The sequence below is a fragment of the Panthera pardus genome, unplaced genomic scaffold (assembly GCF_024362965.1).
Source record: "Panthera pardus isolate Hobbes unplaced genomic scaffold, ASM2436296v1 HiC_scaffold_8, whole genome shotgun sequence".
NCBI lineage: Eukaryota > Metazoa > Chordata > Mammalia > Carnivora > Felidae > Panthera > Panthera pardus.
Genome location: NW_026527013.1, coordinates 152,368,050 through 152,440,138, shown reverse-complemented (window position 1 = coordinate 152,440,138; position 72,089 = coordinate 152,368,050). Strand labels below are relative to the sequence as shown.

At 38.2% G+C, this 72,089-nt stretch overlaps 2 protein-coding genes and 1 long non-coding RNA gene across 3 annotated transcripts; 2 read left to right on the top strand and 1 right to left on the bottom strand.

Annotated features, from left to right (window-relative positions):
• Positions 1 to 21,662: 21,662 nt before the first annotated feature.
• AKR1D1 (aldo-keto reductase family 1 member D1) lies at positions 21,663 to 63,730 on the bottom strand. The gene is made up of 9 exons (XM_019452884.2): positions 63,523 to 63,730; positions 52,509 to 52,676; positions 49,153 to 49,269; positions 43,425 to 43,502; positions 38,487 to 38,609; positions 33,915 to 34,024; positions 32,573 to 32,738; positions 23,848 to 23,930; positions 21,663 to 21,790 (listed from the first exon to the last, which is right to left on the bottom strand). Exons 1-9 carry the CDS (start codon positions 63,613 to 63,615, stop codon positions 21,748 to 21,750), a joined length of 981 nt encoding a protein of 326 aa, XP_019308429.1. The 5' UTR covers positions 63,616 to 63,730; the 3' UTR covers positions 21,663 to 21,747.
• LOC128775573 (probable protein BRICK1) lies at positions 61,215 to 61,837 on the top strand. The gene has a single exon (XM_053897528.1). The coding sequence runs from the start codon at positions 61,230 to 61,232 to the stop codon at positions 61,452 to 61,454; it is 225 nt and encodes a 74-aa protein (XP_053753503.1). The 5' UTR covers positions 61,215 to 61,229; the 3' UTR covers positions 61,455 to 61,837.
• LOC109269069 (uncharacterized) lies at positions 62,220 to 71,206 on the top strand. Its single transcript, XR_002080927.2, has 2 exons — positions 62,220 to 62,445; positions 71,040 to 71,206. It is a non-coding gene; the product is annotated as an uncharacterized LOC109269069 (long non-coding RNA).
• Positions 71,207 to 72,089: the final 883 nt, after the last annotated feature.

Genomic DNA, 72,089 nt, shown 5'->3' with positions numbered 1-72,089 from the left:
CTAAGACTTCCAGTACTGTGTTGGACAACCGTGGCCAGAGTGGACATCCCTGTCATGTTCCTCACCTTAGCGGGAAAGCTCTCAGTTTTTCCCCATTGAGGATGATGTTAGCTGTGGGTCTTTCATATATGGCCTTCGTGATGTTGAAGGATGTTCCTTCTATCCTACTTTCTTGAGGGCTTTAACAAGCATTCTGCAAATGCTTTGTCAAATGCTTTTCCTGCATTGATTCAGAGAATCATATGGTTCTTATCCTTTCTTTTATTAATGTTATGTATCATGTTGATTGATTTGTGAATATTGAACCAGCCCTACAGCCTAGGAATGAATCTCACTTGATCATGGTGAATAATTTTTTTAATATACTGTTGAATTTGATTTGCTAGTATCTTAATGAGAATTTTTGCATCAAAGTTAATCAGGGATATTGGCCTGTAATTCTCCTTTTTAGTGGGGTCTTTGTCTAGTTTGGGAATCAAGGTAATTCTGGCTTTATAGAATGAGTTTAGAAGTTTTCCTTCCATTTCTAGTTTTTGGAACAGTTTGAGGAGAATAGGTATTAACTCTTATTTAAATGTTTGGTAGTATTCCCCTGGGAAGCCATCTGGCCCAGGACTCTTTTTTTGTTGGGAGATTTTGATAACTTATTGAATTTATTTGCTGGCTATGGGCTTGTTCAAATTTTCTATTTCTTCCTGTTTCAGTTTTTGGTAGTGTGTGGGTTTCTAGGAATTTGTCCATTTCTTCCAGATCGCCCAGTTTATTGGCATATAATTTTTCATAATATTCTTATAATTGTTTGTATTTCTGTGGTGTTGGTTGTGATCTCTCCTCTTTCTTTTGTGATTTTATCTATTTGGGTCCTTTCTCTTTTTGATAAGTCTGGCTTGGGGTTTATCGATTTTGTTTGTTCTTTCAAAAAAACCAGCTTTTAGTTTCATTGATCTGTTCTACTGGTGTTTTTGTTTGTTTCTGTATCATTTATTTCTGCTCTAATCTTTATTATTTCACTTCTCCTGGCTTTAGGCTTTATTTACTGCTCCTTTTCTAGTTCCTTTAGTTGTAAGTTTAGGTTGTGTAGTTGGGACCTTTCTGGCTTCTTGAGATAGGCCTGAATTGCAATATACTTACCTCTCAAGACTGCCTTTGTAGCATCCCAGAGACTTTGGACTGTTGTGTTTTCATTTTCATTTGCTTCCATGTAGTTTTTTATTTCTACCTTAATTTCCTGGCTAACCCATTCATTCTTTAGTAGGATGTTCTTTAACCTCCATATATTCGAGGGTTTTCCAAATTTTTTCTTGTGACTGAATGCAAGTTTCATAGTGTTGTGATCTGAAAATATGCATGGTATGATCTCAATATTTTTGTACCTGTTGAGGGCTGATTTGTGACTCAGTATGTGATCTATTTTGGAGAATGTTCCATGTGCATTTGAGCAGAATGTGTATTGTACTGCTTTAGGGTGAAATGTTCTGAATATATCTATTAAGTCCATCTGGTCCAGTGTGTCATTCAAAGCCGTTGTTTCCTTGTTGATTTTCTGCTTAGATGATCTGTCCATTGCTACAAGTGAGGTATTAAAGTCTTTTATTATGTTATTATTATTAAAGAGTTTCTTTATGTTTGTGATTAGTTGGTTTATGTATTTGGGTGTCCCAAGTTGGAGGCATAAGTATTTATAATTATTAGATCTTGGTGGATAGACCCCTTAATTATGATATAATGTCCTTACTCATCTCTTGTTACAGTCTTTGTTTTAAAATCTAATTTGTCCGTTGAAAAAAAAAAAAATAAAATCTAATTTGTCTGATATAAAAATGACTACTCCAGCTTTCTTTTGACCTCCTTTGGCATGACAGATGGTTCTTCATACCCTCACTTTCAATCTGCAAGTGACTCTAGGTCTAAAATGAGTCTCTTAGAGGCAGCATATAGATGGATCTATTTTTTTTTTTAATCCATTCTGAAATCCAGTGTCTTTTGATTGGAGTACTTAGTCCATTTATATTCAAAGTGATTATTGAAAGATAAGAATTTAGAGCCATTGTGTTACCTGTAGATTTGGTGTTTCTGGTGATATTATCTGGTCCTTGGTAGTCTTTGTTGCTTTGGTCTTCTTCTTTTTTTTTTTTTCTTTCCCCTCCATTCAGAGTCCCCTTAAAATCTCTTGTAGAGATGGTTTAGTGGTCATGAACTCCTTTAGTTTTTGTTTGTCTGGAAAAGCCTTTATCTCTCCTTCTATTCTGAATGACAGCCTTGCTGGATAAAGGATTCTTGGCTGCATTTTTTTCCTATTCAACACTTTGAATATTTCCTGCCACCCCCTTCTGGCCTGCTAAGTTTCAGTGGACAGGTCAGGTACTAACCTTATGTGTCTACCCTTGTAGGTTATGGACCTTTTGTCCCTAGCTGCTTTCAGAATTCTCTCTTTATATTTTGCAAGTTACAGTATGACATATTGTGGTGTTGGCCTGTTTTTTGTTGATTTTTGAAGGGAGTTCTCTGTGCCTCTTGGACTTGTATGCCTTTTTCCTTCCCCAGATTAGGGAAATTCTTAGCTATAATTTGTTCAAATAACCCTTCTGCCCCTTTTCCAGCTCTTCTTCTAGGACTCCTATGATATGGATTATTTCGTTTTATGGACTCAGTCACTTCTCTAAGTTTCCCCTTATGATCTAGTAATTTCCTTTCCCTCTTTTTTTCTGCTTCATTATTTTCCATAATTTTACCTTCTATTTCACCTATTCTCTCCTCTGCTTCTTTCATCCTCATAGTCACTCTATCCGGTTTGTTTTGCATCTCAGCTATAGCATTTTAAAATTCATCCTGACTGGTTCTTAGGTCTTTGATCTTTGCAGCAAGGGTTTCTCTTGTGTTTTCTATGCTTTTTTCAAGCCCAGCTATTAGTCTTATGACTGTTATTCTAAATTTTTGTTCAGATATATTGCTTATATCTGTTTTGAGAAGGCCCTGCCTGTGATTTCTCCTTGACCTTTCTTTTGGGGAGAATTCCTTCATCTTGTCATTTTGGCTAAATTTATGTCTTTTGTGTGTTTTAAAAGCTTATTATGTTTCCTACACCTGAGACTACTGCTATATTAAAATGGGGTCATACATGGTCCAGTGTCTGGCACTTCAGGAAGTGTTTTTGGTGTATACTGTGTTCACTCTGCTGTTGCATTTTAGCTGCTCTTTCCCACTGGTCAGTTCTCTGCAGAGTTCCTCCCTGCTTGCAGTGATGGAGTGTTTGGACCTTTAACCAGATGTGCTTGGATTTGTTTGTTGAAGTAACCCTGGGGGAAAAAAGCGGGGGCAGGGGAGGAAACTGATCCCAAAAAAGGAAAAGGAAAGAGAACAAAACAACCAGAGAATAATATATGTATGTATATGTATATGTATACACACACACACACACACACACACACACACACACACACGCTCTGATTCCAAAGAAAAAGAAAAGAAGAAAAAGAAAAAAAAAAAAGAAGAAAAGAAAAAAGAATAAAAAATCCTGATAAAAAAAAAGAGAGAGAGAGAGAGTTTGAGAGAAAAGAAACAAAAGAGAACAAAAAAGAAACTATGAGTCTGATTCAAAAAGAAGAAAAGAGAGGGCACTAGGTGGCTGAGTTGGTTAAGCATCCAACTCTTGGTTTTGGCTCAGGTTATGATCTCACAATTTGTGAGTTCGAGCCCTGCACTGTCAGTGCACAGACTGCTTGGGATTTTCTCTCTCTGCCCTTCCCCTGCTTGTGCTCTATCTTTCTCAAAATAAATAAGCATTAAAAAAAAGAAAGAAAAAAGAAGAAGGAAGAAAAAGAGAAAAAAAAAACAGCTGTTTGTTGGTACATGGGGTTGCTGGCTGTGCTGATCCGGAAGAGAGGCCAGCTGCATTGGCTCAGAGTCAGTCCTGCCCCAGTAAATAAGCAGTTGTCTGGCACGGAGGGGCAGGGTTTGGTGTAAGAGGGTCTTGCCTCCACGGGGGGGCCACTGTGTTGTTCTCCGAAGTCCCACAGTGTTGGTGTTGGGGGGAAATGGCACCGCCCTAATCTCTTGTCCCCAGACAATGAATCTCAACCCCGTTGTTCAGGCAGCCCTTACAGAATAGTGAAGGCAGTCAGCTCACCTTGTGCCACAACTCTCCTGCATTTTTTCTTTGGTGTGCAGCTGGTACTCAAAGCCTAAACTCTTACAGGACTTGGCATGACATGGATCCACTCTTCTCCTCTGGAGTACAGCCTCTTCACCCTGCTGATGCAAGGCCTTTCATTGGCATTTGCAGAGTCTTTTATCCTTGGGGAGGCAATAAGCCCTCTTCCAAAAGTGTTCCAGGAAGGGGACTGTTTTCTCCCAGTGCACCCTGGAGATCTCTATACCATGCTATGCACTCCGTGGCCGGCTCCCTCCCTGACAGGAGCATGTGCCACAACTCTGCTCTGGAGAAGTCATCCATTTCCAAAACCTCCAGAGTTTGAGCTCCAAAAGATGCTGGCAAAAAAGAACTGGGACACTCAGTACTTCTCACACTGCAATCTGTGGTCCAGAGAGGTTTTTCTCTTGTGCTAACTCGATGCTGCACTTTCAAAACTCTCTCTCTTTCTCTCCCTTTTGTCCTCCCACAGAAAGGGTTCCCTCCCCTCCATAGCACCACATATTTTTCCCCTCTCTCAGTTTACTTCCACACACCTTGTACCTGCCAAGCTATCTCCCTCCAACCGTGGAAGTCCTTCTGCTACTTTGCAGATCAATTTCCTGCGTGTTCCAAGTAATCTGACATCAATACAGCCATGTTTGAGGGATAAGGAAAGCCCAGGGTCCCCCTACTTCTCCCCCATCTTAACTTCTCCCTTCTACAAAATTTTAATTATCACTAGCAGTGTATGAGGGTTCTAATTTCTCCACATCCTCATCAACCCTTGTTATTTTTGATCTTTTGGAGGATAGCCCTTTTAGTGGGTATAAAGGGATATGCCATGGTTTTGATTTGCATTTCCCTGATGACTATTGATGTAGAGAATCTTTTCATGAACTTACTGGCAATTTGTATATCTTTTTTGGAGAAATGTTTATTCAGATAATTTACCCATTACAAATTGGAATATTTGTCTTTTTTATTATTGAGCTGTGATAGTTCTTTCCATATTCTAAATATAAGCCCCTTATCAGATATGATTTGCAAAGTTTTCCTCCCATTCTGTGGGTTATCTTTTCACTTTCTTGATGGTGTCATTTGAAGCACAATAGTTTTTAATTCTGATGACGTCCAACTTATTGATCTTTTATTGCTTGTGCTTTAGGTTTCATATATAAAAAACCACTGCCTTTCCTCATGGGCTGTCCTGTGGATTTTGGACCTGTACAGCCAGTCCCCACAATCCAAGCCAACCTCTTAATACAAGGTAATGAAGATTTATGCCTGTGTTTTTTTACTATGTGTTTAATAGACTTTGCTCTTACATTTAGGTCTTTGATCCAATTTGAATTAATTTTTGTGGATGGTGTGAGGTAGGGGTCCAGATTCATTCTTCTGCATGTGAATATTCAATTGTCTTAGCACTGTATTGAAAACACATTTTCCAGCATTGAATTGTCTTGACATCTTGTAGAAAATCAATTGGCCATTGATATGTGGGTTTCTTTCTCAATTCCCAATTCTATCCCATTGATTTGCTTGCCTATCTTTATGCCAGTACTACACTCGTCTTGATTATTGTAGCTTTGCTGTAAGTTTTGAAATCAGGAATTATGAGCCCTCTAACTTTGTTCTTCTTTTCCAAGATTATTTTTGCTGTTCTTTGTCCTTTGCATTTCCATATGAATTTTAAAATCAGCTTGTTAATTTCAAAGAAACTACCATAAGATTTCTTAACGGATATTTACTGAGTCTCCATGCATTTGAACTTTCCTGAATCTGTTTAACACCTCTGGGAATGTATTTTGAGAGCAAAACATGAATAATATAGATAAACTGACAGTTTTTGCCTTACATGGCTCTGAAATGAACAAATTTCATTAACCACAGTTGAGCTAGCACCAGCACCCCTAACAACATGGCCCAAATTTCAGTTACCACAATATACTAACTGTGAATGGTTGCATAAAATACAAACTTCATTGCTAGTTCTTCAGCCCACAAAGAACTATATAGATAACAGATGAGCATCATAATCAGTAACTGATCATTATCAGTCAGTCAGTGATGGGTCATTGTGCGTGTGTTTTCCCATCACACACAGCCAGAAAAGCACGTCGTCGTATTGCCTCCTTGCTTCCCAGTGATAAACCCATGCAACATTTTACAAAATTGGAAAATTAAAATAGGGAGCTGGCCAACAAATATGAGTGTAGAAAATAAACAAACAACCAAGCAAAGAGTGATAACATGAAGTTTGAATCATACATAAATGGAGATATAGAAGAGATCACCGACCATGGGAATGTTGCCACCGTCACCATACGAGAGCTTCTAGACATTCAGCTGGAGGTTCTTAGTGAAGGCAAATTTATTGACATAAATCTGGAAAGTGGTTGTAAGGAAAAGGCTGAAGATATCCCAGAAGTGGCATTAGCAAATATATTCCCATTGAAGGAACTCTGAGAGATACCTCATGATGTTGAAACCACAAAGAATAGAATGTTGGGATCTGATACAAACTGGAAAAGGAATATGACAATTTTACAAAGTATAGAAAAGATGTTTGCTTTGTATAAGTTAGGTGTGAAAACTGTTGGTTAATAAGTTAGGTAAGACCTGTTCAAACTACCCTTGATAAGTTTTTCACAAAGAAATGAAACACTTTAATTCTAAAAGTTTCTAAAATCTTAAATTATAGTGTAGTAAGCAAATATTAGTTTTTTACCTTTCATTGTACATTTATAATCAAGAGTAAGATAATTTTCAGTGTCTTGACAAAAATTACAAACATCACGGTCAGTTGTAATTTTTTTGTTGGTTATTAGGATTGCTATGCAGTTTCAGCTTTCATGGTCTATTTTCTAAAGTTCCACATGCAAAGGGAGGATTGTTTATAATTGATATAATGTTGTTTACTGGTATGAATTTTTTATCTTACTGAAAATAATTTAAAATTACCATTGCTTTTCTACATTAAACCAACCTTCTCTTTTATGCCTGGCTGATAGAAGTTGCTTAATTTTACATATAGATAAATATTTTTTCCCCTGAATACCTTATATTATTATGTTTATATTTGTTTATATTTCCTTCTGGATACAACATTTACTTTATTGGTAAAATAAATGCTTTAAAATTTCCAGTTTTTAAACAATTTTGTGTGTTCTGCTCACTTGTATACAATTTAGAAATAGTTTGACTCTGAATTCTTTTTTTCTGCTCACTCTGAAAGAAAAGCAATTACCTATCACCTTCTGATAATTGAAAATTCAAGATATTCAAAGATTTAAAAATACTGTTATGTATAAAAAGATAATTTAGAATGATGTCTAGATATAAAGCAGTCAAAAATCAATGACTTTTCTTTATAATAATATCCTGGTTAGAAATGGAAATTAAGAAAAAATTTACAGTCGCAACACATCCATAAATTACTCAAGAATAAATTAAGCAAGAAAGGTGAGACACGTATCTGAGAAAAACTACACAGTTTCATGAAGGACAAAAAACAAGAGGTGATCACAGAGATATACCATGTTTCTTGATGGAAAAATTTCATATAATAAAACTGCTGATGTTTGTCCTCTATAAATAATATATATATTTCATGCAATCCCAAACAGAATAATGACCAAGAAATTGTTGAAAAAGAATAATAGTGAGGGGGGACCTAACATACTAAAATACATTGTGAAGCAACAGTAATTAGTAGATTTGCTGTAGGAATAAACAAATAGGTCAGAGGAATACGGAGGAACCCAGAAACAGACTCATGTACATATGGAAGTTAAATATATGATAAATGAGGCATTTAAAATCAGGGAGGAAGGGGGACACCTGGGTGGCTCAGTTGGTTAAGCATCTGACTTCGGCTCAGGTCATGATCTCACAGGTCATGAGTTCGAGCCCCACATCTCGTTCTGTGCTGACAGCTTAGAGCCTGGAGCCTGCTTCAGATTCTCTCTCTCTCTCTCTCTCTCTCTCTCTCTCTCTCTCTCTCTCTCTGTTCCTCACCTGCCAGCACTGTCTCTCTCTCTCTCTCTCAAAAATAAATATTAAAAAAATAATAAAATAAAATGAGGGAGGAATGGATGGCTCCTTGGATAAATGACATTGAGACAACTGGATCCCCATTTAAAAAAATAATAATTGTATTACATAGCAAATACAAAAATATTGAGATGAAATAAAGATCTAAATGTAAAAACAAAAGATCCAACTAGAAATGATTAAAAAATAGAGGTAATTTCATAATCTTAGGATAGGATAAAAAAGAATATCAAAAGGAAAATACTGATAGTCTTGACTGTATAACATTTTATTATATATATTATTACTTTTTAAATTTTTTTAAGAGAGAGGACATGAGCAGGGGAGAGGGGCAGGGGCAGAGAGAGAGAGAGAGAGAGAGAGAGAGAGAGAGAATCTTAACTAGTCATGTCTCTAGCTAGTTTGTATGGCCAAGTTGTATAATCTTAAGTTCTTCACTTTCCTTCTCCTTTCTGTGGTATACATAACATGAAATTCATCATTTTAACCATTTTTTCTATGTGCCATTCAGTGGCATTAAGTAAAGTCTCATTGTTGTGCAACCATGGCCACTATCCATCTCCAAAACTTCTTCATCTTTCCACACTGAACTCCATACCCATTAAGCATGAACTCCCCAGTCCCCAGCTCCTCTCCAGCCCCTGGCAGCCACCATTCTGCTTTCTGTTTCTGTGAATTTGACTACTCTGGGAACCTTCTATAAGTGGGACCATATAGTATTTGTCTTTTGTGACCGGCTTATTTTACTTTGCATAATGTCCTCAAGGTTCATCCAAGCTGTAGTTCTTCTGTACTGGTTAGTCTATAGGGGTGTATGTTGGTGTCCCTTTTGGATATGTGGCTGGCACCTGCTGTGTATGATTAACTACAAAAATAAGAAAGATAATAATACTCACATCAAGATATCTAAGGTGCCTTTTTCCTCTTAGAGCTTTGGGGACAATGTAGACTTTTCAGTCTAACATGAGTGCTTTGCATACATTTGTAAAAACTTTAGCTATAAATAAGTTTTCATTATTATTGATTATTGAAGGTATTTCTGGGCAGGAAAACAAAATCCATTAAGTTTTTGTATCAGCCTGTAGTTCATTTGGCAGGAGACAACTTCAATTCAACCAGAATATTTATTTATAAATGATGATTAAAATGTATATCAAAACTTGAAAAAATAAAATTTATTTGTGAATGTTCAAATGGTTCTTTAGATAGGTTTCAGTTCTTGCTTCCAGCTTCAGTTTTTTAGGGGGCTATAAAAATTATGAACAAGGCAAGATTCTGTCAGTAATTGAATAAGGTTTTTCTTCCCTTCCAGAATCTAGATTAAATAATTGTCTTTCTATTGATTATGAAGTTTTAATCCCTGTTTGGTACAAGCTAGTAAGAGTCAAAACATTTTATTCACTAGTTTTAAGATTAATAATGAGTTTTTTTAGGGATTGTGGATTCTCTTCAATAATTTTGTTGGACTTCACAGAGAAGTTGGGAAAATCCTTTATTTTCATAGCATCACAACTTCATCTATAACTTTGGAGGCACAATATATGTTATTAAGTATAGATGTTAATTCTTAAACCTCTGGTAATGTGGCATGCTTGGGTATCAGATAACTATCTGAAGGGAAGTGTTTATGAATAGTGAAAGAGGTTTAGCATCGTTAGAAATTGTCAGAGATTGAGGGTTGCTGTAATATCTGTTGTGAAAGGAAAAGACCTATTTTGGATCTGGTTTCCAAGAGAGGGCTTTTGAGATCTTCATCTATAACAACCAACTTTTGTATCCTTCCAGCAGAGAAGATTAAAAAGCATCTAGTTATCTCTTTCCATGAGTACTAATTATCTGTCATCCTATCAAATTTAACTTGGCCAAAATAGACATCATTATCACTTAAAGGCATTTCATCCTTTAATCTGCTAATTGATGACCATTCTATAGTTTTTGTAAAGAGAGAAGGGCAAATTCAAATGATGTTTAGTGACCAATGTGTTGAACTTTATCTTAAATTTTAAAAAGTTCAACTGGGTACATTTTAAAGGTTTTATTGGCTTTATTCAACTAGTCATGAATCAGGCAGCATCCAACCTAGCAGATGGAAAGAAGCTCAAGTAGCTGCACAACATAAAAAACTTTTATAGGCAGAAGAAAATGGGAACCGGGAAGTTGTCTGAGGCAAAAAAAAGGGGATTGATTGTAGAAAGGTTACTTTCCTTCAAGGCAAGGCAGGGGTCTATGGGGCAGATTACCTAACTAGGGCTAATCACGTGATTCCTGATTGACAGGTTTAAGATTTAATTTCTGAGAGAACTGGAACTGTAATTAAGTCGGGTCAGTGAGGTGAGGCTTGGCATCAGGGACTCCACTTTGGGCCTGTTGTCTTGTTTTCAACATTTACCCAGAAATTTTCTGGGTATTCAAAGATAATTCAATAATTGATTTAATATTAAAGTGTTACAAGTAAGGATTTGAATATTATAATTTATGCTGACATATTAAGTCTGGATGATTTATAGCATTGTAAGGATGCCTCTTGTAAAGAACTACCTATTATAATTTAATTTAGTTTGACAAATAATTTCAATATTTTATAATCTTATATGAATTAGCTTGTTTGACCGTTACAATCAGTAGAGGAAATTTAGAAAACCCAAATTCATTGGCTTTTTTTTTTATTAGAAAACAAATCCAAGAAAATATGCTCAATAATTTTATACTGGTAAAATCAGAGAAAAGATAAGTATTTCTGAGCCAAAAGTATTAAGCCAGTCTAATTTATCCAAGGAATCATCTTGATTATTATAGGAAACTTTTCCCTGTTAAATTAATATTTAATATCCCTATTAATATTAAAATTAAGTTGTTTAAAAATAATTTTTGCTTTTGACATGTTTCCAAGTCACCAACTAGTTAGCTGTGAAACTCACAGTTAAACTTTTTTAAAAACATTTTTCTGCTACCACTTTATGAAAACATTTGTTTCTTAGACTCCGTTCACTTAAAGCATAAAAAAGAAAAAAAAAATCCCTGGAAATCTTTGAGTTTCTCTCGACAGCTATATTAATATTTGATATGTTAATATTGTTTCTATTGGGTAATTATAATAAGAAATTGCTCCATTAAATTTTAATACATCTTATAATTGGATTTATTTTTCTTAGAGGTAGGTAAGATATGTGTTTGCTTGAAAAAAATGAAATGGATAAAACGGGAGATTTTATCAACTCTTGTGCACGTTAGAGTCGCAATGGTGATAAAGTAGCAAAATGAAAACAGATGGTGGTAGTTACAAGAATATTGATCCGTTAAAGAAACAAAGACACATGATTATATATCAGCAGGACCCTCGGGGAAAAATTATTTTGAAATCTAAGTAATTTTATGAGTTTCTTGTGAATATAGCAGCGTAATCTTTCCGTTTTTCACTCTCTGTGTCCCTTAAAATAATGACAATCTCTTTAGTGTCTCCTGTAGGATGACACCAAAACCAAAGGGTCCAGATAATTGCAGCATGGATGACAGCCCTTCCTATGGCTGCAGAGCCACTGCTATGCTTCTGCTGAGCCACCATTTAGCCCACAGCTGTACCTTGACAAGAGGAGACAGAGAGCCTCAGGCCTCATCAGAATCTGGGAGGAGATGAGAACCTGCCTTTTTGCAGCCTCCTTGGTAGATAGAGAAGTGAGTGAGAAGTGGCTTTATAACAGTTCCTCACAAACCTCCTGTGTGCTCATGTTTGGGGAGGATCCCGGATGTTTGGCCAAGACTCGGATCACCTGTGGTTCAAGCTTGGTCTATGTGGCCTATGTGGATCCACGCAAGATCATTAGGTATCCGCACAGGGCTGCTCTTTGACATCACACAGTAAAAAATCAGCCTTCAGGGACTTACTCTGAGGGATATATAGAGCGTTCCAAAGGGATCTACCATCAGGTTGGAATGCAGTTTTCCTGCTCAAATAGCTTGGAAATAAGAGGTGGAAATCGATGGTGCTAATAGTTCAGTGCAGCTGTGACACCGGTGATAAGGGCAGTCCTTCTCAGGCCACAACAGCTCTGAAGAATGCTCCTGGAATTACGGATGTTGGCTGTGCATTCGGAGCCCCTAGTGCCTTGGAGCCCCTGGTGATTTGGTTCTTCCTCCCGGACTCCCAGTCATCCAAGGCCAGTGTAGGCAAAGCCCTGTTGCTGTTTTCCTTGCAGTTGTCTGGTATAATCTGGGGGCTGTTCTTGTTTCCTAGCCTTCTAGAGTGGGTCCTGGTGTTTACTTTTCCTTTCAGAGGCTCCTTGCCCAGATGGCCAGCGGAGTTGGCAAGAAGAGATGTGGTTTATGGTTTCAATGGTGACTGTCCCCATATTCGACTTCTTTGCCTCTCCCAGGGAGATGTTAGGGGGATCGTATGAGTTTGTGCATGACATGGTCATGTATGGGAAGAAACATCTCTTCCTCTACACAGCTTAGATTCTCTAGCTGGGGCATGTAAGCTGGACTGACAAAAGACAGATTAACGAGAGGAAAATGAGCAAAAGTTTGTTCAGGTGTATCTGCATAATAGAGATGAGTAACAAAGGCTGGGTTAGAATTTGGGCTTTACGTTACTTCTTTGCAAAGGAACAACACATTTTTGGAGAAGAGACAAGGCAAAGGAAAAGAATCTTGAGTCTCTGGGAGCAGCAAACTGTGGAATGGCAAATGTATGGGAGGCGAATGGAAGGTAAGAGCTCGTTAGTCAGGTATTACATGGAATCCTCTGTTGCCATCTCCAGGCTGACAAGGGTCCAAAGTTGTCTTCAGCGATTAACTTTTGTCTTTCTTGGTAGAGAGGGAGGACACCTTTGTACATTTATGTGCCCCTTTTAGGCAAATGAAGGAGAGCAGAGAATTTTCCTTGGGTCTGTTTCTTCTCAATTGCTTTAGCTCAAAATAATGCTTAGCCAAAATGGCATATTTGGGGCACAAATTCTGGTGTCCTTCACTCATGATACACTGGCCCTTATACAGCCGTGGGACCCCGGTAATCTTGAATATGTCTTCCTGTTTCCTCTATTGTCACTTGTCCTCTCTTGCAATACTCCATAGCTTTATCCTGGAGTAAATGCCAGAATCGGCTCTGTGCTTTTCTTTTTAAAAATCCTGTCTATTGTGTGGTTCTTTGAAGTTACCCCAGGCTGTGATCTGTTTCTGTCTCCAGTCTCAATATTGTGTTACAACCTGGCCTCTTCTGGAATGGCATTCACTTTGATTAGAAAGAAGTGGGTTTCTGCCTGAAGAACAAACATAGCTGTTGGAAGCCCCTCAGAACCATGTGTATGGAGGGAACAGCTCTTAGGGAATGTGAGGTCATGGGAACTTCTATTTTTTTCCAATTGATTCTAGGTTTGAAGCGTATCTGAAATTGTTATTTTTACTGCAGCTGCTCCATGTAAGTACTTTGGATGTTTTCTACTCTTAGTTCTTTGTCAGTCCAATTACTTCTGTTTTCAATCCTTAAGGGTTTTTCATTCACTTATGGTACCCTGTCTTCATTCTAGAGATGCTATGGATTTGGTCTGTTTAACTGGCTCTATGCTTAGTTATTTCAAGAAATTTGGGGCAGGAAGGAAATGAGATTACTGGCTTAATCTAATCTTTCAGATTACTTCTATTTTTTTTAATAGCAGTCTGTTATATATCAGAGCAAATTTCTCTTGACTCACCCTATGGAAATAATTTATAGTTTCTGTTTCCTGCATTAACTTACTTTCATTGCCACTCATTTGCCTGTATGCTTTAAACTTGAACAGTAAAGGCATGAAGCCCGTTACCAGTTTAATGGTCCGAGAAAAGGTACAATGTAAAAGAAAAGACTTAGATGAATTATAAAGCATGGTTTGTTTACTTTAAGCACTATAAAAAATGAGCCTAAGTGGATTTACACTTCTAATTTACACACAACAAGCTGAAATTACGGCATTAGGAATAAGCACATGTTACTATCTAGCAAGAAAGACTCTTGTGTTAGCAGGGCTCCTCAACCTTGGCACTGCTGACATTTTAGCCTAAGTGACTCTTTGTGGTGGGTGCTGTCAGCATCCTTAGGCTCCACCTACTAAATAGTTGCTACCTCCCCTTACCTCCTACTAATTGTGACAACGAAAAATGTCTCCAGACATTGCCAGATGTTCCCTAGGGGAAGCTGGGAGGAAACTGTCTCCAGTTATGAGCCGTGGTATTAAAAGAAAGAACCACTACTCAAAATAGCTTTTCTAATACTAGATGCTAAAAATGTGTAACACAGGATTGGATGTCCATTATATCCAACTCAATACTTTAAAATAGAATGTGTCTTGTCACAATCCCATGAAATATTTAAAACGTTGATTGATGATGTCTGAGCTCAGCATGGTTAAAAGTGGAATATAAAAGCTAGGGGGGGAAAGCTCTAACACTAGAAATTAAAATAAGACAGGAACTCGTGTAAACAGCGATAAATCAAAGAGGAAAGCAAAACCAAACTTCAGAAGGCTAAAAAAATAACAAAGCCGATTTATCAAATCTTAACTAAAGCAGTGCTCAGAGTAAAATTCATTATATATAAAGCTTATATTACTAACCAAGATAACTTTAAAAAATAAACAAAAACCAATGAAATAGATATTTGACCTAGGAAGTAGAAGTCTATGGACAAGATAAGAAAAAAAAGACAAGAGATCAGTAATAGAAAACAAGGTATTAATGAATTAGAAAACAGAAACACACATGGGGCGCCTGGGTGCCGCAGTCGGTTAAGCGTCCGACTTCAGCCAGGTCACGATCTCGCGGTCCGTGAGTTCGAGCCCCGCATCAGGCTCTGGGCTGATGGCTCGGAGCCTGGAGCCTGTTTCCGATTCTGTGTCTCCCTCTCTCTCTGCCCCTCCCCCGTTCATGCTCTGTCTCTCTCTGTCCCAAAAATAAAATAAAAAACGTTGAAAAAAAAAATTTAAAAAAAGAAAACAGAAACACAGCAGAACTAATCAATGAACTTTCTTTTCCTTTGGGAAATTTGCTCTAAGTGAAATCCAGAAGAAAGCAAAAATAACTTGATAAATCACTAATTAGTTAATAGTAAAAAACAAAAACATAGACATACAAAATAAGAATGGTAAGGGGAAAGTGAGCACGGATTTCAGAGAAGTAATGGGATTGGAAGAGGCCAAGGTCCTAAGGGCAGAGAGTTCAGGGACTTTTGTTTTGTTTACTGATGCACCTCCAGTACCTAGGATAGAGGTTAGTAGAGTGGCACACAAAAACGTTTATTGACTAAATGAACAAATACATTTATGTTTGCTAAATTATATAACACTGCTAAATTTTGAGAAGATGAATTTGCAAAGTTGATCCTAGAAGAAGTAGAAAATGTGCAGGCTTCCTATAGACAGAGATGAAATTCTCAGGTAAATTAATGCCAACACTTGAGGAACAAATAATTTTTTTTTACTTTAATTTTTAAAGTTGTATTTTAATTCCAGTTGGTTAATGCGCAGTGTTATCTTAGTTTCATGTGTACAGTATAGTGATTGAACAATTTTATATATCAACCAGTGCTCATCACAAGTGCATTCCTTAATCCTTATCATCTTTTTCACTCATCCCCTCACCCACCTCCCCTCTGGTAACCATCAGTCTGTTCTCTACAGTTAAGAGTCTGTTTCTTGGTTTGTGTCTCTCTCTCTCTTTTTTTCCCTTTGCTCTTTTATTTCTTAAATTCCACATATGAATGAAATCATATGGTATTTGTCTTCCTCAGGCTTACTTATTTCATGTATATCTCACTGTATTTTTGATTGGTATTTCCCTGATGATAAGTGATATTGAGCATCTTTTCATGTTTCTGTTAGCCATCTGTATGTCTTCTTTGGAAAAATTTCAAATCATGTCTTCTGCTCATTTCTTTTTTTTTTAATGTTTATTATTTATTATTGAGAGAGAGACAGAGAGACAGAGCACAAGCAAGGGAGGGTTAGAGAGAGAGGGAGACACAGAATCTGAAGCAAGCTCCAGGCTCTGAGCTGCCAGCACAAAGCCCGATGCGGGGCTTGAACCCATGAACCGCAAGATCATGACCCGAGCTGAAGTAGGATGCTTAACTGACTGATCCACCCAGGTTCCCCTCTTCTGCCCACTTCCTAACTGGATTATTTATTTTTTGGGTGTTGAGTTTGGTAAGTTACTTATAGATTTTGGATACTAACCTTTTGGCAGATATGTCATTTGCAAATATCTTCTCCCATTTTGTTGGTTGCCTTTTAGTTTTTTTGGATGTTTCCTTTGCTGTGCATTAGCTTTTTATTTTGATGAGGTGTCAATAGTTCATTTTTGCTTTTGTTTCCCTTGCCTCCAGAGACACGTCTAGTAAGAGGTTGCTGTGGCCTATATCAAGGGGTTACTGCCTTTAACCTTAAACCTTGATGGTTTCCTGTTTCAAGTGCAGGTCTTTCATTCATTTTGAATTTACTTTTATGTATGGTGTAAGAAAGTGGTCCAGTTTGATTCTTCTGTATGTTGCTGTCCAGGTTTTCCAACACCATTTGTTGAAGAGACTGTCTTTTTTCCACTGGATATTCTTTCCTGTTTTGATAGATTAGTTGACCATGCAATGTGGATCCTTTTCTGGGTTTTCTATTCTGTTCCATTGATCTATATATCTGTTTTTGTGCCGGTACTATACTGCCTTGATCACTACAGCTTTGTAATATAGCTCTTGAAGTCTGGAATCGTGATGCCTCCAGCTTTGCTTTGCTTTTTCAAAACTGCTTTGGCTATTCAGTATCTTTTGTAGTTCCATACAAATTTTAGGAATGTTTGTTCTAGCTCTATGAAGAATGCTAATGGTATTTTGATAGGGATTGCATTGAATGTGTAGATTGCTTTGGGTGATATAGGCATTTCAACAATATTTGTTCTTCTACTCCATTAGCATGGAACGTTTTTCCATTTCTTTGTGTCTTCCTCAATTTCTTTTATCAGTGTTTTACAGTTTTTAGAATGTAGATCTTTTACCTCTTTGGTTAGGTTTATTCCTAGGTATCATAGTTTTTGGTGAAATTCTAAATGGGATCGATTCCTTGATTTCCCTTTGTGCTGCTTCACTATTGGTGTATAGAAATGCAACAGATATGTGTTGATTTTGTGTCCTGCAACTTTACTTAATTTGTGTATCAGTTCTAGCAATTTTTTTTTTTTTAACATTTATTCATTTTTGAGACAGAGAGAGACAGAGCATGAATGGGGGAGGGTCAGAGAGTGGGAGACACAGAATCTGAAACAGGCTCCAGGCTCTGAGCTATCGGCACAGAGCCCGACGCGGGGCTCGAACTCACGGACCGCGAGATCGTGACCTGAGCCGAAGTCGGCCGCTTAACTGACTGAGCCACTCAGGTGCCCCAGTTCTAGCAATTTTTTGATGGTCTTTTGGTTTTCTGTATAGTGCATCATGTCATCTGCAAATAGTGAAAATTTGACTTCTTCCTTGCTGATTTGGATGCCTTTTATTTCCTTTTGCTGACTGCTGAGGCTAGGCCTTCCAGTACTATGTTAAATAACAATGGTAAGAGTTGACATCGGGGTGCCTGGGTGGCTCAGTTGGTTAAGTGCCCGACTTTGGTTCAGGTCATGATCTCACAGTTCGTGGGTTCGAGCCCCACATCATGCTCTGTACTGACAGCTGGGAGCCGGGAGCCTGCTTCTGATTCTTGTCTCCCTCTCTCTCTGCCCCTCCCCTGCTCATGCTCTGTCTCCCAAAAATAAATAAATGTAAAAAAAAAAAAAAATTAGTGGACATCCCTGTCTTGTTCCTGACCATAGAGGAAAAGTTCTCAATTTTTCCCCATTGAGGATGATGTTAGCTGTGGATTTTTCATATATGGCCTTCATGATGTTGAGGTATGTTTCCTCTAACCCTACTTTGTTGAGAGTTTTTATCAAGAATGGATGCTATACTTTGTCAAAAGCTTTTTCCGCATCTATTGAGAGGAACATATGGTTGTTTTATTAATGTGGTGTACCACATTGATTGATTTGCAAATATTGAACCACCCTTATAGCCCAGAAATAAATCCCACTTGATCATGGTGAGTGATTCTTTTAGTTTACTGTTGTATTCAATTTACCAGATCTTGTTGAGAATTTTTGTATCCAATTGCATCAGGGATAATGGCCTGCGGTTCTCTTTATTAGTGGAGTCTTTGGTTTTGGAATCGGGGTAATACTGGCTTTATAGAATGAGTTTGGAAGTATTACATCCATTTCTATATTTGGAAATATTTGAGAAGAAGAGGTATTAACTCTTCTTTCAATGTTTGGTAGAATTCCTCTGTGAAACCATCTGGCCCCGGACTTCTGTGTATTGGGCAATTTGTGATTACTGATTCAATTTCTTGGCTGGTTATTGATCTGTTCATGTTTTCTGTTTCTTCCTGTTTCAATTTTGGTAGTTTGTATGTTTCTAGGAATTTATCTATTTCTTCCAGGTTATCCAATTTGTTGTCAAATAGCTTTTCATAATATTCCCTTATAATTGTTTGTACTTCTGTGGGTTTGGTGGTTATTTCTCCTCTCTCATTTGCAATTTTATTTATTTGGGTCCTTTCTCTTTTCTTTTTGATAAGTCTTACTAGTAAGAAGTTTATCAATTTTATTAATTTTTTCAAGGAACCAGCTTTTAGTTTCATTGATCAGTTCTACTGTCTTGTTGTTGCTGCTGGTTCTATCACTTATTTCTGCTCTAATCTTTATTATTTGCCTCTTCTACTGACTTTAGGCTTCATTTGTTGTTCTTTTTCTATCTCTTTTAGGTATAAGTTTAGATCGTTTATTTGAGATTTTTCTTGCCTCTTGAGGTAGGCCTGTATTGCTATATAATTCCCTCTTAGTAGAGTTTTTGCTGCATCCTAAGAGTTTGGGATTGTTGTGTTTGCATTTTCATTTGTTTCCATGTATTTTTTTTTAATAACTTGATTTTCTGGTTGACCTATTCATGTTCTTTAACCTCCCTCTTGACTGAGGAATGGTGTATTTGTTTGCTAGGGCTGCTATAACGAAGTGCCACAAACCAAGTGGCTTAAACAACAGAAATATATCATCTCACAGTTCTGGAGGCCAGAAGCCTGAGATCAAGGTGTCACCAGGGTTAGTTCCTTCTAAGGGCTGTGAGGGAGAATCTGTTACACACCTCTCTGCTACCTTCAGGTGGTTTGCTGGAAAGGTTAGGGTTCTTTTACTTGTAAAAGCATCACCCTGATCTCTGCCTTGATCTGTACATAGTGTTTTCCCTGTATGTTGTCTGTGTCCAAATTTTCCTTTTTTATAAGGCACCAGTCATACTGGATTAGGGGCCACCCTACTCTATTATGACCATATTGTAACAAATTACATACGCAATGACACTATTTCCAAATAAGGTCACATTCTGAGGTGCTAGGGACTATGACTTTAAGGTTTGAATTTTGAGGGGAGGAGTGGGGATGAAATTCATCCCCAAATAGATGGGAAGCTTGAGAGGGATGAGAGCATAGGAAGAGGTGACATATGCAGAAACTCATATCAGACTGTCACTCTTTCCTGACCTTCCTGTTTTAAGTCTCCAACTCTTTCCCCCCATCTCTGTTATAACTAAGATAGGGTTCCACTCTTCTAATCTTAAGACATATTTTTTCCTCCTGAAAAATGGCAGGACTCTTTCTCAATGCCTTTATTTTAAAAATGGTTTGTTAGGTATGGTCCCTCCTCCACACCAGCCTCCCAAAATATTTTGAAGAAGTTTATATCAGGCAACAGGGCTTAAGTTTCTGTTCTTGCACTGATACCCCTATTTCTTCCTTCTTCTCAGTGCTAAATGTCCAGTAAGAACTTAATCAAAGGTTTTTTGGGTTTTTTTAACTGAATTGAATTCAGATAATTTTTCCCCTTCCCTGCCTTTAGGAACAAAATGGAGATTCATGAGGTACAATAAATCATCACATTTTATAATTTCTTGTAAACAAAATACTTTCCAGAAGACAGCATTATATTAGAATCAGTGGAAACAGTGAGTATAGATCAAATTTTCTTGATAATTTCTCAGAAATGTATGTTTTCAGGTCACTGAAGATTATCTGTAAGCAATTGGTCTTGAAAGACATAATTTTTGAAGCACTCTCTTGGCTTGTGAGAGTGACTTAATATGAATGAAAAGAAAGACATCGCTCTAGTTGAATTGAAAATCAGTACATCTCTATTGCAGAATTCCAATAATCTTCTCACTCAAATATTGAAAATTTACATATAGTATAATTAATAGTGTACTTTTGAACTTGCTAGTTTCTTGAAATTCAGTTATTCCAATAACACTTTCAAAGTACTAAGTATAATAATTTTTTATAGTTTATTTATTTTGAGAGAGAAAGAGAGCATGAGTGGGGTAGGGGCAGAGAAAGGGAGGGAGAATTCCAATCAGGCTCCATGCTGTAAACGCAGAGGCTGATGTGGGGCTCGAACCCACGAACTGTGAGATCATGACACAAACTGAGATCCAGAATCAGATGTTTAACTGACTGAGCCACCCAGTCACCCCTAAGTACAAAAATTTTATAAAGCCCCCTTTAAACTTTAATTTAATTTAATTTAAAGGTTTTATTTTTAAGTAATCTCTACACCCAATGTGGGACTTGAACTCACAACCCTGAGATCAAGAGTCACACACTGTACTGATTGAGCCATCCAGGCACTCCTAAAGTGTCCTTTTTGAATGGCTTCTTTTAAAATAATCATCTTCGGATTATTTTATGATTCAGAATTTTATTTGTGTATGTTGGTTGTCTCAAGCCACTTCACATAATGATGTTTATAGGATGAGTAGAGCAAGAGTAATAGGCAGTGTAAGTATGGATCACTAGTTATGTTCACACACAAGCCCTTGAAAGCATGCAAGAGAGAACAAGCAATTATCAGTCCCTCAAACTGGGTAAAAGCTAAACTAACCCCCATTGGGTGGAAACAAACAACTAAATCATTGTGTCTTTGGTGACCACTGTGCTGTTTAATTAGCCCTATTTTAAGACTTTTCTACACTTAGCCCTTTCTCTTTATACAAGGTGTAGCAAATCACTTCCTTGTTAATAATGCATGTGTGGATCTTATCTTGGCAGTGTCTATATTACAGTCAGTGTTCCAAATCATCAAGGTCATTGCCAGCACTGGCTTGTGCCAGCTCTCCACCCTCTTTGTTGTCCTGTTAACTGCTAAAGTAAGGAGTTCAGACTTAATGGCAGTAATCAGATTCATGGGTTTCTTATCATATATTGCCTCTGAAATCTCTCCTAAAGCCTAATGTCTTTCTGTCAGGAACCCAGAAGACCTTGATCTAATAAAATATTAGCTTATGGTTTCCAAACAATTATCTCAACATATTTAAACATCTTTTTCTTTACATACCTAAGTCAAAGTTATTTATCCTGCACAAAACTTGAGAGTGTTAACATCAACACATCACTTAAGGATAGTAAAACCTTTTCATTTCTACATCTAAGGTTCTGGCGTGCATGGGAAGGAAAAATCCATTCAAGGGCACTCTGAAGTCAGTATTCCTCATGAAATGGGTATTCGGGATGATCACACCACCTGTCAAAACAATTCCCCAAAGAAAAAGTTCACTGTAAACGTTGCACAGCTGTGTGTTACTAGCATCCCTTGACAGTTTCACAGACCCCTCCCTCTCTCTTTAATTCATTCCTTCTCTGTTCTCACCCAGTCTCTTATTTTCCCTTGAGCCATCATCTTTTACTGAAGCCCAGGATAGCATTCTGGGTTGGGTGTGTGTGTGTGTGTGTGTGTGTGTGTGTGTGTGTGTGTGTGCGTGCGCGCGCGCCTGCCCATGGGTTCTTGTGCCCCTTCTCAACTCTTTCCTCCCCTCTGCTGTTCTGACACAGGCTGCCTTCTATTCCAGTGATCTACATAAACATTTCTCCTCAAAATTTTATTACCCATCAGTGTCACTCTCTTCTCAGAGGTTTTACCTGCCCTTCTCACTAGACCTCCTGAGAATCAAAAGTCTGAGATCTAGTAAAGTGATCAGTGAAGTAAATTTCTATGATAATGAATGTATCTCTTAAATAACAATGACAGAACAGTCAGTAAAAAAAGACTGGCATGTGTATATGCCTGCCATGACCATGTCTAAGATTCAATTCTCTGTTTCTCTGCAAGTATTATGAGCTTCATTTTTTTATTTTACCCTTTTTTAAGTAGGCTTCATGCCTAGCATGGATCCCAACATGGGGCTCGAAATCATGACTGTGAGAACAAGACCTGAGCTGAGGTCAAAAGTCAGATACTTAACTGACTAAGCCACCTAGGTGCCCCAAGTACTGTGAGCTTTAAATTAAAATATTAATGTCAATGTCAAATCAAAGACCAACTGGATGAAAAACAGAAGAATCATGGCCTAGCATCCCTAAATTGTACATTTTTATGATCAGTGAAACCTAACGTTTGTTTCTCTTTGCTGATTTTTCTAGTTATTTCCTGATGAGTTATTTTCCCAGTGTAGCTGGAATTAGATATTAAATATGTCAAATGTCAAACTAAATAATGTCACCAACTGTAAAAAAAAAATCAGTACAATGGATTGACTATCTCTTACTGTCTTTTCTTAATTTAATGATATTTATTCAATACAAATAGTTTATCTTCAACAGCTATTAATTAACCCATAAGTATTTGTTAGGTCTATGTTTGTGTTTACTATTTTATTCCCAAGGCTAGGTGGTACCTTTTGATGTTGAATAATGTTTTACCCTGGAAAATTCACATTAGGAGGCTGTTGTATTAATTCAGAAATTGATTAAAAGTGATATTAGCATAGTTAGTGTACTTTCTGACTCACAAAAAATAGTAGGACCAATAAGATAAGTGTTCAAACTATATGAACTATCTTAATGAGCATTTTCTAAATGCTCACTTAGATTACAGATTACTATTGAGGAATACTAATGAATAAAGGAAAAAAATGTGTATATATAAACATATGTGTGTATATATATGTGTGTATATATATATATATGTATATACATACACTATATATGTATGAACTATATTGTTTTGTTATTTTAAAGGCCCTATACTATTTAGAAAATAAAGGGCTACTTCAGTTGACTAGCTGAATTTAGCAACATTTTGAAGGAGTGTAAGGATTTTGCTTGTGGGAATCAGCTAATAGGTGGACTTAGAAGCTCCAAATCTCATAGGCAGCCATTTAGCTAAAACTCTAGGTTTTTAGTTTCTTACATGGTATTCTTTCTACTATACTATTCTGTCTCTTTCTTTTTTGTCGATAAGTTTGCTCTACGTTATGTATCACTTGATATTTAGGAAAAAATAAATAGGTTTGAATATTTGTGTTGCTGTTGTCTTAACATATATACACTTGATGACTTAATTCTCTTCAAGATATTTAGCCTGCTATGCCTTAACCTAAGTCATGGGATGTCATAAATGCCAGAAATCTTATAAGTAAAACCATAGATTTGTAGGAAGTTCCTAGAGCGAATGTAATTTACCCAGACCTGTTTAATATTCAGAACATGCTGCCCACTGGCCTTTACCCTTGTGATTTCTATAGACCCAGAACAATCTAAAATCACTGGGCAGTACTTGATGGGTGGTCTCCCTGAACTCACATGAGCATCTCCACGAAGCGGACATTTTTATTCAAGGCCTCGATGGCCTTCATTTCTTCTTCAGTGAGAGAAAAGTCAAAGATCTGAAATAACAGAAATAAAAGATATTTTTGAAGATAGAAAATGGGTCAAGCCTGGGATCAGGGAGTGGGGCCAGCCATGGGAGCTCTTCAAAAATTTATGAACATCTTTAAAAGAATTATTCACCATGATCAAGTGGGATTTATTCCTGGGCTGCAAGGGTGGTTGCAAATCAATCAATGTGATACACCACATTAATAAAAGAAAGGGTATGAATCACATGATCCTCTCAATAGACGCAGAAAAAGCATTTGACAAAGTACAACATCCATTCATGATAAAAACCCTCAACAAAGTAGGCTTAGAGGGAACATAGCTCAACATCATAAAAGCCATATACAAAAAACCACAGCTACTATCATCCTCAAAGGGGAAAAATTGAGAGCTTTTCCCCTATAGTCAGACAAGGGTGTCCACTCTCACCACTGTTATTTGACATAGTACTGGGAGTCCTAGCCTCAGCAATAAGACAATGAAAAGAAACAGAAATCATCCAAATTAGCAGGGAAAGAGTCAAACTTTGACTCTTTACAGATGACATGATACTCTATATAGAAAACCAAAAAATTCTTCCCCAAAACTGCTAGCATCGATATGTGAATTTAGTAAAGTCACAGGATTCAAAATCAATGTACAGAAACCTGTTGCATCTCTAAATACCAACAACAGAGCAGCACAAAAAGAAATCAAGGAACCAATCCCATTTATAAGTGCACCCCAAACCATAAGATACCTAGGAATAAACCTACCCAAAGAGGTAAAAGATCTGTACTCTGAACACTATAAAACACTGATGAAAGAAATGGATGAAGACACAAAGAAATGGAAAAACATTCCATGCCAATGGATTAAAAGAATAAATATTGTTAAAATCCCTATATCACCCAAAGCAATCTACACATTCAATGCAATTCCCACCAAAATACCATCGGCATTTTTTCATAGAACTAGAACAAACATTCCTAAAATTTGTATGGAACCACAAAAGACCCTGAAATAGACAAAGCAATTTTGAAAAAGAAAAGCAGAGCTGGAGTCATCACAATTCCAGACTTTAAGAGCTACATTACAGGGGCGCCTGGGTGACTCAGCCAGTTAAGCTTCTGACTCTTGGTTTCAGCTCAGATCATGATCTTGCAGTTCATGGGTTCAAGCCCTGTGTCAGGCTCTGAGCTGACAGCGTGGAGCCTGCTTGGGATCTTCTCTCTCTCTGACCCTCCCGCGCTCTCTCTCTCTCAAAATAAAAAACTTAAAAAAAAAAAAAAGCTATATTACAAAGCTGTAGTGATCAAGACAGTATAGTACTGTCATAAAAGCAGACATATAGGTCAATGGAATAGAATAGAAAACCCAGAAAGGACCCACACTATAGGGCAACTAATCTGACAAAATAGAAAATAATATCCAATAGAAAAAAGACAGTCTTTTCGACAAACAGTATTGGGAAAACTGGACCACTTGACATCGCACACAAAGTAAATTCAGAATGGATGAAAGACCTACATGTGAGACAGGAAACCATCAAAATCCTGAAGGAGAACACAGGCGTAAACCCATTGACACTGGCTGTAGTAACTTCTTACTAGACATGTCTCTAGAGGCAAGGGAAACAAAAGCAAAAGTAAACTATAGGGGCCTCATCACAATAAAAAGCTTCTGCACAGCAAAGGAAACAATCAACAAAACTAAAAGGCAGCTGACAGAATGGGAGAAGATATTTGCAAACGACCTATCTGATCAACAGTTAGTATCCACAATCAGTAAAGAACTTATTGAACTCAACACCCCCAAAAAACTAGTTATCCACTTAAGAAATGGGCAGAAGACACGATCTGACATTTTTTCCAAAGAAGACATACAGATGGCTAACGGGTACATGAAAAGATGCTCAACATCACTCATCACCAGGGAAATGCAAATCAAAACCACAGTGAGCTATTTCCTCACACCTGTCAGAATGACTAAAATTAACAACGTGGGAAACAACAGATGTTGGTGAGAATGAGAAGAAAGGGGAACCCTCTTGCACTGTCGGGGGGAGTGCAAACTGGTGCAGCCATTCCGGAAAACAGTATGGAGGTTCCTCAAAAAGTTAAAAATAGAACTATCTTATGACCCAGAAATTGCAGTACTGGGTATTTATACAAAGGATAAAAACATACTGATTTAAAGGGGCACACGCACCTTGATGTTTATAGCAGTGTTATTAATAAACAGCCAAAAAACCTCCAAAAAACAAAAAAAAACTAAAAAAACAAAAACAACAGCCAAATTATGGAAAGAGCCTAAACGTCTGTCAACTGATGAATGAAAAAAGAAAATGTGAGATATGTATAATGGAATATTACTCAGCCATCAAAAAGAATGAAATCTTGCCATTTGCAATGACATGGATGGAGCTATAGGGTATTATGGTAAGTGAAATAAGTCAGTCAGAGAAAGACATATACCATATTATGTCACTCACATGTGAAATTTAAGAAAGAAAACAGCAAAACAGATGAACCTGGGGGCCGGCGGGGAAGAAAATCAGGAAACAGACTCTTAACTATAGAGAACAAACTGAGGGTTGATCGACGGAGGTGTGGGGGGGATGGGCTAGATGAGTGATAGGGATTAAGGAGGGCACTTGGGATACACACTGGGTGTTGTATGTAAGTGAGGAATCCCTAAATCCTACTTCTGAAACCAATATTACACTGTATGGTAACTAACTAGAATGTAAATTTAGAAACCGATACAAAGATTTTTAATTTGTTTCTTTCACTTCTGTCAGGTGTTTCAGTTCTTCACTTCTGTTGAAACTCTGTTATTTAGTGACAAACACATAAAAGATTTTTTTTAAGGCTTTTTTTTTTCTTTTGTGTGTGTGTGCGTGGTTTTTTGTTGTTGTTTTTGGTTTTTTTTTTTTTTTTTTGAGAGCAGGGGAGGGCAGAGAGAGAAAATCCCAAGCAGGCTCTGTGACGTCAGCACAGAGCCCAGTAAGGGACTCAATCTCATGAACTGTGAGATCATGACCTGAGCCGAAATCAAGAGTGGAACACTTAACCAACTGAGCCCCCCAGGCACCCCAAAAGACTTTTATGTCAGACAGAAATTTATGACTGTCTGCAAATGAGGAAGAAGTTGGGCTGGTGCTGGGGGGCCACACCCAACATGGGATTCTATTCTTTGTCTTAGAAATACCCCTGATGGAGCCATCGTGAGGGACATTCCAAATGCTCTGCAACAACACGTGTTTAGGACACCTCTTAAAATTCCATGAGTGAAGAATTTTTTATTGTTTCTGGATATTATGCTGAACTTCCTATTCTGGACTATGGCCTCTGTGCTGTGTTTTTAAAAATATTCCCTAGTCTCTAAATTTGCTTATGTACTTTTTAACTTTTAATTAAAAAATAAAATAAGTTTATTTATTTTTTGGAGAGAGAGCATATGTGGGCATAAGCGGGGGAGGGGCCAAGAGCGAGGGAGACAGAAATCTAAGCAGGCTCCCTCACTGTCAGCACAGAGCCTGACTTAAGGCTCTAACTCACAGACCATGAGATCAACCAAGAGTCAGACACTTGACCAACTGAGTCCCCCAGGCGCCCCCATGCTGCCATTCTTTTTTTTTTTTTTTTAATTTTTTAAAATTTACATCCGAATTAGTTAGCCCATGCTGCCATTCTTAAAGACCATGCTTCAGAGTTTTAGGAGTAAGTCTCCCAACAGCACTTGCTGACAGCTGCAAAATAATCTCATTTTCCTTCAGGAAGTGTTCCTCTTCACGGATGGGTTTCTGTACCTCAGGCCTAGAGTCCGTCCGATAAACTCCAGGGTGCTGGGCGCATCTCTTCCCCCTCCGGGTTGCTCACCTGAACTTTTAATTTGATTTGTTTTGGGGTGCCTGGGTGGCTCAGTTAGTTGAGTGTCAGACTTCGGCTCAGGTCATGATCTCACGGTTGGTGGGTTCGAGCCCAGCATCCAGCTCTACGCTGACAGCTCAGAACCTGGAATCTGCTTCGGATTCATCGTCTCCCTCTCTCTCTCTGCCCCTCCTCTGCTCATGCTCTGTCTCTCTCTCTCTCTCTCTCAAAAATAAGTAAACATTTAAGAAATTTTAATTTGCTTTGTTTTAGACTCAATCATTTCTCTCATCATTTTTAAATGTCATCCTCTACCTTTTAAATATATTACATTTTCATTGTTTTATTTTAGCTTGCACACTTTATGCTCTGGTTTTATAATTGTTCTTTATTTACATTTCAATATTTAACTTTAGCTTATTTACATTTTTAACATTTGTTTTGATTATAATTATCTTCTACTTATTGTTTTATCTCGCTATCCCTTAACTTTTAGTAATTTACATTTATAAGTTTTAATTATATAATACATAAATATATGCTTTTTTGTAAAAATTAAAACACCAAAGAAGCATATGAACATGTATGAAATAAATGGAAGGTCTCCTTCTTACCTACCACCCCAGTCCTATTCTTCATCCCAGACATTTCTTCCAAACATTCAACACACTAAGAGCAAAATGCAATTGTATCATATGTTTTTGCAGACTAATGCAACTTTCTTTCATTCATATAATATGTCTTGGTTATCTATTCTGTCAAAATACATAGATTGACTTTGTACATAGATTGTAACTACTGCGTTCGTTATAGATATAACCTGATTTACCTAATCATTTCCCCGATGGATTACTTCCCAGTGCTCTTTTCAGGGAATGCTTTTCTTTGATTATTTATCATCCAAGTATTGAGTTTATGAGATTGTGTAAGGAATCACAACTTTGCATAACATAGAAACGGTCATGACTGGACCAATCACTTATAAAATAAATCCTTACTCAAACTTCCTTTTTGCTTAACATTAGGCCCACTTTTTAAGTGTTGGTGAGTCATTTTCTGACTCCAGTGAATATGTAACGTAAAGCGAAGTCACAAATCTTGCCAAAGATGCAGGATTTCATGAAGTCATTGAAAGCGATCTTGGAGGTTTGCTCTAACACAGGCAAAGTCTTTCAAATAGGAATTTAATGCAGTTAAAAACTACGTTGGTAGATAAGTCAAAAGAATGATCTGAAAGAAAAAGCCAAAGGATTAATGATCTTCATATGAAGCTCTGTGAAATTTTACCAGAATTATTCTCTTTATGATCACTTAGCAAAAATCTTTGTGAAGAATGTGAAGAATGTCACATTCTGTTATCATGTAATTTTGTCAAGCATATTTTAAAAAATCGATCCTGATTCACTCAGTTTGTTCTAACATTTAGTACACATATGCAGTTGTAATGTAAATTTTGTTGAATATAAAATAACTAAAATTACTTTCATGATTTTCAGTTTTAATTTTAAGGTAAACTTCCAAATTCCTCCTCCCTCCATTATTTCAATGCAATGTTTTTCTTTAGTTTATGTGGATTGATTTGCATGTTTTTCATGGCACAAATTATCCTGTTATTCACTTTTTCAGGATCTCATATTATAAAACTGAGTGCCTGATATTCCTACCACCTCCATCTGCTTCTCTGATGGCATAGGTTTCAAGAAGAAGAAACTGTTAATTGTAAGTATAAATGTTGAAAGATCTACTAGGACAAGGACAGAAAAATGATTGTTGGATCTGGCAATGAGGAGGTCACTGGTGACCTTGACAAGCTGTTTCAATGGAATGGTCAGGTGAAAGCTTGGTTTCAATGTGTTTAAGGGAGACTGGGGGAAAGGGACTTGGAGGCTGTGATAATAGAATTCTCTTTTAAGGGGTTTGCTGTAAACAGGAAGAAAGAAAAGGATAATATGTGGAGAGGAAAGTGAGTCTAGATTGGATTTTACCTTTTAAGATTGAGGTCACAGCATGTTTGTATATTGATGGGAGTTATGCAGTAGAGAGATAATGCAGGAGAGAGAGGGGGATGTTTGGGGGGTATGGAGGAGCTATTAGGTGTTAGTGTAACTGCAGTTTCCAGGGAGTAACAGTGGGAATTGGTTGCTGAAATATATGGGGCAAGATCATTGTGGGAGAGGAGATTAAAGAACTATAAGGCAGGGTTATTGGAAGGACCATCCCTATGTATGTTGAATTCATGAAGAATTGTGATGCAAGGAGTGTTGGAGAGAAGGAAAGTGAATGAAGAGATAAAACCTTCAAGGAATGGGGATCAGTGGATGATGGTAACAGGCTGGATAGTGGGTGGTATAATTTGATTTTTTGTTGTTTCAATGTTAAAAATATCCTGCTTTTTTATTTTCTTCATTGTCACCCTTAATTTTATATAGTTTTTAAGTTTATGGTTTTACTTAATTTTTATTACACAATTTTTTATTTCTATGACTTTTTCTTCTTTTATTGTAAATATATTTAAGTTTCCCTTTACCCTTTATGTTTTGTGGATATTTCCTATTCTTATACAATATTTTTTAAAGCTTATTTTCCCTCAGTTTCTTCTAACATTTAGTACACATATGCAATTATAATGTAAATTTTATTGAATGCAAAATAACTAAAATTACTTTCATAATTTTCAGTTTAGAAGGGAATAATTTTCTATTTTGTCAAATAATGGTTTTAACACCCAGCAAAATTTGTGGTGGTAGGGCAAGTCTAAGCCCTGTAGAGTGGAAATTGGCTGTGAATTCAGCTGTCATTTTCTTTGTAAATTTGTATCTCTTTCATGTTTTCTTGTGGTATGTGAACCTCTGAACTCCAATCCCTTATTATCTGGGCTATGGAAATATATGGGATATAGCAGAATTAGTTGCAATAAAAATTTTAAGGAGAATGACAGTTCTTTCAGTACAAAATAGTAATTCACAAAATGATATAAACTCCAAAGGTTTTAACCTTCCATTGCACAGACTACTAGTAACTACTCTCAATCTCTGAACAGTAAAATTTTGAATCCATGAAAACATTTGTTTCAGGTGCATTAAAACTTGTTTGAATTTTTGATAAACCAATACATTAGCCATGCAGATATCCTATTGTTTTAAGATGGCTGAAAACAGTGTCAACCTCTTTTAGTAAGAAGTACTTTGGTAAGTGCTAAAATACTGTGAGTAGTAGTATAACTGTTTATCATTCTTTGCCCTTCTTGCTAGTAACAGAATCCCCTTTTTCCTTTTATGAACTTCTCTTCTGTCATCTCGTAGGGCTGTTTGTCACATGAACCCATTTCCAGTACAGGATGTAGTCCAAGGGGGCAATCAAAGTGTCTTATTCACTGGATACAGTGATTAATATGGCAGAGGCTCATGGCCCACAAAGGGACAATCAGGGATAGAGACCCTCACAGAAGCCTTTACCTATGATCATGTTCACTGAATATGAGTAATAGATTAGCCGGGAGATGTCAGGGACTGTTTGTGCTGCCACGTGGAGACAGAGAAGGTAAGGGGTGGGGGGAGTACAGAGGAACGGAGAGAACTCAGTCCTTTTATAAATCATTTGCATACCTGTGCCCAGTCATGTCTGATGTATCCATGGAATTTACAGTTCTGTGACCCAATAAATCATGTCTCTCTTTCTTTGGTAAGTTTGAGTTGCATTCTGTCATGGGGTAGCAAAAGATCTCTGAAGATAAATTGTCTAATATCATGAATATCTTCCCATGGAAGTATTTATATTTCCACTCTATTATTTAAAAATGGCGATATATTTCATTATACAAATATATTATAATTTGTTTTGTAAGATTCTACTGGAGATTGTCTCCAGGTTTTAAAAATGATAAATCATGCAATAGTAAACATCCATGTTTGTATGCATGTATGTGTAAATATAGGATCGAGATTGTTGGGCCAAATGGATATGTGGGTTTGAATTTTGATGGCTATGGATAAGTGACATCCTGCTTCTCCAGATCTTAAGCCAATTAATGTTTCTAACAGGAGTATATGCAAGTATATGCAATATGTTTTCCCACATATTCGATATTCTGATTATTTTCCTATCTGAGGGGATAAATACTATCTCATTTTCCTCTTTAATTATGAACAAGACAAAAGCAGCTCACTTTCTTAAGTTATTAACTAATGAGTAATTACTTTTGCATGGTACTTTTCTATGGCTGTATTTACCTAGCAGTTTAGTCTTGAGTAGTAGGCAAGGTAATCTAATCACTCATTTGTCTAGTGGCCTCTTTTCTCGCCTGTAAGTCACCGTGTTGATCATGGAGTATTTACAGAGGAAATAAAGGCAAGTGACATTCATGAAGTCTAATGATCTTCTTCAATGATTTCCAAGTTTGTTCCTCACTTCTACCAGAGCTATTAAGAAGGTGGAAAGTTTACTATTAGGAATTTCAAGTTCTATACCTTCTATTGATCCTGTGCTGGTGGAGAAGTGAGTAGGTAAGAGTCAATAGGTAAGGAAACAAAAGAGTAAGGGAGCTAGGTAATGTACAAGCAGCATGGAAACCCTCGAAGTACTAGGGACTCTCTCAAACTCAGCTACAGTTAAATTCAGACCTAGAGAGTGTGGATTGGGGAGCAGGTATAAAAGAAAATGTGAAGGCATTACAATTAATTAAATTAACAGAAAGTTCTCTAAAACAAAGCAAAACAAAAAAAGCAAAACAAAAAAAACCCAAACTCCAAAACAAAAATGCCTTCTAGGTTCTGCATGTACTGAAGCAGTTCTCTTACTTGAAAGTTTTCTTTGATCCTTTCAGGGTTAAAGCTTTTAGGAATAACAACCACTCCTCTCTGGATGTTGAAACGCAAAACAACTTGAGCTGCTGTCTTCTTGTATTTTTTCCCCAGTGAGTTTAGAAGTTCATCCTTTAACAAAGGTGGGGATGATACATTCACCCTTGAAAAAAATCAAAACATGCATCATATTTAGCTCGAGTCATCACAACAGATGGTTAGTCCATCACCCTCCTCCTCTGTCTCCCTATCCACCTGTTCACCTACCAGGACACTTCGGGTCACCTGTAACCAATTTCTTGGAGTGCAGAGCACTCAGTGAAGAGTTGCTCTTTTTTTTTAATTTTTAAAATTTATTTTGGGAGAGAGAGTGTGAGCAGGGCGAGGGGCAGAGGGAGAAAGAGAGAGAGAGAGAGAGAGAGAGAGAGAGAGAGAATAGCAAGCAGGCTCCATACCACCAGTGTGGAGCCTGAGGCAGAGCACAAGCTCACAAACTGTGAGATCATGACCTGAGCCAAAGTCAAGAGTTGGAGACTTAATCACTGAGCCACCCAGGCACCCCGAAGCATTGCTTTTATCAGGAAAAGACAAAGAGGTAAATTTATAGAGCTGTGTCTTTCAGAGGGTAAATAGTGCTTCTTGGGTGGGTCTTACGGAGATAACTGGGTTAGAAGCAGCTACACAGGGGAAGGCTCTGTTGGAGCAAACAGAGGCACAACTCTCGGAGTCATCTTCGAGTAGAAAAATTTCTACTTAAGTGTGTTGAACACATCACACACAGCACAAGTGCTGCCACTGAACACAGAGCTCAAACAATTCTCTGCGGCGCCTGGGTGGCTCAGTCTGGCAAGCGTCTGACTTTGGCTCAGGTCATGATCGTATGGTTTGTGAGTTCGAGCCCTGCATCAGGCTCTGTTCTGAGAGCTGGGAGCCTGGAGCCTGCTTCAGATTTGGCCCCTCCTCTGCTTGTGTGCTCTGGCACCGTGTTCTCTCTCTGTGTCAAAAATAAACATTTTAAAAAAAGAAAAAAATCAAAAATTTCAGGATCTGGTCATGGAGAATCTTTGTCAAATAATACCTAAACTAACATTTATGGAGCATTTCCTATGTTTCAGGCACTGCTAGGCAATTTTACACATACAGTAGAATCAATTCTTACCCCACCTTTGTGAGGGAGGTTATTAGCTGCAATTTGTACACACAGAGAATGGCTCAAAGAGGGTTAAGTTACTTTCTTAACATCACAGAGCCAAATAGTCATGTCATTCAAGTAACTCACATTAGTCTCACATTCTACACCAAAAGAAACACTCCTGAGCAGACATAGAGCCTTACTTACCAGCTTGGATTCCTTGAGGTCCCCAAAGGGCTATATGCGATAATGACGATGTCATGTTGTTGGCAAAATTTCAAGAGTTTGGGCTGGGTAAAATACGGATGGCACTCAACCTACATGGTTGCAGTGGAGGGCAGAGCACAAAATCAAAGCCTTGTAGTGAATCCAGTTTTACACAGTTTTAAAAAGTTCTTCAATAAAACCCATCTAAAAGCATCATGGATAACGAGGCAAATGCTGAATATTGTTCTTAACAAGGAAGTTTACGTTATGGTGAGATTACTTACAACGTGGTTAGTGGGGTCACCACCTGTGGATTAACTCTAAAATAAACGGGGAGCGAATTCAATTTCATGTCGCTATCATAGTGTAAAGCTTTAACGGAACAGACTTAATTATTTATAGTGACCATTCCAGCAAATACAATTTTCTAGGACAACAATACAGTCTCAAGGTTCAGATTAGAGTCTCGATACGGAGCAGTGACGTGTTGCCGAAGCCTTTTCTCTGTAGCTATCGAGCATCTAAGAACATTTTCACAAGAGGTAGAGCATGCATAAAATGAAATTTGAAGATGTATTTTGTCCTCTTGGCCGAGAGTTCCTTACACCACCCAGTGCAGGCCTACATCCGTCTTCACTGTCTCGTTGGCAAGAGTCCCGCACTGAAAATGTTTGTGTCACAAAGTCCTTCGCAAAGTTTCTTTTAACCCCTCTGGTAACTTTGGGCCTGTGCTTTTCTTTCCTTTTTAAATTAAAATCAACCAAGCCTGAATTAAAATAGTTGTAGTATTTAATTATTATTTTCACTGTCTGGTTTGAGTTCTAGAAGGCACAAGGACCCGCTCGCTACCTATGAATTTGCAAAGATAAAACTGGGCCTCTTAGTGGTGGGTCTTATTCCCATTCTCATTTGATATACTTTTTTTTTTTTTCCCCTGGCATTATCTTGTTCCCTTACCCCAAGAAACACTTGTGGGTTTTCTCTCCTTTGGAACATTTCTTAAACAATTCTAAAAAGTAACACAGAAACTAAAATAAGGCAGGAATCACACTTCTTAGTGTTTCCTTCCAACATCACTCGCTGCTTTTTCATTTCCAGTTGCATCTGTTATTGGTAGGCCAGTCTCCCCAAAATACGTACTTCATCATGTCACTCACTGCTTAGAAACTAAGTATGAATTCCTTCATTTCATGCCTACCGGCTCACTCCAAACACAGCAGTTTGGTCTCCCCACAAGGACTCCTTTCTAATCAGATTGCAGTGCTGTGGCCTGTCTCTGGCCTATTAATGTAGAAGCAGGTATGTGAATACGTGTATGTAAATATGTGTGTGTATGTTTATATATACATCGAATGGTTTTATAACCTACTCTTTGAAAAAGGATTTCATATGGTTTGTGGCAAAAGATATACATAATAAGGCAATTAGAGTTAGAAACAGAACAAATAGGTATGTGCATATTGAGTCTATGACTGAACTGAACCTGTGAACGGCAATTTGGGATGATACAGAGTTGCACTAAGTAACATCCGAGAAACATCTACTCAACAAAAACTTGAGAGTTAATATATACACTCAAATAACATAACATAACCTAATTTAATATAAATGTTTGCATAGACAGTTCTTCTTTTAAAAATTTTCAATGTTTATTTTTGAGAGAGAGAGACAGAGAGACAGAGACAGAGACAGAGTGCAAGTGGGTGAGGGGCAGAGAGAGGGAATCCGAAGCAGGCTCCAGGCTCTAAGCTGTCAGCACAGAGCCCGACGTGGGGCTCGAACACACGAACCACGAGATCATGACTTGAGCTGAAGTCGGATGCTTAACTGATTGAGCCACCCAAGCACCCCTGCATAGATAGTTCTTAGGTAAAAATCCTGGGGCATATCACTAACGGGACACCCAGTGAGGGAAATGTGGGGGTGGGAGTGGATAAGCTATTAAGATCCATGTGCATACGAACACAGAGAACCATATTCCTTTTTTTTTCAGAGCACTTATCTCAGTTTCTAACTATCAATAACTTTTGTGATTGTTTGATGTCTGTTCCACACTAGAGAGCTAGTGCCCCGAGAGGAAGGGCTGTATCTGTCTTTGGTCACTTATGCATGCCTGGAACCTAGCAAAGTGCGTGGCATAAGGCCAGTGCTCGATGGCTGTTGAATGAATGGAAATGGTACCTATACAGACAGACAGGACCAAGCCAGAATCTTAGAATTACTGGTGCTGCAGACTTTACAGAAGGGCTCCATCAGCGCTGCAGCTTGGTGGGGTCATTTGAGGCCAGCAGATGATCCTTGTTGGGTCTGCTGGCACCGGAGGCCGAGTTTACGGTGAAGGGCAGTGACGGTGTCTGATGTCACAGGGCCTTGATGCCAGTGTTGCCCTGGAACTTCGTCATTTCTAAGGAGAAGGATGACTAAGCACACTTGCTTCCTTCTTTGCCAGGGACTGGTTATGGCCCTTTGTGGATGGGCCACTGGAGATGTGGTCTTTACTTTTTCTTGTTGACTATGTAAAACTGATGTCACTTCTCAGTGTCTTGACATGTCTGGGGCTTTTTTTTCAACACTATTTGGTAGCGTGGGACCTGAGATAGCAAAATCTCACAAGGTGAAGTTAAGCTGGACAGAAGCTGTGAAGGAAGATGTTAACCTCATCCTCTGTCTTTCTGTAAAAAAACTATGTTGAATTTTCCTTTCATTAATTAAGTCACTCAAAAAATATTTATTGCTTCCTAAGTCAGACGTCTGTGATTTAGGCATAGTGAGTAGGGTTAGGAAAAAAATGAAGAATTTGGAGATCTTTCCTTTCTCCCCCTCCCCCTCCTTCATTTGTTAGAATTGGGTGTATAAAAATTAAAAGACCTGAGCTAAGGTCTAATTCAAAGGTCTCCTTTGAATTAGGCTAGGAAAACACTGCATAACAAATTGCCCACCAGGAAGACTTTCAGAGAGACTAAGCCAGGGATGGAACCTGGGAGACACATGTCTTTGTGTCAACACAGACATCTTGGACAGTACTAGGGAAGTTTGGAATGCTCAGATTCTGAGAATTAGTAGAGAGCAAGGTCATATTCTACGTGACTTTGTTCATAAAGTCCACGGAAAAATAGACAAATCTGCAAATTATACTTTAAATTTCTTCTAATGGGAAAGTTAATTTTTAAATAGGTGAATTTTGACTTATGCAAGGTCTCCAGGTATGTGTCCCTCATAGATAAAATGTGTCCGCTCTGTATGAGGCCCACAGTATGCTCATCGTGATCTTGAACTGAAAGCTGCTCTTTTTTGTGTCTCTGGAGTAGAGGGGATCCTGCTCAATGCACAGGGTAATGGCTGGCCGGCCAGTAGAACTTCACTTTGATCTGTGCTATCTCTATAGGGTTGATATACTCTGCCTTCAGACACCATGAAACACATGAATAGGCTATGATCTTCCAACATGCTCTTTGTCATGAGGAGACACACTGTCAAATTCCTCATTTTTCATTCTGAGGTCAAAAACCGCCATCTTTCTTTATATATTTGTAAGAAGAAATGTGTGTGTCATTTCAGCCTTTTAGTTATCTAATTTTTTAAATAACAGAGGTTCCTACTGTTCCTAGTGCCTCTTTTCTTTTTCATTGTTTTTTAAATGTTTTATTTTTGAGACAGAATCCAAAGCTGCAAGCCCATGTGGGGCTCGAACTCACAAACGGTGAGATCACGACCTGAGCCGAAGTCAGACACTCAACCGCCTGAGCCACCCAGGCTCCCCATTTCACGCTTTATAACAAAATACTGTTTTTGAGGGTGCAGGAAGATGTGCTGGTGAGGGGTAGGAATTAGGGATATGATTCCCCTTTTCTATTACATTTAAAAATGTAATTATCCATTTTTGTTTGCTCTTTTTTTCCTAATTTTAGAGTTTAACATTTTATACTGTTCAATGTGTCAGTTTCTTTTATAATTTTCTCATGGCTACATTTTCTATATATAGCTCCAGAAAACTAAAAATGTTTTGTAGTATTCACAAATGACTTCCTCTTTCTTCTTTAACAGCTGATCAAAGAGATACTAGGAGTATGACATGAGGCAAAGATCTAGATTTGTTTCTACAGAACTAGCCCTTCCCCCCACACTATTTATTGACAAATTCATCCCTTAGCCATTAGTTTGCATTATGGTTTTTTTTTTTTTTTTTACATTATGTTTTTATTACACTTGGGGCTTGTTTATTTCTTATTTTCTACTCATTTGTATGTTGGTTCTGTACAAATCTTACATTATTTTAAATACTCCGTATATATTAATATCTGGCAGATCTAGCTCGCCCTCATTATTTTTCTTCAAAAAATCATTTGGGTTACCTTTGCCTGGATTTGAACTTTAAAATCTTTTCGTAAGAGACACATAGTGAGAGAAGTCAAAAGATTTGCTCAGAGTCCTCTGATGAGATATATGTAGAGTGATCACAAGATTTCTGACTCCTAGATCAGGGTTCTTGCTGTTAAGTAAACATTGGAATCTCCCTCTACCCCTCACACACACCCCAATTCCTCACCTCCCACCGATCCTGTCAAACTATACCTGGTTGCTGACTGGCTTATGTTTGAGTCCTGGTTTGTTCAAGATGAGTTCCAGCTGCCTGCGGTTAAAATTGGATACTCCAAGGGATTTCACCAAGCCAGCATCTTTGCAAGCTTCCAAAGCCTGTTGAATAAAGGCCAATGGGTCAACAAAAAAGCCTCAAAACAAACGAGATGTCTATGAGGGTGACTATGAATTCTTTAAGAATGAAAGTCCCGGGGCGCCTGTGTGGCTCAGTCGGTTAAGCGTACGACTTCGGCTCAGGTCATGATCTCGCGGTCCGTGAGTTTGAGCCCCACGTCGGGCTCTGTGCTGACAGCTCAGAGCCTGGAGCCTGTTTCAGATTCTGTGTCTCCCTCTGTCTCTGACCCTCCCCCGTTCATGCTCTGTCTCTCTCTGTCTCAAAAATAAATAAAAACGTTAAAAAAAAAAATTTAAGAATGAAAGTCCCTGGGTATGGTAATAGGCGTGTGTGAAGAAAAAAAAAAAAAGTGGGACAGACAGACAGGAATTGTTTGGGAAATATTGTACACCATATCTTCCCCCTTGCATTTTCACAATGTATACCAGTGCATTAAGAATGATCTTATTTCTTGAAAGCTGTTGAGGTTTGCTTTGTGGCTTGGGACCTGATCCATTTTTATAAATGTCTGGTGTGTGTGAAAATGTATATTCTCCTATTATTATATATATATCTTTTTCTCCTCTTGCTCTGTGTGTGTCTCTGTCTCATACGTATATGTATATATAGACACACACACAGACACATACACATATCTTATATAAAATTAGGTCTAGTTTTTCCTGGCTTCTCAATAACTTAAAGGAATATGTTAGAAATCTCCCACCGTATTAGAAGAATTTATCAATGTCTTCTTATAGTTTATCAACCTTTGCTTTATATATTTTGAAGATATTTTAAATGGTACATATGTGTTTAAAACTGGTATATCTTCTTGGTAAATGAATCTTTTATCATTATGCAATTTGCCATTTCCTATAAATTTTGGAATCAGCTTTTCCATTTCTTTTGGGATTTTGACTGGGATTGCATTGAATCTATTGACCAGTTTGGGGAAAATTAACATCTTAATATAGTCAATCTTTTTTTTATCTTTTTAAAAAATGTTTATTTTTCAGAGAGAGCATGAGTCGGGGAGGGCCACAGAGAAAAGGGGAATAGAAGATCCAAAGCCGGCTCTGTGCTGACAGCAGAGAGAGCAGAGAGCCTGATGCAGGGCTTGAACTCACTAACTGTGAGATCATGACCTGAGCCGAAGTCAGATGCTCAGCCAACTGTGCCCCCCAGACATCCTTATGGTCAGTCCTTCTATCAAAGAACATGATATATCTCTCAACTTATTTAAAATATTAAACATTTCTCTCAGTAGTGGGCCTGGCTGTCTCAGTTGGTAGAGCATGTGACTCATGATCTTGAGGTTGTGAGTTCAAGCCCCACTTTGGGTATAGAGATGATTTATAAAAAAGCTGCTCAGTAATGCATTGTAGTTTTTACTGTGTAAGTCTTGCACTGATTTTGTTAAATTTATCTCTAAATACTTAATATTTTTATATTCACTTAATTATTAAATACTTCATAATTAAATTTCTAAAAACTTAATTTCCACTTGAACATTGCTAACATACATATATTGATACAGATTTTATTTTTTGTCCTACAGATTATTTACATGTATGCTTCTTAGTTTCAAAATATTTGATGAGTTTTCAGATATATTTTTGTTATTGACTTCAAATTTAATTCCGATTTTATCAGACAGCCTACTTTGCATAAAGAATATTATTAAGTGTATTGAGATTTGTTTTATGTCTCAGACAATGGACTATGTTGCTAAATGTTCCATGTGCACTTGAAAAATAGCATTTTGTTATATTTTGGTGAAGTACTTTATAATTGTCAATTAGGTTAAGCTGGTTGATAATATTTAAATCTCCTCTAATCTATAGATTTTCTGTGTACTTACTATCTCAATTATTGAGAGAGAGGTTTTGAAATCTTTGACTATAATTGTAGATTATTCTCTTTCTCTTTTCAGTTCTCTTAGTTTATGCGTCATGTATTTTGGAGTTCTGTTATTAGGTGCATAGATGTTTAGGATTGATCCTTTCATTATTATAAAACAAAATTTTTTAAATGTTTATTTATTTTTGACAGAGAGACAGAGAGAGAGACACAGAGGGAGTGGGGGAGGGGCAGAGAGAGATGGAGACACAGAATCTGAAGCAAGTTTCAGGTTCTGAGCTGTTAGCACAGAGCCCAACGCAGGGTTCAAACCCACGAACCGTGAGATCATGACCTTCTTTGTGAGCTGAAGTCAGGCGCTTAACCAACTGAGCCACCCAGGCACCCTATTAAACTAACTTCTTTATCCCTGGTAATAATTTTTGCTCTGTAATCTTTGTTGATATTAAAATAACTACTCTAGCTTTCTTTTGATTACCATCAGCTGAGTATGTCTTTTTCTACCCTTTTCATTTTTTTTCTTAACCTTTTATTTCCAACCTATTTGTGTCTTTTCATTTAAAATGGGTTTCTTAGGGGTGCCTGGGTGGCTCAGTCAGTTAGGTATCTGACTCTTGATTTCAACTCAGGTCATGATCTCACAATCATGGGATCCAGCACCCCTTTGGATTCTGTGCTCAGCCTGGTGCCTGCTTAGGATCATCTCTCTCTTCCTCTGCCTCTCTCCCTCACTGCCCCCTCTCTTTCTGTCTCAAAAGATAAATAAAATGGGTTTCTTATATATAATATGTACTGAGTTTTGCTTTTTATCCATTCTGACAACCTCTACTTTGTAACTGAGTTGTTTGGACTATTTACATAGATTGTGATTATTAATACAACTGAGTTTAAATCTCCCATCTTGCTCTTTGCTTTCTACTTTTTCCCATCCATTCATTTTCCCTCTTCTTTCCCTGTCTTCGCCTCAGTTTTTTTTTTTTGTTCCAATTTTTTTTTTCTTTATTGGCTTGTTTGCGATAGTCTGGACATTTGAACATTTTCTCTTAATATTTGATATTCTGAAATTTCACTGTAATGTATCTTCTCTTTTTCTCTTCGGTAATCCATGCCCTTTATCTCTTTTTATTTCTTCAAATATTACCTCTTTTTTTTTTCTTCTTTCTTTATTTTTCTGAGACTCTTATTGTGTGGAAATTCAAATTGTATCCTTTATACCTCTTATCTTTTCTTTCATATTTAAAAATTTTTCTTGTCCTTTTCTTCTTCATGTTGGGGATTTCCTTATTCTGATATTTCAATCTGATCATGGGTTTTTTTGCTTGTTTTTTTAAAAAATGTATTCTTGTTCTTGTTTCATATTGCTAACATCTTTTCCTATCCCCTTGAATGAATATATACATATACATATACATACACATATACATATACATATACATATATATATACATATATATATACAATATATATATATATATATATATATATATATAATATACATATATATATATATATATATATATATATATATATATATATATATATATATAATTTGGCTAATTTAAAGTTCTTGGTCCTTTTCTCTGTGTATGTTGGGATTTCTAATTGAGATCTGTTGCTTTTTTGTGAAATAAATGCCTTGTAATTTGGGGCTATGAACACATTTTTTCCTGGGAATACTGGCTATGCTATTAGGCAGTCCCTTGGAGGGGAATACCAGGCTCTAAAACTAGTCATCTACAGTAAGGTCAGGAAAGAGTATATGGTCTCCTAGGTGGAGAGCCCCAGACACCAGAAAACCCAATCAATGCTTCCTCACTCCTCAGAACAACTCCACAATTCAGATCTTCAGCTCTTACCTATGGGGGGAAATCTATTGGAAAGAGATACTGGTTAGAGTATAATTTCTCAGCCTTTGGGGCTTGGAATGAGAGAGCCAGGGAGACAACTACCAGGGGTCAGATAGTAACTTATGTTTTTTCTCAGCTTCTCACAAGTGCAGGATTTCAGTACTACTCTGATTTGATTCCTGAAGACACCTGAACATGAATCTTAAGTTTCTGCACATATGGAGCAGACAATATTTGTCCCAAGGCTATAGCAGGAGAGAAGAGAGAACAAAAAGAACTTGAAGGTCCTCTGCTATGTAATCCTACTAGTGTTTGTTGGGCTGCCTTCTACTCTAGGTAAAAGCTGCCATATTACCTCATAAACAAACCAGTTCAAAATATCGGCATTCCCCGCCCCCCCCCCACCCCCGGCCAAGAATCCATACCGATTTTCTAATTACTTTCCCCTAGTTTTCCTACTCTCATGATCTTGCGGAAGGAGCCAACAGCTTGCTGAGAAATGGAACCAGAATTATTTTTCAGTTTTTCGTGTATCATTTTAACTTTGTTTCTTTTAAACATCATATTACTGATTTTTATAAATTCAATTTGAGAAACTTAAAAAACTTGTGAATTTATCTCATGTGTACATTTTCATTTACAGTCACATTAGAACTTATTTCCTTTACTTTCTTTTTCCTTCTACACTTCTCTCTTCCTTCTATGGCATTCTTCTTTTCCATCAAAACAAAATCAAGAATTTTTCAGTGCACATATCTTTGCTTATGGTTAAAATGCCTGGTTTTTAATTTTTTTTCAATGTTTTTATGTTTGAGAGACAGAGAATGAGTGGGGGAGGGGCAGAGACAGAGAGAGAGACCACACACAGAATCTGAAGCAGGCTCCAGGCACCACGCCCGATGTTGGGCTCAAAACTCACAAACTGTGAGATCATGACCTGAGATAAAGTCAGACACTTAACCAACTGAGCCACCCAGGGGCCCCCAAAATGCCTGTTCTTTTACTTTCCATTGGAAGCAAAGGCTGTATCTCTCCATAAACTGAATAGAAATAGTCAGATCACAGTTTAAAAATGTATTTTGAGATAAGAGGCCCATTTGAACTTACCTCCCAAGTGGCACACAGATTTGACTTGTGATATAACCATTTGCCATTCTCATCTTTAGGATAGAAATCATCTCCAGGCTACAGAAAAATAACAAGCATAACTTATTTTACTTATAGCTGGGAATTAAAATTATGGAATTTGAGGAATTCCAGGAATACCCTGGCCCTGGGAAAGAAATTCAATTCTAATTCTTTTTATACTTATATATTATAAATATGACCCATTAGTCTCATTATCTCACCCTGGTATTCATTTTTCCTTTATTTATTGACAGATTATTATTGTTCTTAAACCATGGATTTTTGCCTGTCTCTTTTTTTAGATGTTTTTATTTTTGAGAGAAAGAGAGAGCAGGTGCATGTGCATGAATGGGGGAGGGGCAGAGAGAGAAGGGGACAGAGGATCTGAAACAGGCTCTATGCTGATAGCAGAGAGCCAGATACAGGGCTCAAACCCATGAACTGTGAGATCATGACCTGAGCTGAAGTTGGACACTTAACCAACTGAGCCACCCAGGCGCCCCATGAAAATCTCTCTTAATAACAAAATTACTCATAAATAAGGAGTAGAAGAAGCTGAGAATTAGGACTTTCAGGCTTACTGTTTTGACCTAACCCTAACCCTTGCCAAAGTTGAGAACACCAAATTTCTTACTCCGATAAGAAGCCAAAGGTCATCATTAAGGGTGAGAGGAAATTCTTTATCTAAGAAAAGTGTAGCTAATGGATGGAATGCCTCCTAAGAGTAAGGGAAAACTCAGCATGTTACTTCTCAGTTCTGAATAACCTGCCCAGTGGTTCTCTTCTTTCCCTTTCTGGGACCTCCAGGAGTTTAGCATCTGTTTTCTACCTCACAAATTATCTCAGTATCAAACCCAGTTTTGGGGTGATCCCTTCCCAACAAAGGCCATTGTTTTTCAGATTTCTTCTTTTTCACGACATCTAAAAATGGGACACATCTGTTGTGGGCTTGGAAGTGGGATTGAGAGAAATAAAAGATGATTTCTAGGCTCCTTGGCTGGCTGGTGGTGATCATATCCTGAGGTTAGGCTAGCAATCAAGGGTTTTGTTGTGGATATTTTGTGTTTGACATGTCAATTAGATTTGAGTGGATATTTGAGGAGGCAATTAAACAGAGAGAAGTTGGCTGCAGACTAATTTGGGAGTCCTCAGTATATAAAGTGTTATTTAATCCATGAGACTGATCACCTTTAAAGAAAATGTGGCTCAGTAAGACAATATTAAGGATAGAGTACTGGGCATAATGACATTTGGAGGTTGGCAGAGAAGAAGCTATCAAAGCATCTTAAGAGGGTAATATAGAGCCATGAGCTGAAAATGTTTAAAGAAAAAGGTAGTAGTCACCTGTGTTGAAAGTGATCAAATAATATGGGGACAAAGTGTCTTTTGGATTTGGATGACAGCATGGAAGTCTATAGACCTTGCTAATAGGAATTCTTTTGTTGAAAACCAAGCAATTGGACAAAATCCATTATATTCTTAAATATTTAAAATATTTTTCCTTCTGTTAGCTCACCTGAATGAAACCTCCCCCTGGCAATAACATTTTCTCCGTTTGTGCTTTGTAGTGAAGACCATGTCTTCTCAGTTCCTCCTGTCTCACTGAGAATAGGAAAAGGGCTCCTTTCTCCTTGATGCCCCATAATCACTCATGTTAATGACCCTTTCTGTCTCTGATTTCTAAGCTCTTTGACCTTTTCAACACTGATGACCCACATTTTCATTTCAGTCTCTCTATTTCTTTTTTTTTTTCTCTCTCTCTATTTCTTAGAGCCTTTTGCATTTCCTAATTTTACTTCTGTTCTGAAATGGCTTTATGCCTCCATTGCGAACTCTGTCAAATAATATTTACTTCCCCAGGTTTTAATTAAGCCCTTATCAAGCCTGCACCCATGTTAAATATTTCTATGATGCCTCCCTGAAGCTTCTACTGTGTCTAATTTACTAATCCATTAATCCAGATAAACCCTTTGTCTTTGTCCTCTACTCCTCCTTACTGTAAGGCATTACTGGAAAAATAATTCAACCCTCTAAAAACCTGTGCTCTTGACTCTCATTCCAATTCAGCAGTAACTTCATTCATCTTTTTAAAACATCTTATCATGAGTTTTTGTATTGTGCTGTTGTTAATTTGACATTTAAAAAAATAACATCGTGCTAAAATATTTTAGCAAGAAAGATTTCTTGTTAAAAAATGATGAGATTGAAAAATCATGTGATATTTTGGTTTCAAAGATTGATTTCCCCCCCAAAAAAAAGATTGGTTTCTCAATTATAGTTTCATTTAGGAGGTAATGTCATTATACTGTGTCTTTTCTAACTGTTAAAAAGTTTTACCTTCTCTCTGTATCTTTGAGCCTTGATCCCATCTAAGAATAGGAATACAAATTCTCTATTTACTTTGCCAAAAAGATTTTATAAATCATTGGTCAGCCAGAGAGAAGTAAATTTCATTTTCTCACTTTTAGATACAGGCTCTTTCCAAATATTTAAGACTTAGCTTAGAAGTCTGCCATTTGAACAAGAGTAAAGTTAGTTGTGTGAGGATGAGGGCTGAGGTTATAACTTCCAAGAGCCTGAAATTTAAAAAAAAAAATCACTGTAGTCCACAGGGTGTTGGGATTGTTAGGTTTGCGAGGACAAGGCAGGGGCAGTGTCACGTAGGGGAACAAGTATGAAGTTGGCATCAGGGGACTGACCATCTACTCCCTGTTCTAATGGCCTTTATTTTCTTTATCATTATCTTTTTTTTCTCTCTAATGGGCTTTAAACCTGAGTTAGTTAGTTCCTTGTTTGGGGCCTCGACTTTCTTTTCTGTGAAATGAGGTTATTGGGATATCTTATAACTAAGTTTCTTTTCCACACGAACATTTCAGAATATTATCTTTCATTTATTATCAAGAAAATGTCAGACATTGTGCCAGTAATTTCACACATATAATTTTAATGACTCCTCACAACACTTGTGGAGTTACTATTGTCACCATTTTACTGATAATGAAATTGAAGTTTAGAAAGAAATAAGAAAGAAAGAAAGAAAGAAAGAAAGAAAGAAAGAAAGAAAAAGATAAAGATCAAAGTGACTACTACTAGTAAGTAATAAAGCTGAGAGTCAATCCCTCTTCTGTGTGACTCCAAAGTCCATACAGACATTTCCACTATACCATGAATAGGTGATATGGAAAGAGATCAGGTAATAACTTGACCAAGTCATCTGCCTTGTATGTCACACAGCTGAGATTCAAACTCGGCAGCCCATGCTCCTTACCACTATGCTAAGTGACCTCTAATTAATGAGTTCAGTAGAAATCTATTATTTCCCCATACCTATGCTATCTTCTCTGGAGGAGTTCATTCCATATTGTTTGGGTGGGCTGACTCAGCTCTCATTCTTAACCATAGATGTCAATCAGTCACTCATTTGGCCCTTAGATCAAAGATTAGTCAGTAATGGGTAAATGGCCCAAGCAAGGCCACTCAGTATTTCTCCATGAGGTTTAATGTGTGGTTTCTCTTTCTCTGAATTCTCCAGTTGTGTTGGCGATGTAGGCTTGGTATGTCAATGGTCATTCTTTCATCACATAGAGAGGGATTTTTGAGAGTGAAGCCAACTAAAACATAGAGATAGAGTCATATACATAGTTTGAACTTCTGGAACCAGCTGTGCCTGAACTAGGTATCCCTTGGAATTTTTAGCTCCCTTTTTAGCTAACACAAATTTGAGTTGGATTTCTGCCATTTGTAACAGGAGTTCTGACTAATACAAAGATGTTGCGGTATGGCAAGTAATGGGCCATAAATGTGAAATTGGCTAGGTCAATATGGAAGTCTCCCACCTTCAGCCAAGAATTGGCAATCCTTGCTCTGCAATAGCATGGAATCTGTTAAATTGTTGCCTTGTTGTGCTTGAGTTTCAGACAAATGCGCCTACTAAGGCTGGAGCTTTAGGGGACTTAGTAGAAAAACACTGGGTATTAGAATTTACTGGCCATTTTTGCAAGCTTCAGGTAGTTCTTGAAGAAAGATGTGTTTGTTGCTACTGGGCTTGTAAGATGAGGGGTAAGATGATATTTTGCTAAAATTAGTACTTTCTGCTTCTGGATGTCACCTGAGATGACAGAAGTTGAGATCTGAGCCTTCTGGAGATAGAAAAGTTAGTGCCAACCAAGGCAAGAAGGTAAGAGTCCTAGAGGTAAGTAATATTGGACTCTGGGAGAATTCTGGTTCTCAGTGTCCCTCTGAAGGCAAGATCACAGATGCCCTACTGGACAAAGGTGTACCATCCAATGAGATGCAGATTGGGTGAAAGGAACACATTAGCTGTGCCTGCCTATTTTAATATTTATTTATTTTCGAGAGACAGAGAGAGACAGAGCACAAGCAAAGGAGGGGCAGAGAGAGAATGAGACATAGAATCTGAAGCAGGTTCCAGGCTCTGAGCTGTCAGCACAGAGCCCAACGCGGGGCTCGAACCCACAAACGGTGAGATCATGACCTGAGCCAAAGACGGACACTTAACTGACTGAGCCACCCAGGCGCCCCTGTGCCAGCCTATTTTATATTTTTCCAAACCAGATGGAGGTCAGTAAGCTGAAGATGGGGCTGATGAATAAAATCAGGAAGTTCTTTACTAAGAGACAGAAACCATAGACCACAAATTAGATAATAAGAAATGTGATCCTAAAAGATCTCTAGTTTTAATTGTTCATTCATACTGGACTGAATGTGAATTTACTGAAAGCCTATCAACCTTTTAAGGGATATTGTCTCGTCTGTGAACTCTCAACCTGACCAATAAAAGCCTGTGATTACCAAGGCCATTGTGAGCCTCCAAACCTGCATCAATATGAAGCATGATGCAAAAGGGTAACCCTCTCCAAAGTCCATCTTGGATGTGACCACAGAGGAGAACCAACAAGCAAAGTGTTTCCCGAGAACAAAATAGGAAACAGAACAAAGTGTTTCCAGGTTGGCTGCATAAAGGAATTCTGGCCACTGTAATAGCAGAGTCTTTGTTCTTCCTGATGAACAACAGGATCTGATTTACCTTGGGGACAAATGGCCAATTTTGTTTTTCAGGCTCCCCTGCCCTCAATGAAATTTTAAAGCAGTGACTGCTCTTTAGCAGTGCGTATACAGTGTGTTGTTGTTGGTTACATGAACAAGTCCATAGGTGGAGAAAGTTCAAAGAAGGAGTGAATTTGAAATAAAGGAATAGATACCACATAGGTACCTTGACCTTGGCTCTGGCTCCAAAAACCTGACTATTCTTTAGGTTATTTTTTTGTGGAGGGGGTGGAGGGTAAGTTTTCAGCTACAGATATTATTTTGCATTATGTTATACAGGGCCATTTTCATGACTGTGTGAACAGTAAGAAGGGTGTGTCTGAATGCCAGGTGACTACAGGTGGAGTACAGTGAGGGGACCACATGTCGGTTTGATGGAGAGAGTTTTAACTATAGCTGTGAAGACAAGATATAATAGCAAGTGCATTAGACTATGAATCAAGAGACTTGGGATCCAGGCCTGAGTTGTTACACAAAATCTTTGTGAGCATTTGTTTGGGTTGGTCAGTCCTGTCTGACGTACAGTAACAAAACACCTTGACACTCTGTGGTGCTGAGTAAAGAAGAGGCTTCGTGTGAACAGCTGCTGGCTCATCGCTGCCAAAGGGCAGAGAACTAATCTTTAGGCATCTGAACTCACCTTTAAAGCCATGGGTATTTCGATGATGTAAAGATCCACATAATCTAGCTGGAGGATGTTAAGCGTCTTCTCCAGGGTTGGACGGACCATCTCGGGGTCATGCCTTGTAGCCCACAGCTGAAAGAATAAAAAGGTGATAGTTAGCTAACATCCACACTTTTTTTTTTTTTTTTTTTACAGTAACGCAGCCCTTTATCCAAAGCACTCCTATACGTTATTTACTTATTTCATTTTATAAAAATACGTTTATGCTGAGGTGTCATCTGGGTAGAGGAGGAGTTCATATAACTCTTGACGCCTGGAGTATATATACTCTATCCAGATAGAGTACCAGAGACTTGAAGATCCATCCGAACCACAGAGGACATAGTTTGGTGACAAAGTCTTGCCCTGCTCCCTGCTAACTTCTGAATTGACCCTCAGCACTGTCACTTTTCCTCAGTGTGTAGAAACGGAACATGTATCTGACTAGCTGTTTGGGCTAAGTGCTTTATTTTCATGACACTCTGATAAAAGGTGTGCTTTAGCTGAGCAAGAGATACGATTGCGAGAGTGACTTCACTGGATCTTTCACATTGTGACAGACGGTGTGGACGCTGGTGAAACTTTTATTAATAATTAATTAATTTAGAGAGATAGCATGCATGGGAGGGGGAGGGGCAGAGAGAGAGGAGGGAGAGAGAATCCCAAGCAGGTTCCACACTGTCAGTGCAGCCTGGTCCAACTTGGGGCTGGATCTCATGAACGGTGAGATCAGGATCTGAGCCAAAATCAAGAGTCACATGCTTACCAGACTGAGCCACCCAGGTACCCCAAAACTTTAAATTATTGCAACTATTTAGATTTCCTTTTTCTGCTCCTTTGTTCTCATTTGGTTGTACTTAGACCCCAGGGAAATTCTGGCAATTCCTACTAAGAAATTACTGGCTATCTGGCTACACTGATAAGATCACCAAAATGGTAGTATTGGAGACCCTGCCTCGTCCCCTAATAAAAGTCAATAATTAGACAGCCAGCTGCAGATGAAAAGGGAGAGAACTTGATCAAACAGTACCAACTTCCAGATAAAAGATGAATAAAATCTGGGGATCTAATGTAAAGCATAGCGATTGTAGTTCATACTACTATATTATATACTTGAAAGTTGCTAAGAGTATAGATCTTAAATGTTCTCACCACAGAAAGGACATGGCAATTAAGTGATATGACGGAGGTATTAGCTAATACTACAGTGATAATGACTTTGCAATACATAAGTGTATCAAATCAATATACACCTTAAGTTTACAAAATGTTATATGTCAATTATATCTCAATAAAGCTGGGGAAAAATGAAATAAACTTAACAAAAGAAATTAAAAAAGAAAATGAAATTACTCAATCTCTAAACTATTAGGTAATGAAAGATTAAGACTTACGTTATCAAACTGGAGGATGTGTACCCTTGAGGTCTATAAAACATAGGGTGCTGAGGGGTCCTCAGAGCCTTGGGATAAATCAATACTTCTTGGAGCATCAAATTTGTTCAAAGTGTTTTGGGGAATTTTTTTTTTAATTTCTATACCCTTATTGTCACAAGTAAGGGCAAGCAAAATTGGTAACATTTGATTTTTCTCTACTTTGGACAATAATTTTTTTCTTGCCTTAAGTGCATAAAGAAGAGAAAACAATGTGGAAAGAATAGTGGGAAAATGTGTTTTTGTCATTACTCTGTTATTGCTTCCATCCCATCTAACTGAATATTCTGTTTTATACATTTTAATTTATTTTTATTCAATAAACACACATAGTCCTAGCTCTGTGCCAGGTACTGTTTAAGCGCTTTGTAAATGTTAACTCACAGCAACTTTATGAAATAGACGGCTAAGAAGAAAAGTTTTTTGGTTTATTTTTCTTGGTGGTAACTTGTAACCTCATTTTTACACTGAAACAAAATGAAACAAATAAGAAAATATTATGGGGGGAAATGCAAAAGTCTAAAAACAAATTTAGGATAAGACACAAATCTTCAAAAATATTTCTGCCTTTGGGCAGGTTGCTTTGGCCCAAGTTCTCAGGATATGAGTTCAAGATTATCCTTCCCCCAAAATATTTTGTGAGCACCAGGTTAAGGTTTGATGTTTACTCCAATGAGATACTGTGTAATAGTAAAATCTTAAGGATTCAAAATTGTAAAGCTATAATAAAGTGAAAAGCTTCAGGCTGATATTTTGGGACAGTGGCTATATGTAGCTCCTTGGACTCATAATCCATAAGTGGCAGGGGATTTGGGGAACCAAAACTCCCAGAGAGCTTGGCAAGGAGCCTGAGTGGGGAGCTGGGGAATGGCTGAAATCAGAAACATCATCTTGTTCTCGTATAGAACACTCAGGAGAATTGTATTACACAATCTCCAAAGTTGTACAGCTTTATTCCTGCAAAGCTGCCTGAAAATATACATCCTATATTTCCACTGGCTTTCATTTTAATCACGATGCTTTATCTTTTGGATTGCCCTTCGGTGGATAGTGATTTCTAATATTGGAAATTTCAAAGGCTCGAAAGGTAGTGGTGACGTAAACAAAATGTCATATATCCACACAATAGAGTATTATTTGGCCATAAAAAAGAAATGAAATTCTCATTTGATCTTAGCCAAAAGCCTGAGAAGTGATAGAAATGAAATTCTCATACATGCTATGAACAAACCTAGAAAATGTTACACTCAGTGAAAGAAGCTAGACACAAAACGCCGCATAGCATGTGATTCAATTTATATGAAATGTCCCGAATAGGAAAACTATAAAGACAGAAAGTAGATCACTGGTTTCCAGGGACTGGAAGGAGAGGAGAAAATGGGGGACGACTACTGGTGGGTATGGGTTTCTTTTGGAGTGATGAAAATATTCTGGAATTAGGTAGTATAGATGGTTATGCAACTTTGTAAATACACTAAAAGCATTTATTTAACTTATTTATAAACTTGATGGTACATGAATTCTTGCTCAGTAAACAAATTAGTGATCTACGGACAAATAGGCATACACAAAAGCAAAAGAAGGCTGCCCTTTTAAAGAAAGGTTTGGCAAATGATTATTTAATATGAACCACCTCCCCCCTTCCCTCCACTCCCCAATTTTTCTGCTCTGTAGATTTGGCTCTTCCCATATTGTCTTAAATCATGCCCATGTATGAAGAAGGAGCTTTGCCTAACCTTCAGGGGGCTAATTAGTCAGTCCCGAACTTCCCGGCAAGAGTGAGCAATTTGGGAGTGGAGAACTCACTCCTCTTGTTGAGCCCAACACTCTTTAACAGGGAAAAGTGACACCAGACCAACTATTAATAGAAGGAGTTGGAGGGTGAAGAGAAGATCTCACCTTTCCACAGTAGAAAATATCCTCCCTCTGCACCTTTCCTTCTGCTATCTTCTCCCTGAGGGCCTCCCCTACTTCATGCTCATTCTGATAGATGTAGGCCCCGTCAATGTGCCGGTACCCTGTGTCAATGGCAATCTTCACTGACTTCTCACAGGTTCCCTTAGGAGTCTGAAAGGACAAGGAGGTTGGAGTGGGGAAAAAGAGCAATGGATCTTTTCTTTAATCATTCTTGATCAGGACACTGTACACATGGACATTATTTTACAACAAAAATGACAAAATTCCCAATTAAATGCTGTTGTTATTGGAAGATGGTGTCTGGAGGCTGAGGAAACTGACCTCACAGGGAGCTTCCTTCCCACCCTCATTGGGGTACTCCCTTAATCCCAAGTCTCCCCTAGCTTTGTGCCCTCAGAAATGTAATTGAGCAGTTTTACCAGTGACAAGAGATTTCATGATAGCTATGTTATAAGAGGCCACAAGTTCATTAACGAAGGCTCAATTACAAATCAAAGTTTTGGGTAAACAAACTGAGAATATATCAACAGAATGGAATATCACTCAATAATAAAAAGAAATGAAGTACTGATATAGCAACATGGGTAAATATCAAAACAATTATACTAAGTGAAATAAGCCAGACAAAAAATAAACACATTATGATTGCATTTATATAAAATGCCAGCACATGAAAACTAATGTATAGTTCAGGTACAGATTGGTGATTATCTGGGGTGGGGAATAGCAGGGGCAGGCAAGGGTGGCAGGGAGGGATTACAAAAGAACACAAGGAAACTTTTGTGGTGATGGATATATTCACCATCTTGATTGTAGTCATGGCTTCATGGGTGTATGCATGAGTCAAACTCATCAAATTATGTACTTTAAATACGTAGAGTTTATTGTATGTCAATTATTCCTCAAGACGGCTGGGAAAAAGACAGTTTGGGGGGTGTGCTATAAAAAAAGGATATATTTTTATCAAATTTGGTAGCCAAACCTTTGTTCATTTTATTAACCTGCATGAAGCATAAGAATAAGAATATCCTCTCCCCTGAATATTGACAAACCAGAAGACCTGACAAACTCCTGACACTGGAAGTATAAGTCATCCATCTTTCAGATTGCACATAAATCACTGTTCTTTAGTTATGGTGGCATTTTAATTTTTTCTATGTTTTATTTATTTTTGAGAGAGAAAGAGTGCATGCACACAGGCACATGAGTGAGAAGGAGAGGGGCAGAGAGGGAGACACGGAATCCAAAACAGGCTCCAGACTCTGGAGCTGTCAGCACAGAGCCTGACGTGGGGTTTGAACTCATGAACCGCGAGATCATGACCTGAGCCAAAGTTGGAGCTTAACTGACTGAGCCACCCAGATGCCCCAAGTTATGGTGACATTTTAAATATACGTGAGTGTGTCTCATTTTAGTTCAATTTTTTCTTAGGAGAAATGGAATCCTTGATGGATATTTCCATCAAGACAATCATCTAGTCTCATTGAATACAATTTTCAAATCATTTTTTAGGTTATGTGTGGAGGAGAGGTTTAATCATATCTGTAGATTTGAATTGACCTCATATTCAAATGGCGATCATTCCGATCTTCACAAATGTTGAGAACTACTTGTCCTTGCTTCTATATCGTCAGTGTTCTAACAAAATGCTTGACAAATCTCAACAGACCTGTGAATTCTGGCCCACAGAATTCGATTTATTAAGAATGAGTGACACAAGAAATATCTTGTATTTCTAGTGACTTTATAGTCCTGCACCGGAAATAAAAAGCACTGGAAGTATAAATTGTATTTTCTTTCCCTACGTCAGTTGAAAGCCATCACTACTGAGAGGATAAGAAGACACAATAAATGAACAAATTGGCTACACAGATGGTATTAGAAAATGAGATTCATAGTCACAAATATCAAATAGCTGGGAAAAGAGACACACATTCCAGGAATATGAGAAATACTTCTTTGGCTAATTAATTGGCAACATGATTAATAAGGCTTGAATATAAATTGAGGCAAGAAAAACCCACCCACAAAACACTGCGCAAAATGAGATGTTATGGATGACAGCAAGTGTGACAACAAAAAGTACACTGGAAGAGGAGAATCCTGGGCTAGAATCCAGAAATGTAAGGGAAAAAATAAAAAATACTTCCATTATCAGGTATATGCATAGTATGAAAGAATAAAGTTTAATATGAGATGGTAAATATAATCTCAGAAATAGCACTGAGATTTTGTGGCTGGAACTGATAAATGTAAGAGTAGAACCAAAATAGATTTACTACAAGGGGGAAAAAAACCCCAAACAATACATATGAAAGTATAAACTTATGTTTTCAAAGATCAACAGGGGTTGAACAGGAGGAACATTTAGGATAAAGAAAATGAGAATGATGAGGACTCAGTTAGGAGTGTGGTACTGACCGTTAGCCTGAAGTATATACAAATGATGCTTTATTTCATAAAGACACAGTACAGAAGCAAGTTATAGTAGTGAGAGTCTTCAGTTATCCAGCTACCATTAAAGTGCCTTTTCTAAAAGCTGAATATCTGGTGTGGGAAATCAAATAGCTATATCCTGAGTTAGGAGATTATAGGGAACACAGTGCAAAGCAGAACTCTGCTTTCTGGCCTTGCTGAAAACAGTGGGCTGGTCGATATTCAGTTAATGTATATCTAGAGGTTGGGTCCTGACCGTGCTCATAAATTCCTTAGACCATGTTATCTATGGAATATCTTATCTTGTTCTCCACTCTGCTTTCTGCATCTGCTCTTTTGTAGTCTTGGGAATGCCTTGTTTTTCTGCATGCTTTCCCTACACTTTCTATACGTTCTTACTGGCCCACTGATGTATTGCACAACGTTTCCCTGAATGTATGCTTCATAAATACAGGAGCTTGAGAACAGCTTGGAGAGAGTTCCCTTAGCCTCCCTCTCACCTCTCTTGACTTGTGAAGTCTTGAGTAATCCTTTCTGTCATCCTCAGCTTTGCTGGAGAAAGCTGAAAGCCAAACTCACAATCTGGTACAATCTTTGCTTGCTAAAAATATTGTCCTTCAGGTGGCAGAAGCAGCAATGAGGTGAGTTACTATTTTAGACTCAATTCTAGTCAATATGGAGGAACTAGTTGGAAATGTGGATGTGAGAAAAATGCTTGTTTATAATTCTTAAGTGTAGCATAAGAGAACTGTATGTACATTCTGACAGATTCCTTAGGAAAATTCACTTTAGGGAAAACTCAGGTCGAATAGAATACCATATTTGGAGACTCAAATAAATGATATGATAGGAGAAATCTAAAATGTAAAATTTTGACTCCACAATTAAGGACGATAACAGTGAAATAAAGAATTCTATTTCCTAAAGTGGCCAATAGCACCATTCTTCCACTTAAGAAAGGAGAGTCCTATAAGGATGCAGAGCCATCCACCAAGATGTAACATATACCCTAGGTCAACATCCATAATATGATGTTGTGTCCCCAATAAGTAGAATACATGATTCTGAAAACACAGTAGGAGTGATTCAGCTTAGCATTATTTCCTTTGACTTACTTAGACAATGTGGACTTCTCATCTCTGAATTTTAGGCTCAGTGGATCCTAGTTCCCAGGGCAACCCAGCCTCCTTATTTCAAGATTCAGCATTTAAGAAAAATGCCATACTGGCAGGGGTAAGTGACCTTATCACAGGAGGAGGTAGGGCTCCATCGCTGTTACACGATGAGACAGGGAGGAAAATGTCAGGCAGCTAGGCCATCCAGTAACATATCCCTTCCCAAATTTGATAGTTAATCGATAAGACCAGTGGCCATGATCTAAGTTGACCAGGGACTCAGACAACTCAGAGGTGAGAATCTGGGTTATAATATCTCATCAGCCACCAAGACCAGAAGATATGTTAGTTAAGGATGTGAAACATCTAGAATGGGTAGTCCAGGAAGGAGAGAAGTTGCAACTTGAAGTCTGCTTTAGTGGCAGGAGCTGTTTCATCCTGCCAACCTACCTCTTTTAAAACTTTTCCAGGAGAGAGACCAAACACAAGTCTAGAAGAGCTCAGGGGTGAACTTAGCCTACAAAGCCAGTAGGTTCAGCTGGCGCCGGGGGTAGACTGTAGTGGCTGTTATGGTGTACCACAGGACAGAAGAACTCATTTGCTCCGCTGCCAGCAGTGCTGGCTGCCAGTTATTCACCTCTGATTCCCACTATGGATAATACAGGGTGTAACAGCCTGGCTCTCTCACCTCAACTTAGTACAACTTTGTAGCACATTCTATAGCTCCCTGTGGGACTAATCCCAGTTGTGACTGGATCACAGTGTGACTCTCCCCCCTTGCACAGACCTGCTTCTCTCACTCCCCTTACAGGTCTGATTCCCGAGAGCACTCCCCACTAAGCCCCCTACATGCACATCTCCTTCTCAGAGGCTGTTCTCCAGGGTGCCCAGCCTAAGACATTAGGGTACATAAGGATTTCTTAAGCTACAGAGAGTACTAATGATACATGAAGAGTGATAAATATGACCACATTAAAATCGAGAAACTCTGCTCATCAAGACACCATTAAAAGCAAATGGGAAGTGATATTTTCATATAGATCTAACCGACAAAGGACTTATATCCAGATATTTTACAAATCCAGTATCAATCAGAGAAGACAAATCCAATAAATAAAAACACATAGAAGGCACAGCCACTTTGCAAAAGATATCAAAATGTTTCATAAAAATATGAAAAAATGGCCAATTTCATCTAGAGTAAAGGAAATGGAAATTAAACCACAATGAGAGATTATTCCACACTTATTAGAACTACATATATTAAAAAGACACCAAATATTGGTGAGAATGTCAAGCAGGGGTACCCTCATACGTTGCTGGAGGGAGTGCAAATGATATAAATACCTTGGAAATTATCTACACTGGCATCATGCTCTTCCAGCTCAAGGCAGAATGGACTTGATGTTTCAGTCTGTTCCTTGGTCCTCAACAAGGGCTTGGACTTTACCTCTCCTTTACATCTCCCAGATGCAAAGCCTTTGGCTCACTCTCCAGACTGTGAAAACTTCTTGCAACTATAGAAATCTCAACCAGGGCCACCCAGGAAGGAATACTGGATCACTGAGACCCCCAATCTACTTCCTAGACCACTCCTTCCCCATAACTTGATGATTCTTGATCTACCTCATAACTAGATTTGCTCATCGCTACTTTATCTTTGAACAAGTATTCTCTCTCTTAAAGCACTTCATCCTTTCCTTACATTTTAGTTATAGGTGGGTTTTTTTTTTTTTCTGTCCTCAGTCACTCCATTTACAGATCTCTTGTTGCTAGACCATTGTTTCAATCCCTGTGTTACCTAGGAAAATGCCTTGCATATGGAAGTCACACAATAAATATTCATTGAACTGACTTATTGTGTATTTTCCAAAATATTTACCATTCATCCTAGATTTGTGTCATTTGCACATCTGGTAACATTGTTGAGTTTTACTTGAATATTTGGATAAATATTGGCTATTAATTCCATGGGCTGATGTTCATAAAAACAGAATTAATTTATATCAAAACTGAAAAAAAAGAGTTTAAGACGCAAACTCTCACTATGAGACCTTCCCAGGTGGAGCTGTAGGGAAATCTGTCGGGAGGCTGTTCTAGACTATTTCATCCATGTATGAAAGCGTACTGGGACGCTTTCAAAAGGAAAAGTCACGTGGATAATTTATTTGCACGTTTTAGTCTTCATTAGTGATCATCAGGTGGGGTCATGCACAGAGCGCCTGGTGCTACTAAATGTTGGTTCTATCTCAAATTCTCTGAATCCACAGGCATGGGAAACCTTTACAAGAATTTGGGCACCTTAGGAGAAAAAAAATCTAAGTCAGGAGAAGCTGGGCTGGGGCCCCTCACACAGCTTCATAGTATTGTCCCTTCAAGTTGCTTTCCCAGTTCCTATCTCTACATATTCTAGTGGAATCTATACAGGGCAGAGGTCAGGGGAGACAGTGTTAGCAGTCCTTACTTTAGCTTTCCATGTCTGCTCCCACCCATCTCCCCCCGAAGACATGCCTACATCTTTCCCTGGCACCCTCCTGCCCTAACTTCTGTGTTAAGAGTGAACAGGATTCTAGGGAAGAAAAGATGCTGACTGACTTGACCACATACACAGAACACATATGAATTTCAGCTAGAGTTACCTCAGCCTGCCATTCGCCTTCTACTTCTTATAGAATAAAGGGTTTGAAAAGAATCTCAGGCATGCCAAGTAGAGAAGGCTAGATTTTGGCATCCAACTTTGCCTTTAGGACTAAGACTGATTCTGAAGGTAAATGTAATTGGGAACTTTTATTTCAGGGTGGCTGACTTGGGCACAGGTCGTTCCAGCCTCTGCCTCACCAGTCCTGGGAAGATGATCAGGGAATTATCAGTCGCATAGCTTGGAACAGGAAGCCATGACTCTGCTTTATGTGAGATACTCCATTCTTCCCATTCCTCATCTCCTCCTGCAGTCCCAACAAACCTTCCACACAAATGTGGTGTATTTTTCTTCACATTAGAGTTTCTGATTTCGTGAGATCTGCCACGAACTCCATCTATTACTTTACAACTGGTAATATTTCTGATCACAACTGTAGTTGCTGCATGCATGGTCTTCATTTCTTAGTATCCTTCTTAAGTTGTGTTGAGTTGTATCAAGTGAGTAATCAGTGCATGTCTTATTTTCTGAAGTGAAATATAACTCTTTTTGGGGAAATGACACACAACTGCTTTTGAATGTCCATAACCTATAGCAGTTAATATTACTAGACACATAGTGGGTACTTAATTGTACTTATTGTAGGCACAGCACTCTCAGCTCCACTAAGTTTCAGTAGAGAGAGAGAGAGAGAAAGAGAGAGAGAGAGAGAGAGAGAGAGAGTGAGGGAGAGAAAGAGATCCATCCTGTATACACACACGTACATACTCACGCACATCCTATATACTTTCAGGATTCCTAAATACTTTCATAAATAGAAATAGACAAAGCAAGTCATAGAGGGGTGTCTGGGTGGCTAAGTCAGTTAAACATCCCACTCTTGATTTTGGCTCAGGTTATTATCTCATGGTTTGTGAGATTGAACCCTGCACTGGGTTCTGGGCTGACAGCATGGAGCCTGCTTGGGATTCTCTCTCTCTCTCTCTCTCTCTCTCTCTGCCCCTCTCCTTCTTGTGCGCTCTCTCTCTCTCTCAAAATAAATAAATAAACATTGTTTTCTAAAAAGAAAGTCATAGTTAGGAATATGCAGTTTCATTGATATAAGATATGTTCTTAAGAGGCAATATAATATAGGGATTAGAACATAGAATCTGGACCCAAAGTATGTTGGTTAAAATCCAAGCTCTGTTCCCTAGCATTGTAAGTTTGGGGCAATTTTTTCTCTCTATATACCTCAGTTTTATCATCTGTAAATGGGGTTAAATGGTGTATCTTTTGTAAAGTTTTGAATATTAGAAAACGCATGTGCTGTAAGGCACTTAAAATAGTTCACGTGTTAAGTGATCAGAAAGCATTAACTGTTATTATTGTATTCATTTATATCGCCATACCCTCTGATGCTCACAAACGTAGACGTCCCCTTTTACAAACACACTCATTAATTTGAAAGCATCAGCCAAATACCCATTACATACTAGATAATATTCTGGAAATACAGAGCTGAACAAGACATTCTCTCTTTCATAATGAATTTCACAATCTTGTGGGGAAGATTGCAGAGAAACCGTGATTACAATATAGTGTGATAAGGGCTACAATAGAGTCAAGTAAAAGGGGCTATGTGGACACACAAGAGGGCTAAGTTGTGGTGGCTGGGAGATGGGGTTCTGAGGGGCAGCATCCTTGACCTGAGTCTTGAAGGTTCAGTAGAGGTTTAGCCGGCTAGCTGAACAAACCAGAAGAAAGGGTATTCCAGATAGAGGACAGCATGTTCACAGGCACAGAGATGGGAGAGTTGTTCGAGGAATTCAGGTAGTTATGTGTTGCACAGAGAGGGAGAGAGGTGGAAGATGGTGGTAGATTCTGCTGGATAGACGGGTCTTGACTGAACCGTAAAAGCTCACTGTGCAAGGTAAGGAATGTGGATTCTACCCTATAATGGATAGGGAGCCATTGAAATCATTAAGCAGAGGAGTGATGTGATCATATTTGGGTCTGAAGAAGATCCTGACAACCCCAGTTTGAATAATTGGAGGGGACAAAATTGGAAGAATAGCCTAACAAATGAAGAACCCAAACCAAGCAGTGACAAAGGAGACCAAGAGGAAGGTGTCAAGTGAACAAATATTTCTGAGATAAATTCAACAGCAATCATTTGGAAGAAATGTGGACAAAGAGAGAAACAAGGATAGAGGGCAGAATGAAGGAATGTACTCAGATTTCTGGCTTGGGTGGCTCAGAGTGGTAGTGTTATTTCCTAGGAGTGGAAGTATTTGGAGGGGAAGGTAGAAATGGATAGTGTAGTTTTGTTATATTGAGTTAGAGGTGTTTATGAAAGATGGAATACATACTTAACTGTACAACACAATTATCCAAGGAGCTTGTTAAATGCAAATATTCAGCCTCTACCCTTAAAGAACCAGATTCGGTAGGTCAGAGGTGAGGACTAAGGATTAGCATTTCTTACAAAAAAAAAAAAAAAAAAAAAATTCGGCTCCTCCTTAGCCGGCAGCCATGGCGGGTCAAGAGGATCTGGTGCAGCGGGAGATTGACCAAGACTGGGCGAACCGGGAGTACATTGAGGTCATCACCAGCAGCATCAAGAAAATGGCGGACTTTCTCAACTCGTTTATGTCTTGTCGTTCAAGACTTGCAACACTAAACGAGAAATTGACAGCCCTCGAACGGAGAATAGAGTACATTGAAGCACGGGTGACAAAAGGTGAGACCCGCACCTAGAACTGTGCCATGCTACTGCTGGGAAGTTGCTTTACAGAACACAGGCCTACGTGGGAAAGACCCCAGCAGCCTCAGCTCCTTCCTCTCTCCTTAAAGAGCAACAGGGCTTATTCTTGTTTTTCTTTTTTCAAAAGCGTGGCCTTTGGGCTCTGCCATGTACATCGGTGTGTGATGTGGCATGTGGGAAGAAGTCCAGGGGAACTCTTGGAAACAACATTAGGCATTTTACCTTTTAAAGTAACATTTTGTAGAACTGTTTGTCAACGTATTTGAGGCGTGCAGAGCCAGACGCCTGGGACTCTTTGTTAAGGTCCTCCCCACCTCCTTCTCTCTCTCTCTCTCTCTCTCTCTCTCTCTCTCTCTCTCTCACACACACACACACACACACGCAAGGCATACACACACTTTCCTTACAGCTCTCATTGCCTCTGCATTGGTTCTATAAACAGTCTTTGTCTCCTTTCCACCTTTGGTGGGGGGTGGGAGGCAGTCCTGTCTGAGACACTTATGCCCAGGCAAGGTAGCCACAAGAGAATGTTGTTGGTAACCCACCAGTTTCTTGTCGTTTTGGGGAGGTCAAGGTTAGGCCCCCACTTGGCTTGAAGGGACATTTTCAGAATTTTCTGTCACTTGGGGTGTCTTTGCCTCTCATATTTCCCTAATAAACTCCTCAACTTAAAAAAAAAAATTCCCAAGTGGTTCTGATGTAGCGAGTCCAGGCTATATGAGTATATGTATAACAAAGAACAAAACAAAACAAAACACAAAACAAAAAAACAAAAACCAGGAAATAAAATTTCAGGAGTCTCTGCATATATGTGATTGGAGCCAAGATTATGAACGAGGTCATATATAGACAATGGGCAAAGTGAGAAGAGGAAGGGGCCAATGACTAAGACTGTTATAATTGTTTCAACAGTGATTTTCCTTTACATTACCAAAATCAGTGGAACTGGGCAATTGCAGCGGATACAAGTATTAACTCCTCTTGGTACGTGTAGTTTATTTTTCTTTCTCTGCCTTCCATTCCCCATGCTGCCCCCAGAGTTATCTTCCAAAAGCACTGATCTCGTGGTGCTTTTCCTCTGTTTCTAAACTTCACATAATTCCTCCTTTTATACAGTGAAGTTTCAACTCCTTGGCATGGTATGCAAGGTCCTTTATAATCTAGTCTCAACCTGCATTTCCAGAGCCAGATGCCGTTGTCTCCACCGTTAATTCTATGTGCCAGCCACTACGGGCTTGGCCTCTGCCGGACACATCATATATCTTTGTGCCTCTATAGTTCTTCTGCCTAAGATGTGCTGCCTCAGCTCTGTCTCTCTGCCTCTTAACTCACAGTTAGCTTTACAGAGGTAATTCATACGTGGTCACACAAATCCAGTGGCATTTCTACACATACCACTGGTTCATTCTGGTAATCAGCATTAAATTTGAATTGCAATGAAGAAAGCAGAAATATTTTTCTCATAAGTAGAAACTGTGTTTTAATGGAAGCCTACTCAATCTTGAAGGTCAAATTTAACTATTTTTATGTGTTTTCAGAGAGATACTGTTTATAGTTCTGGGGTAGAATTTACTCTTATCGTCATTATTCTGTAATTAACTATTAAAGAGTCAGCCTCCTCTATTTGATTTTTAATTCCTAGGCAGCACAGACACTATTCTCTTCATATTTGAAACTTCTATAGCCTAGTGCTTCATACATGGCAGGTTTTCACTAAATGCTTGTTAGACTGAACTAGAAATCCTCAAATACAAGTTTTAAAAACCCCATAAGTAATAAACTCAGAAATATCACGTGCCTCAGTCCAGTCTACTAGTCGCAATTTAGCTAAATTTCAGCCAAAGAAGCAGAAAAGTCCCATTTTCTAATTCAAGATAATTTTAAATTATAAACTGATATAATTTTAACCTCCGGGTCATTACTCAGGACACCAAGTAGTACTCCTTGGAGGTGACTTTCATTATTATAAAAAGGAAATCAATGAGCTCCATTCAAAACAAATGAAAGATTATGCTCCAGGGAAGTTTCAAAATAATGAAAATAAAAAAGAGAGAGATTTACCAGTTTAGGTTCTGAGTAGGTGCCAAGACCGATGATAGGAATGCTGTTTCCATCACTTAGGGGTATACGGTGATTTGCAGCACTGAGGTTCATCCTGGAGAGAGTCTGGGTTTCACGTTTTTCAGAGTAATTCTGGACACTACTGGGAAAGTCTTTTTGTAAGGATATTTTAGGGCCTATTTAATGAAAGAAAGGAGAGTCAGAGGGAGGAGCAGTGGGAGGGAAGAGAGATTAGCAGATCTATTTCTCAACCTTTTTTTTTTTTCCCCAGGTTGTTTTGAAAATCTGGAGATTGTCCTTTGAACTTTATCAGAGGCATGTAAATAACATAACCCATTGAGAGCTAATGCTTACTTCTCTACAAAGAAAAGAGGGAAAAGCCAAAAAGAAACAAGTCTGGTTGGCTTCTGCCAGTTAGGATGGTTTTGTGGGCAAGTGACAGGCCTGTCTCAAATTCTCCTAAACTATAAAAGACATTTATTGGTTTATATTTCTGAAAGCTTCAACATTAGGGCTAGCTTCAGGTGAGACTACAGCAGATTCCCAGGACTTGCCTGGAAATTCTGATGCAGCAGGACTTGGAAGGATTTTAAGATTGTATCACCTAGTTAAGTTTGGGAAACAGTGGGCCAGAGGAACAACTGGTCTTTTAACCAGTCTATCTCTCTGTCTCTTCATTCTCTCAGTCTCTCCTTATTGTTAAAAGATGGTGGCCCGTCCTTGGAGTGACGTGGTTCCAGAGACAGACTCAACAAAAGAGAGATTTTTACTTATGCTGTCACTCACACAGTAACCTAGAAAAGGTCTTTTTGGTCTCCACTACCTTTCTTGCTTCATGGATCTATCACTAAACTAATCATGATGGTCAAAGGACATAAAAGATTGATCACCCTCAGATAATTAGAAGCCATTTCTTTCTTTTTTTTTTTTTTAAATTTATTTATTTCTTTTGAGAGAGAGAGAGAGGGAGAGAGAGAGAGAGAGAGACAGGGGAGGGATAGAGAGAAAGGGAAAGAGAGAATCCCAAGCAGGCTCCATGCTGTCAGTGCAGAGCCTGATCCCATTAACTGTGACATCATGACCTGAGCTGAAATCAAGAGTGGGACGCTTAACCTACTGAGCCACCCAGGTGCCCCAGAAGTAATTTCTGAATGTGGAGCTGGAGTTAATCTCACCTGGGCAGAATCTGGAGATTGTTAAGAAAAAGGAAAGAAATAGCAGTTAGGGAAGCAACTAACAAATGTTTATTACAGTCTTCCTCCAAAGGATTGTGCTGTGTATAAAATGTGAGCCTTGGGGGTTTCGAAGATAACTGTGTTCAGGCTGGTAAAAGTATGCTGAAGTTTGCCTGTAACTCATTTGCCCTCTCTCCTGGACTTCCTTTCTTGCTTACATACACATGATCAGCCAGTGAATTTCAAGTAGGTTGGGGCAGCATGGAACACGGGCAATATTGGTCTTCAGTATCATTGGTAAATTGATCCAACAAATACTTATTGTACACCTTTGGGTGCTAAGACGTTGGTTTGCATATGTTGCTCTATATTTATTATTACTGACTTTTTTGGTCTTTAGCCCAATGAACACTTTGGATATTTAAATTCATGATTTTCATCTAATTTGGGACGTTTGGGGGCATTAGTTTTTCAAACATTCTTTTAGTTTCTTCTTCTCTTCTCCTTCGGGGCCTCCTGTTGTGTATATGTTGGTATACTTGATGGTATCTCATAGGTGTCTTGAGCTTGGTTTATTTATTTTTGTCATTCTTTTCTCTTTTTTCTTCTTAAACTAGATGATCTCAATGAGTCTATCTTCAGGTACCCTAACTCTTCTGCTTGCTCAAATCTATAGTTGAAACCCTTGAGTTATTTTTCATTTCAATTATTGTGTTTTTAATCTCTAGAATTTGTTTGGTTCATTTTTACGATTTCTATTTCTTTACTGATGTTCTCTACATGGTGAAAGGTTGTTCTCCTGGATCCTTTGGTTCTTTCCCCATGATTTTCTTTTGCTCTTTAAGCATATCTAAGAGAATTGAGTTAATGTCTTTGTCTAGTAAGTCCAATGCTCTGTGTCCTCATGGACACTCACAATTCCTTTTTTTTCCCCTGTGAGCAAGCCATATTTTCTTGTTCTTTGCATGTTCTGTAATTTTTTTGTTGAAAACTGGGTGTGTTGAATATCACAATGTGACAGTTCTGGAAATCAGCTACTTCCCCCTCCTCTGGTTCATTGGTGCTGTTTGCTTATGAGTTGTTAATGCTTGCTTATTTACTAACTTCTCTGAACGATTTTTGTTGAGTCCCTACCATTTGTTATGTGAAAGGTGTGTTCACCTAATTTAGCAGTCATGGTCACTTGGTGTTTTGACAGAGTTTTCTTCACTGCTCGGAGCAAAAAACCAAAAACTTCTGTCTTTGTAGGTTGGCTCCTTTGGGGCATGACTTCAATGCTTACCCATGCTGCTTATGATGCTGCCATAGCCTTTGTTTCCAGCTTGCACAGAGCCTGAAGGCCAGTCAGAGGTGAAAACTGAGGGTCTTGTCAGGCCTCTTTGACCATATGCTCAGCCTGACAGTATGTGTGGCCTTCTTGATTAACCAGCCCTGCAACTCCCTACCCTCACATATCTCCTTTCCCAACTTCTTTGCCAGGATTTTCAGTCTATTGGTTGTCCCAACTAACCCTAGGCTTCTACAGCCAAAACTTCTGTGCTTAAATGCATGCAGCAAAAACTTGAGCAGCCATCTTTGCCGTAGGAATGCTTTGAGTTAGGCAAAATAAAGGCAAGCCTTTGTGTGTTCCTTCAGGGAGCCACCGGACAGTCTGGGACCACAGTGATGATTCTTTGAGAATAAAAGCTCCATTGCGCTCTGTGGCACCAGCATCCTGCATCAAGAGTGTGGGCACAGTCCTCATGGCTGCCATGGATCAGATGTGGGGGATGGTGGGCAGGCCATTTAAACCACACAGTCCTCTCTCTTACTGCAAAAGCAGCAGCTGCTTTCTTCACTAAGCTTTCCCCTGGTTGTTTCAAGTTCTTGACTGGACTCCAGACTTCTGCAAAAAATGAGACTGTTTTTGCCAGCTGATTCATTGTTTTTATAAAAGCACAGAGACCTGGAACCCCTACTCTGCTACTTTCCTCTTTTCTTTTAAAAAAAAAATGTTTATTTATTTTTGAGAGAGAGAAGGCAAATGGAGCAAGGGGTCCGGAAGATCCGAATCTGTGGGGACAGCAGAGAGCCCAATGCGGGACTTGAGCTCACAAATCATGAGACCATGACCTGAGTTGAAGTTAGATGTTCAACTAACTGAGCCACCCAGATGCCCCACCTCTTTTCATTTTAAAAAATATGTATATTTTTATTTGTTTTGTGATTGGATTATTTCTATTGACTTATATTCAACTTTTTCCTCTTGTCTTCTTTCCTCCATTCTGCTACTGAGTGCATACAGTAAGTCCTTTGTTCTTTTTTTCTTAGACTTTATTTTTAGGGAAGTTTTAGGTCATAGCAAAGTTGAGCAGTGTGTAAGAGAGTTCCCATCCCCTGCCCTCATACATGCCCTGACTTCCCCCACTATCGACATCCCCCCACCAGAGTGGTACATTTGTTACAACCGATGAAACTGTTTTAACTATTACTATCCACCAAAGTCCATAGTTTGCATTAAGGTCACTGTTCACATGGTATTTTCTATGGATTTTGGAAGATGTTATAATGCCATCTATCTACCACACTAGTATCGCCCAGAATAGTTTGCCCTAAAGTTCCTGTGTTCTCCTTATTTATCCCTCTCTCCCTCCTAATCCCTGGCAACCACTCATCTTTTTACTGTCTCCAAAGTTTTGTCTTTTTTCAGAATATCGTATAGGTAGATTCATACAGATTTTCAAATTGGCTTCTTTCACTTAGTAAAATGCACATAATGTTGCTCTATGCCTTTCCATGGCTTGGTAGCTCTTTTTTTTTTTTTTTAGTGGTGAATTATAGTCCATTGTCTGGATGTACCATAGTTCTCTCTGTCTGCACCCTGCTGTCCACTTTCTGATTGGTGGGGCAGTGGTGGGGGGGTGGGGGGAGAGGTACTGAGAGACCCCAATAGTACATGAGTTCTGATCTTCTTTCTCCATCTGCTACTGTTTCTTTTTCAGACTCCTGAAATAACCTTCTTATACATATATTTCATGTTTTATAGTGGTATTCACTGGGAGAGGCATCCTACCCGGAACTAGAACCCTCACATCTTTCTTAAAATAATTTTAAGTTTTTTACACATATTGACTAAATTGAGGTGAATTTAAATTTTAGATTGCTTTTTTGTGTGAGAAATTTCTGAAGTTAGTCTTTATATATTGATATTTTCAAAATAAATTGACCTGACATAAAACAATTCTTATTTTTATTCAATAAAAGACTTGTGTATGAATTATTACTCTCTTTGCTGATATAAATTCACAAATAATTTTAATTATGACAATAATGAGATTATTTTTGAGTATTTACTATGCGCTTTTATGTATTGTCTCATTTAATTTTCACAACATAGCTTCTTATTAGAGCTAACGTAAATGACTGCTACTTTTTCTCTAATGGCAACTCTAACCATGCTCTGTTCCTTCTGCCTCCTAGTTAAAAATTATTACAATACCCCAATCACAGTATTTCTCCTGCTTGATGAAGGTACACATACACACAAATACCTGCATCTGCAAACCTTCCCCCAAATCACCTAACATAAGCCCGATTTCCTATTACAAGCCCTTTTCTCTCTCTCCCTCTTTTAAAATTTCTTTTCTTTTCTTTTCTTTTTTAAACTTTATTTATTTTGAGAGAGACAGAGACAGCACAAGTGGGGGAGGGTCAGAGAGAGGGAGAGAGAGAATCCCAAGCAGGCTCCCTGCTGCCAACACAGAGCCTGATGCAGGGCTCGAACCTACAAAGTCCTGAGATCATGACCTGAGCCAAAATCAAGAGTTGGACACTCAACCGACTGAACCAACCAGGCACCCCCAAATTTTTTCTTTTTTAATGTTTATTTATTTTTGAGAGAGAGAGAGAGAGTGCAAGCAGGGGAGGGGCAGAGAGAGAGGGAGACACAGAATCTGAAGCAGGCTCCAGGCTCTAAGCTGTCAGCACAGAGCCCGATGCAGGGCTGGAACTGAGCCGAAGTGAGCTTACAGGACTGAGCCACCCAGGCACCCCTCTCTCTCCCTCTTAACAAGGCATCTCATGCCTCCCCACAGACTGAAGTCTTCTTGCTGCAGAAAGCTTATAAAACTAACTTCATTTGTTTACAGGTAAGTCCTTACTACTGGTCATTTAGATAAATTTTTAAATAGTCTTCCAAATCTTTTTTGTAACTTAAAACCTCAGAGCTTTGCTAAGCTAAATAACTGAATTTCAATAAATACCTGGACAATTTTCTAAACAGGACAAAATACTACAACATTAAGTATTACAAATAGGTTTATCTACTATTGACTTTGTATTACAGAGAAAAGATATTTGGATGTGTTAGTGCTACACTGGAAAATTGAAAAAGGCAATGCTTCTAGAAATTATAAAATATATTCACAAACTTGCAAATCTAAAGAATAATGGTATAACAGGCAGTTTCCTACTGTTTCTTACTTTTCACTAGAAATAAGGTTTCTAAGGATTAAGGAGTCTAATTAATATATGTAATTAAAGCTACTAGAAATAATAAGGGCAACATCTCTGTATCCCAGGAAAGTAGGTTATGTTTCCAGTAAGAGAAGGTCTGAGAAATGCAGATAACACTTTTTTTGTGTGGAGGGAAAAGAAAAAAATATTGTCCTAAGTGAGGCTGGTTGTTTATAGAGGAAAAACATAGGACAAAATTGTAATGCTAAAAAAAGAGTCGTAGAAGGTTTGCGGAAAAAGGAATCCTAGGAAAATAATTTTAGGTACAATCAAGCTAAGATTAAAATAAACTTAATGAAAAATGAGCTTTAATGTAAAAAGTACACTGATGGAACTTGTTTGGTTTTTCTTCTATTAAACCAAAATTTTCTTAGATAACAGGTCTGTTCTTAATAAGAAATTATAAACAAAGTTTCTTTACTGTTAGTGTAATCTGTCTGAGAAAGAAAGATTCTGTTTTTGTCTTTATCGCATTTTGGCTATTCAGAAAAACTAAATTCTTATTCAAGGAAAGCTAAGGTTTTTGCAGGTACAATCTACATTTGTTCTTGAAACCTTTTTGTTACTTTGGTTAAATAGATAATTATTCTTTTGCAAGTTTTTGTGATCCTATTTTAACCAAATGGTCCAGACCTCCTTATATTTTTGACAAAATTCCAAAAATTGAATTCTAAATGAAGTCTTTTTTACCTGGAATATTGTAGAGGACTTGTTAAAGTCATTAGGCTTATTTGCTGTGTAAATTACATGGGAAGCATTGCCAAATTAAGTAATACTAAGCCTTCTTTATATTGTATTTGCAAGACTGTGGCACATGTGGATGAAGTCCACATTCTGCTTCTGCAAAAATAGCCCCTCATTGCCAGACTTTTGCCATCCAGATGTCCTTGTAACATGGCAACAGTCTGCTCTTGAATAAGAAATTAAGATGATTAAACAATGGCTGTAAATTAAAGAACAGTGGGGGCTGTGGGAAACCCAAGATAGCTGCTTGGGTCTTCCTGGCTCCCTGACAAACCCCATTTTTTAGTTTTTGCATTCCTTCACCCACAACAGTGCATTTCAAATGACACAGGTTATAAACAGACATTGATGGGGAGACTTTTTTAATATTGCGAGAACAGTCTACCAGCAATGTCTGACCTGTCAGACAGGTCCTAATCTTGGAATCCTACATTCCACAATTCTGGAAAAGCTGTTTTTGTTCCCAGAAGCCTTAGATCTCCTCCCTCTGGACCTTTTGAACACCTTACAGCTGGACTACAACTGCCACTTAGTGTGTGTTATCAAGATGTTCTTGTTGTTTGTATGTTTTCTGGATGGATTGAAGCTTTTCCCTGCTGCAAGGTTGATGTTCTCATGGAGGCAAAAAAAAAAAAAACAAAAAAACCAAAAACCTGTTAGAGAATGTGTTTCCCATTTGGGATTCACCTTCCATGATCTCCAGTGATCAAGGCGCCCCCTTCACTAGGCAAATCATACGAACCGTAACAAAAGCTTGCAAACCTCTTGGAATTCTATCAGTATACAACCTTCTGCTGATCCCTTGTTGTCTTGTGCTAGTATGACCAGCTACTGTTAAGTCTCTAATGTCTTATGCTCAAGCCTGTGATCAACATGTAAAAAAAAGCCTTTCCAGATCACAATTCAAAGTCGGTCACAGTCTAGAGCTTGGTGGCTGGGTATTTCAGAAATGTCACCAGGGGAAGACAGCCCTAGAGCCCCAATGGAAGGGACTTTATCAAGTGCTCCTGACCACTGACACTGCTGTGAAACTAGAAGGTATTGAGCCTGGGGTACACGTCTCATGACTGAAAAAGTCTCCATCTCACACTTGGTCCTGTACAGGTGCTGGAGACCTCCAAATCTAACTGACAGGAAAGAAAAGGAGTGGACATAGAGGTAGACTGCTTCTGCCCAAGATGATGGAACAAGGCTTCATGCTTTAAACATGAAGGCCTTTCTCCTTTTTCTTTCCTTTACTCTGGCATTGGCCTATAAAGATAACACCCTCACCTTCTCTCCCAGGTCATTACTAATAGATGCTGACTTTTAGAATTTAGAAAAACCTATTATTTCAGGTTAGGAGAAGAATCTAATTGTGCCCCTAACTTTTCAAAAGCAAAATAAGAGATCTCATTCGTCAACTCCCCTCCCTGAATCTACACCGTTGAGCTAGAAAGGACCTAACAGGAGGTGTTCATGATTTAGGATTCACTCCTTTGGCAAGTCCCTACATCCCTGGTTAGGGATAAATATAATTAAGGCTATAATCAACAACATCTCTTTATGTCTTGAAATTATGGAAGAATCTGCTGCTAAGGCAATAATAGTCTGAAAAAGATCCTTAGACTCTCTGGCCAAACTTGTTCTGGGTAATCAGATAGCCCCTGATTATCCTTTAGCCGAGCAAGGAGATGTCTGTACAACAACTAACACCTTTTGCAGTACACGGATAAATACTTCACAACATGTGGAATTAGAAACCACTTAGCTACTTACATTGTCCAGGACCCTACAGGGACATTCAAATTTTTCCCCAGGATGGTTTAACTTTATATTTTATGATACTTTTAGTTGACTTCCTTTGGGGCTTGGAGCTCTTTTGTGTTTGTGTTTCTAAGTCATAGTATTAGTCATTATCCTAACGTGTATCTTTATTGTTATATTTAAACTGTTTGTAATATATATTTCCCCATGTTGTGCTGCAATTCAAAATGTCAAAGATTGTTCAGAGACTTAAAAGTACTCATCAGCCCTACACTTTGACAACAGAAAATGACACTTCAATTGATGTAGCCTAAAGTCCCTTTCCCTAAAAGGTTTCCTTGCCACTCAAATGTGGTCCAGGCTTAAAGATATATGAGGACAAGAGACTTCCCACTCTGAGGTACATTA

Bases quoted from the DNA above. Each gene is read 5' to 3' on its own strand.
- AKR1D1 (XM_019452884.2), bottom strand. From the start codon at position 63,615: ATGAACCTCAGTGCTGCAAATCACCGTATACCCCTAAGTGATGGAAAC. The intron at 52,677-63,522 runs GTAAATCTCTCT...TTGTCCTTTCAG, and splicing joins CCTACTCAGAACCTAAACTG to ACTCCTAAGGGAACCTGTGA. The intron at 21,791-23,847 runs GTGAGTTCAGGG...TTGTTTTGACAG, and splicing joins CGCTTCGTGGAGATGCTCAT to GTGGTGTGATCATCCCGAAT.
- LOC128775573 (XM_053897528.1), top strand. From the start codon at position 61,230: ATGGCGGGTCAAGAGGATCTGGTGCAGCGGGAGATTGACCAAGACTGG.